Source organism: Anomaloglossus baeobatrachus, chromosome 10 (genome assembly GCF_048569485.1).
Source record: "Anomaloglossus baeobatrachus isolate aAnoBae1 chromosome 10, aAnoBae1.hap1, whole genome shotgun sequence".
NCBI lineage: Eukaryota > Metazoa > Chordata > Amphibia > Anura > Aromobatidae > Anomaloglossus > Anomaloglossus baeobatrachus.
Window position 1 is genome coordinate 8784931 of NC_134362.1, and position 72089 is coordinate 8857019.

Sequence of the window (72089 nt, forward strand, 5' to 3'; positions counted from 1 at the left end):
CCTCCTCCTGCCGTAAAGCCCCATCATTCTGCTCTGCCTGCTCCTCCTGCCGTAAAGCCCCATCATACTGCTCCACCTCCTCCTGCTGTAAAGCCCCATCATTCTGTTCTGCCTCCTCCTCCTGCCGTAAAGCCTCATCATTCTGCTCTGCCTCATCCTCCTGCCGTAAAGCCCCATCATTCTGCTCCACCTCCTCCTGCCGTAAAGTCCCATCATTCTGCTCTGCCGCCTCCTCCTGACGTAAAGCCCCATCATTCTGCTCTGCCGCCTCCTCCTGGGGTAAAGCCCCATCATTCTGCTCTGCCTCCTCCTCCTGCCGTAAAGCCTCATCATTCTGCTCTGCCTCCTCCTCCTGCTGTAAAGCCCCATCATTCTGCTCCGCCGCCTCCTCCTGCCATAAAGCCCCATCATTCTGCTTCTCCGCCTCCTCCTGCCATAAAGCCCCATCATTCTGCTCTGCCGGCTCCTCCTGCCGTAAAGCCCCATCATTCTGCTCCACCTCCTCCTGCTGTAAAGCCCCATCATTCTGCTCTGTCTCCTCCTCCTGGGGTAAAGCCCCATCATTCTGCTTTGCCTCCTCCTCTTGCCGCAAAGCCCCATCATTCTGCTCTGCCGCCTCCTCCTGGGGTAAAGCCCCATCATTCTGCTCCGCCACCATCTCCTGCCGTAAAACCTCATCATTCTGCTCTGCCTCCTCCTCTTGCCGCAAAGCCCCATCATTCTGCTCTGCCGCCTCCTCCTGGGGTAAAGCCCCATCATTCTGCTCCGCCACCATCTCCTGCCGTAAAACCTTATCATTCTGCTCTGCCTCCTCCTCTTGCCGTAAAGCCTCATCATTCTGCTCTGCCGTCTCCTCCTGCTGTAAAGCCTCATCATTCTGCTCTGTCTCCTCCTGCTGTAAAGCCCCATCATTCTGCTCCACCTCCTCCTGTCGTAAAGCCCCATCATTCTGCTCTGCTGCCTCCTCCTGTTGTAAAGCCCCATCATTCTGCTCTGCCGCCTCCTGCCGTAAAGCCCCATCATTCTGCTCCACCTCCTCCTGCCGTAAAGCCCCATCATTCTGCTCTGCCACCTCCTGCTGTAAAGCCCCATCATTCTGCTCCACCTCCTCCTGCCTTAAAGCCTCATCATTCTGCTCTGCCGTCTCTTCCTGCTGTAAAGCCCCATCATTCTGTTCTGCCGGCTCCTCCTGCTGTAAAGCCCCATCATTCTGCTCCACCTCCTCCTGCCGTAAAGCCCCATCATTCTGCTTCTGCCGTAAAGCCCCATCATTCTGCTCCACCTCCTCCTGCCGTAAAGCCCCATCATTCTGCTCTGCCGTCTCTTCCTGCTGTAAAGCCCCATCATTCTGCTCTGCCGGCTCCTCCTGCTGTAAAGCCCCATCATTCTGCTCCACCTCCTCCTGCCGTAAAGCCCCATCATTCTGCTCCACCTCCTCCTGCCGTAAAGCCCCATCATTCTGCTCTGCCGTCTCTTCCTGCTGTAAAGCCCCATCATTCTGCTCCACCTCCTCCTGCCGTAAAGCCCCATCATTCTGCTCTCTCATCTCTTCCTGCTGTAAATCCCCATCATTCTGCTCTGCCGGCTCTTCCTGCTGTAAAGCCCCATCATTCTGCTCTGCCGGCTTCTCCTGCTGTAAAGCCCCATCATTCTGCTCCACCTCCTCCAGCCGTAAAGCCCCATCATTCTGCTCCACCTCCTCCTGCCGTAAAGCCCCATCATTCTGCTCTGCTGTCTCTTCCTGCCATAAAGCCCCATCATTCTGCTCCACCTCCTCCTGCCGTAAAGCCTCATCATTCTGCTCTGCCTTCTCTTCCTGCCGTAAAGCCCCATCATTCTGCTCTGCCGTCTCTTCCTGCTGTAAAGCCCCATCATTTTGCTCTGCCGTCTCTTCCTGCTGTAAAGCCCCATCATTCTGCTCTGCCGGCTCCTCCTGCTGTAAAGCCCCATCATTCTGCTCTGCCGTCTCTTCCTACTGTAAAGCCGCATCATTCTACTCTGCCGGCTCCTCCAGCTGTAAAGCCCCATCATTCTGCTCTGTCGGCTCCTCCTGCTGTAAAGCCCCATCATTCTGCTCTGCCGGCTCCTCCTTCTGTAAAGCCCCATCATTCTGCTCTGCCTTCTCTTCCTGCTGTAAAGCCCCATCATTCTGCTCTGCCGGCTCCTCCTGCTGTAAAGCCCCATCATTCTGCTCTGCCGCCTCCTCCTGCTGTAAAGCCCCATCATTCTGCTCTGCCTTCTCTTCCTGCTGTAAAGCCCCATCATTCTGCTCTGTTGGCTTCTCCTGCTGTAAAGCCCCATCATTCTGCTCTATCGGCTCCTCCTGCTGTAAAGCCCCATCATTTTGCTCTGCCGTCTCTTCCTGCTGTAAAGCCCCATCATTCTGCTCTGCCGTCTCTTCCTGCTGTAAAGCCCCATCATTCTGCTCTGCCGGCTCCTCCTGCCGTTCATCTACTTTATCTCTCGTCTTTCTTTGCAGCATATTAAGAGTAACCTGGAAATGGCGACAAGTAAGACCCGGACCTGGAAGGACAAGGTGGCCCAGCATGAGGGGTTAATCCGACTAATCCAGCCAGGTGAGTGTAAGGAGAAGGTGGTGAGGAGCGGTGGCCGGTGTCATACGGCCATTACTCCGGGGTGCACATGCTTCTTACCTTAAGTAAATCGGCACAGAACGTCCGCAGCGTTTTCTTCCCTTGTTATTTCCACATTTATGGCTTCTGAAACTAAAACTTCACGTCTCTTTCAGGTTCCAAAAACCCCGGGATGATCACGAACTGGGGCCCCGCGTCCTTCACCCAAGGAGAACTCCAGGAACGGGAGAAGAACTGGCAGGAGAAGAAGAATGCCACTGGTGTGGAGTAGAAGCCGTGAGGGCACGGAGCGGCACCACAGCCGGAATACACCACCCAAAACCCCAGAACTTTGTGGATTTAGAATTTTAACTTGTATTTTAAATTTCCAAGTTTTTCTTATTAAAGAAAGGACATGTTGTAGAATCGTAGATCAGTAGCTGACATCATCTGCCCCAACTGCAACCCTCTGCCCAACCACATCCATCTGCCCCATCGCATCCATCTACTCCACCACAAACATTTTCCCCACCAGCATCCATTTACCCCACCCGCATCCATCTGCCCCAACTGCAAACATCTGCGCCACCACATCCATCTGCGCCACCACATCCATCTGCCCCACCACAATCATCTGAACCACCGCAACCATCTGCCCCACCACACTCTACCCATCACATCCATCTGTCATACCACAACTTTCTACACCACCACATCCATCTGCCCCACTGCATCCATCTGCTCCACCGCATCCTTTTGCCCTACCACATCCATCTACGCCACTGAATCCATCTTCCCCACCACAATCATCTGAACCACCGCATCCATTTGTCCCACCGCATCCATTTGCCCCATCACCACCCTATACCCATCACATCCATCTGTCATACCACAACTCTCTGCACCACCGCATCCATCTGCCTCACTGCATCCATCTGCTCCACCGCATCCTTTTGCCCCACTACAACTTTCTGCCCCAACTGCATCCATCTCGCCCCAACTGCATCCATCTCGCCCCACTACAACCCTCTGCCCTACCGCATTTATCTGCCCCACTGCGTCCCTCTGCCCCATGACAATCATCTGCCTAATTCCAGTCCTCTCTTTACCCTTCTGCCCACACACGTAATCTGTTCACGTTCTTTCCCCAATCTCATCATCTGCCCCATCATATCGTCTCCATCTGGATCACCGACTCCTCCGATCACCTTCATGCACTGCCCGGTTGGATCTATGGAAATGTGTAGGATTTACGTTCCTCTCCTTCTGGAACTGCACAAGGCTCAGCCTGACCGACGTGGACACCGGAACCTGGAAGACTTTCTCTTTGACCGGACAGGTCTGAGCCAGAACTTAACTCTTTCTCCCTCGGCCGGACGATCTCGCCTCCATTATCACTTTCATCTCATTTGTTTTTTTTTTAATTTCATGTTGGAAAATAAAATGGTAAAATTGTGTCTGATCGGCGGAGAGGAATCTGATCTGTGGCCTCCTCCGTAAAGCCTCGTTCCTACAAACCGTTCTCACGAGTTGTGACATTTTCTTTGAGTGTTTGTGAAATCCTGACATGTCCGTCTTAGAAGGAGCCAATCCTTCTCACTTCTCGTACTATAATTCTCATTTCTTCTGTCTCTGGAGAGTGAGTATCAGATAATTATGTGACGTCTCTCGGAGCCTTGGAGAATTATGATGAGAAGAATAAGGACAGAGCAGAAGGTTCCCACAGAGAGCGGCCATGTCGTCTACAGTACAGGCGTGATGTGATAAATTGTATCTGGAGAGAAGGCGTCACATGATACATTGTACGCAGGGAGAAGATGTGACGTGATACATTGTATCTGGAGAGAAAGAATGACGTGATACATTGTATCCAGAGTGAAGATGGGACGTGATATCTTCGTCTCCACCATTCACAAGGCAATGCTCCAAATCCACCACAAATATTGCCTGAAAGCCATACTAGACATGACCCCCTGTGCCCACCACATACTAGACATGACCCCCTGTATGCATCCCGTACTGGACATGACCCACTGTGCGCACCGCATACTGGACATGACCCGCTGTGCACCCCCCGGTACTGGACATGATCCGCTGTGCACCCTCCTGGTACTGGACATGATCCGCTGTGCGCACCCCGTACAGGACATGATACGCTGTGCGCACCCCGTACTGCACATGTACCGCTGTGCGCACCCCGTACTGCACATGATCTGCTGTGCGCCCCCCGTACTGGACATGATCCGCTGTGCGCACCCCGTACTGGACATGATCTACTGTGCGCACCACGTACAGGACACGACGAAATTATTTCATGTATGATGAAATTTGATCAACAACATTTCCATACTTGTATATTTTTTGGTTATTAAAGCAGGCTTTACACGCTGCGATATCGTTAATGTTTTATCGTCGGGGTCACGTTGTTAGTGATGCACATCCGGCATCATTAACGAGATCGCAGCGTGTGACACTTAAGAGCGATCTTAAACGATCACAAAACAGGGCAAAATTGTTTGCCGTGAAAAGGTCGTCCTGAAACAAAAAATCGTTTACCTCTCATTAGCGATGTTGTTCCTCGTTCCTGCGGCAGCACACATCGCTGAGTGTGACACCGCAGGAGCGAGGAACATCTCCTTACCTGCCTCCATCGGCTATGCGAAAGGAAGAGGTGGGCGGGATGTTTACGTCCTGCTCATCTCCGCTCCTCCGCTTCTATTGGCCGCCTGCCGTGTCATGTCGCTGTGACGCCGCACGACCCGCCCCCTTAGGAAGGAGGCGGTTCGCCAGCCAGAGCGACGTCGCAGGACAGGTAAGTGCGTGTGACGGGGTAAGCGAGGTTGTGCGACACGGGCAGCGATATGCCCATGTCGCACAACCGACGGGGGCGGGTACGATCGCTAGCGAGATCGCGGCGTGTAAAGCCCACTTTATTCTCCAGTTCTATTTTAGGAGTCTTATACAGGTATATTAACCCTACATCTGCCTGAACCACACGTCATTTACCAAACACATACAGTAATACCACAAAACCAGATGTAACCCCTTCACGACCTATGACACAGCGGTACATCATATGTCGTCTTTGTTCCTTTAATGCGGGCCTTTCTGTTTTCCAGTACAATATGTTGCAGAATGAAAGGTGTCATTCAAAAGTATAACTTGTCCCAGAAACAACAAACCCTCATGTGTCTATATTAAAGGACAAATGAAACAAATATGGCTCTTGGAAAAAGGGGAGTAAAAAACAAAAACGGAAAATGGCCCTGCAGTGAAGGGGTTAAAACAGCGCATTGCATTACACACAACATTACATGCTGCCATCTGGTGGTCCTAAATGGGAGTGTCTGACCTATACCGCAGTGCATACTGCCATTTAGTGGACAGTTGTAGTTGTCAGACTAAACCACGTTGTTCCATTGATAATGATATTGTGTCCGACCTATATGACGAGTAGATATTTTTTCTTGTATGATCACATGCAGCATTTAGATCTGTCCACAGTCAGGTGAGAAGAGAATCTCTCCACTTCCACTTGGTGTTTTTTGGTTGTGGATGTTTTATGCACATCTCCACTTTTGTTCCCACCTTCCCTATTAGTGAACCCTGAAGTCTCTGCAATTCTCTGGACGCAGGGACTGGACTATGACTTCAGTATCTCGTATAGAAACCCCTCAGATGTTTGTACCTGCAGAAAAAAAACACAGAGACTGAATTTAAAGGGACCTATCAGCATCGTATTATGGAGGCAACGAGAAGGAGAGGAATAGTAGTATAAGAGCACAAGAATAAAAGCCACTATGTCCCTATCCACGGCGCTATTGCGGACAAATCCTGCTGTTTATCTTTATGTACATTAGTTGTAGATGATGTCACAGCTCACCTCCTCTCCCTCCTGTACAATGACTGATAACACCTCTATATACAGTAATTATCACAAGATCCACCATTGACAATATAATAGAATAGATCAACAACAAAACTAATATAAAATTATGTTTTGAAGTTGCGACCTTTTTACTGACATTATTTTCTAGGTGTCTTTGTTTACTCAAATAGATATACATATTTATATATTGTAAGATGGTCACTGGTAAAATACAAGAGATGTGTATCACTGAGATTATTTGCCTCAGTGATGTGAATTTGGGTGTTAGCGCCAGTATCCTAGGCACTGAGAGGATTAAACATCTTTTAACATGGCTGTTTTTTTGTGAACAGCTAAAGATTTGGGTGGGACATCTGTTCACCATATCTCCCCCTTAGGGTGTGGTGCAGGAGGTAAAGGTATGGCCTCTGGAAACACTGTTTCTATGTATGAAGGTAGCAGATGTCCAAAGCTGGACTCTTGTGGTTTTTGAAATTCCAATAAACCAGCTCAAAATTTAAAGGGAACCTGTCAGCAGAAATTTCCCCTAAAACCTAACAGATTCCCCCTCTGCAGCTCGTGGGCTGCATTCTAGAAAGGTCCCTGTTATTATTGGGCCCCCTTTCTGACCAAAAAAAAGAGTTTATAAAGAGGTACCTTTTTGGCTTCAGATTCTATAAATCAGACACGGGGGCGGGCAGCCTGATGGCCGTTATTCTGCCCCCTGGTCCTGTATGCCGCCCCCATCGCTGATTTCCATACTTTTGGACGCCGCCCACTGCTCCAGCCATCCCCGCGCATGCCCAGTGCCAGTCTCACGGGACTGAGCACTGTGACTGCTGGTGACGTGTGCGCAGGCAAGTGATTATGGGCGGGACTGTGACTGTTATCAGCAAGTACCCGCCCATAATCTCGTGAGCGCGCAAACCTCTCCAGCGTCACACTGTGCTCAGTGTAGATGCTAGACTGTATGGGCTGCTTCCAGGGATGACGTCCCTTTGTCACGTGATAGGGGCGTGTTCAAAATACTATCACGTGACAAAGGGATGTCATACCTGGAAGCAGCCCATACAGTCTAGCATCTACACTGAGCACAGTGTGACGCTGGAGAGGTTTGCGTGCTCACGAGATTATGGGCGGGTACTTGCTGATAACAGTCACAGTCCCGCCCATAATCACTTGCCTGCGCACACGTCACCAGCAGTCACAGTGCTCAGTCCCGTGAGACTGGCACTGGGCATGCGCGGGGATGGCTGGAGCAGTGGGCGGCGTCCAAAAGTATGGAAATCAGCGATGGGGGGCGGCATACAGGACCAGGGGGCAGAATAACGGCCATCAGGCTGCCCGCCCCCGTGTCTGATTTATAGAATCCGAAGCCAAAAAGGTACCTCTTTATAAACTCTTTTTTTTGGTCAGAAAGGGGGCCCAATAATAACAGGGACCTTTCTAGAATGCAGCCCACGAGCTGCAGAGGGGGAATCTGTTAGGTTTTAGGGGAAATTTCTGCTGACAGGTTCCCTTTAAACATAAAGCCTTCCTCTGTCCACCCCTAACTGCAGCTGATTCAGCAAGTCCTTACAAATGGTGGAGAATGCGGGCAAGATTATCAGGAAGCACGTGTGGCTACTGCAGACAAACTTCATGTCCTGGGTAATGGCTGCCATAAGTCTGGAAGCGCAATCAGACAGCATGGAGGACCTGATCATAAACCTGGTGCAGGCTCAGCAACAGCAAGCCCAGCTGGAAATGAATTAGCTGCTGGTGCAATAGATCCAGCAACAGCAGCAGCAACGGGAGTAGCAGTGGCAACAGCAGGAGACCTGTAACAGGGAAGTTTATTGTGAAATAATATATAATAATATCACTCTCTTGTGCTGGAGTGGGAAGGTGGAGGACAAAGGAGAACCATGGGGTTCGAATCTACCTTTCTAGATGAAAGAAGTTTCCAATACCTAGCTATACACATGCCCCTGTGACATCACAGTTTACAGCCAATCATAGGGAAAATTAATCTTGATCACAGGCCCCTATTTAAGCTGTACTCATACCCTGTGAGACGCTCTTTGCACCCTCTTGGCTCTCTATCTGGCTGCATGCAAGAACAGCAGGACCATGTGATCAACATGGCTGAGTATCATCTCATATAGGGATAGTGTTAAGTGTTGGGTGGGCTATTATATGGTGTGAGTGTACCGCCCCCGTATGAGCAGCCGGGCTGCTGCCGCCGCTCTGATCCGGATCCACAGTGGCTCGAAGGGTCTCCGGACCCGGGGGTCGCACAGCCACTCGATTAAAAGGAGGGGGGAGATATGTACAGTGGGATTTTGGAAAGTTCGTGACGCCACCCACGGTGCGTGGTAACATGAGGGACCACCGCTGCCGTTGGGGAACCCGGTGACGATGTTGTGGCAGCCTGATGTTTAACCTCTCCACGGGTAGGGGGTTGGTGTCCCAGGGCCCGTTGGTGTTGCATGGTGTTTGGGTGCCATTGGGGGATAGGTGCAGGAGGTTTCCGATATACTCACTCAGTCCCAGAATAACCACACCGACAGCTTGTAAACCAAAGTTCCGAGCACCACCGTAGTCTGCGGGGAGCATGCCTGGATCCGTGCCCTCGGTGTTGTTGTTGGTCTGTGGCCCTATCCCTGGCACTTTAGTCTCACTTGGACCCATTGATATGAAACTCTCCGGGTCCTGCTCACCCGTATGGCTAACGGAGTGAGCTTGCTCTCAGGGTTCACACGTAGGATTTCTTTTGACTGTAGTGGGAAAGTCCTATCCCATCGGTGCGCTAGTAACTCGATTTTGGAGTGGGTTGGGGATGACACTTGAAGTCTTCACCCCCGTCGGGTAAATTACTGAAACGCGTGAAGCTACTTTCCGGCCTGGGGTCCACATACCCCGTCGTGCCCTGGCCCCTGCCCGGTGATAGCTCAAGGCCGACGGCTGCCCTCCTCGGCAGTCCATGTCCCTTGACACTGTCCCCTGTGATTGAGTTCCAGCTCCTACCAGGCCCAGACCAACGTCTGCCACCTAGCTCTCTTCCATGGCCTCTCCTCACGAGAGCTACTTCACCTTCTCTCTCCTTTACTCTCAACTCTCAACTGTCACTGTCCTCACTTTCTCCTCACCAAAACTCCCATGTGGGCGGCCCTATTCCCTTCAGGCCCCCCAATGGTGTGTCTGGCAGGTTCAAGTGGGAAGTGTTCCTAGGATTTTTATTGGACTAGCTGTTAACAACACCAGAGGACTGGGATCCGTTAACTAAGGAGGGTGGATACCGTGCACAAGGGCAGGTTGCACAATACCCTGTGACGACCTTATAGCCCAGGGGGTCACATGAGTGCTATAACCTGTTTGAGTGGTATGTAATTGTGGATTTAATAGTTTAATAGTAAGATATTTACTGATGTTTTCCTGTGTTGTATGTGTGTATAATTTAGTTCATGCTTTTAAATGTGCTAGTATCATATTATATATATAGTGTAGTATTGTTAGTGAATAATAAACTTGTTATATTTTATTATTACGACAAATTGTTTTGAGTCTGCGCGTGATGTACAGTTTTTTATCCAGCTACACTTCTGCCACTGGATTCAAAAGAGGGGATGATGTGGAAGATGACCTATTTTTACATTCTTTAACAGAGGAGGAAATAGAAAACATTTATACACCTCATGATTGCATTGCTCTGATGTAACAGGGAAAGGCAGGGTTTGATTATGTCTCAGATGAGCCCATTCCTAATGCAGATTTTGAGTTTTTTGCAGATCGGTCCAGATACCAAGATAATGGTCAATTCTACACTGAATGTGCTGTGGAAACAGAACATGAAATATAAGCCAAACCACTCCTTTTTCAGCTGTTGACATAGGAGGCAGAGCTGAAGGCACCTACTGAGGCATGTAGAGTGGCAAAGGGTAAGACAAGAAATGTATGTACAGACAGTAGATATGCTTTTGGAATTTGTTATGATAAAGGTGAAATATGGATAGCAAAATCTTCCCTAACCTCAAATGCGACACTCATAAAAACACAAAGAGCACATGTGCCCTGTTGGAGGCTCTCCTGTTAATAACTAAGCTTGTTATAGTGAAGATAAAAGCTCACACCCAAGTTGACACCGATGAAGCAGAGGAGACTCTTGCGTAGACACAGCTGCCAAGGCAGCTGCGAAGATACACACCTCAACCTCAGTGGTACCTGTAACTCTTAATATTATTAAATTACTACAGTACCTGAAGTAGTGGTAGAAGCAGGGAGCCTAGCTGAGGATGATACTGAGATAATGGTCAATTTTACACTGAATGTTTTGTGGTTACACAACATGATGTAATAAAAGCCAAACCACTCCTTTTTCAGATATTGACATAGGAGGTGGAGCTGAAGGCACTTACAGAGGCATGTAGAGAGGCAAAGAGTATGACAACCAATGAACAGACAGTAGATATGCTTTTGGAATTTGTCATGAAAAAGGTTGAGTAGTAGATCTTTCCTAATGTCAAATGGGACACCAAAAAAACCACAGTGCACGTGCCCTGATAGATGCTAAGGATATTGTTCAAAAACTCATGACGGAGGTGGTATGTAAACATGAGGTTCCTGAACTGATATAAAGTGATAGAGGTTCACATTTTACATGAGAGGTCAAGAATGAGATTTTGCAGTATCTGGGAATTGAGAGGATTTTCGCCACACTCTTCACCATCCACAGAGCTGTGGGAAGATGGGAAGGCTTAATGAGAAAAATCCTGAAGGCAAAGGAAGAGACAGGCAAGCCATGGACCAGATGCTTTCCTTTAGCTCTGTTTTCAATTGTCCTACTCTAGTATTGAAACCTTACCGTGCAACAGTGACATCAATGTGAATAAGGGCAGAGAAGAACTGGGCCCAAACTACAGCCACCTGTCCATGGGATGCTATATACAGTTAGGTCTAGAAATATTTGGACAGTGACACAAGTTTTGTTATTTTAGCTGTTTACAAAAACATGTTCAGAAATACAATTATATATATAATATGGGCTGAAAGTGCACACTCCCAGCTGCAATATGAGAGTTTTCACATCCAAATCGGAGAAAGGGTTTAGGAATCATAGCTCTGTAATGCATAGCCTCCTCTTTTTAAAGGGACCAAAAGTAATTGGACAAGGGACTCTAAGGGCTGCAATTAACTCTGAAGGCGTCTCCCTCGTTAACCTGTAATCAATGAAGTAGTTAAAAGGTCTGGGGTTGATTACAGGTGTGTGGTTTTGCATTTGGAAGCTGTTGCTGTGACCAGACAACATGCGGTCTAAGGAACTCTCAATTGAGGTGAAGCAGAACATCCTGAGGCTGAAAAAAAAGAAAAAATCCATCAGAGAGATAGCAGACATGCTTGGAGTAGCAAAATCAACAGTCGGGTACATTCTGAGAAAAAAGGAATTAACTGGTGAGCTTGGGAACTCAAAAAGGCCTGGGCGTCCACAGATGACAACAGTGGTGGATGATCGCCGCATACTTTCTTTGGTGAAGAAGAACCCGTTCACAACATCAACTGAAGTCCAGAACACTCTCAGTGAAGTAGGTGTATCTGTCTCTAAGTCAACAGTAAAGAGAAGACTCCATGAAAGTAAATACAAAGTGTTCACATCTAGATGCAAACCATTCATCAATTCCAAAAATAGACAGGCCAGAGTTAAATTTGCTGAAAAACACCTCATGAAGCCAGCTCAGTTCTGGAAAAGTATTCTATGGACAGATGAGACAAAGATCAACCTGTACCAGAATGATGGGAAGAAAAAAATTTGGAGAAGAAAGAGAACGGCACATGATCCAAGGCACACCACATCCTCTGTAAAACATGGTGGAGGCAACGTGATGGCATGGGCATGCATGGCTTTCAATGGCACTGGGTCACTTGTGTTTATTGATGACATAACAGCAGACAAGAGTAGCCGGATGAATTCTGAAGTGTACCCGGATATACTTTCAGCCCAGATTCAGCCAAATGCCGCAAAGTTGATCAGACGGCGCTTCATAGTACAGATGGACAATGACCCCAAGCATACAGCCAAAGCTACCCAGGAGTTCATGAGTGCAAAAAAGTGGAACATTCTGCAATGGCCAAGTCAATCACCAGATCTTAACCCAATTGAGCATGCATTTCACTTGCTCAAATCCAGACTTAAGACGGAAAGACCCACAAACAAGCAAGACCTGAAGGCTGCAGCTGTAAAGGCCTGGCAAAGCATTAAGAAGGAGGAAACCCAGCGTTTGGTGATGTCCATGGGTTCCAGACTTAAGGCAGTGATTGCCTCCAAAGGATTCGCAACAAAATATTGAAAATAAAAATATTTTGTTTGGGTTTGGTTTATTTGTCCAATTACTTTTGACCTCCTAAAATGTGGAGTGTTTGTAAAGAAATGTGTACAATTCCTACAATTTCTATCAGATATTTTTGTTCAAACCTTCAAATTAAACGTTACAATCTGCACTTGAATTCTGTTGTAGAGGTTTCATTTCAAATCCAATGTGGTGGCATGCAGAGCCCAACTCGCGAAAATTGTGTCACTGTCCAAATATTTCTGGACCTAACTGTACATAAAGTGCCCAGCTCAGAGGGAGGGATCACCCCCCCATTTGCCATTGCAAAAGTTGGTATATGTGCAATAAGAGCACCGTGAAGGGACAATCCTTCCTATTACCTCCACTTGTAATATGCCTCTGCATCCGATTAACAACAAGTTTGAAAAAGGTCAACCAGAAAACTTAAGTATGGTTCATGATCTGTAGGGCTGTAAACAAAGTCACTGGACTCATAACGCCTACAATGCCAAACCATCATACTTTACTGGCCTGAAAACTTTGACTTCAATGTCCCCTTCTCATGCCACCAAATTTAGAAGTCAAGCGATAAACACTTTTTAATCCAGCTACACTTATGCCACTGGATTCAAAAGATGGGATAGATGTGGAAGATGACCTATTTTTACGTTCTTTAACACAGGGGGAAATAGCCAATACACTATATATATACACTTATGATTGCGTTGCTCTGAAGCAACAGGAAAAGGCAGGGTTTGATCATGTCTTAGACGAGCCCATTCCTAATGCAGATTTTGAATGTGCTGCGGTTACACAACATGATCAAATAAAAGCCAAACTACTTCTTTTTCAGATATTGACATAGGAGGCAGAGTTGAAGGCACTTACAGAGGCATGTAGAGTGGCAAACAGTAAGACAACCAATGTATGTACAGACAGTATATACAGTTAGGTCCAGAAATATTTGGACAGTGACACAATTTTCACGAGTTGGGCTCTGCATGCCACCACATTGGATTTGAAATGAAACCTCTACAACAGAATTCAAGTGCAGATTGTAACGTTTAATTTGAAGGTTTGAACAAAAATATCTGATAGAAATTGTAGGAATTGTACACATTTCTTTACAAACACTCCACATTTTAGGAGGTCAAAAGTAATTGGACAAATAAACCAAACCCAAACAAAATATTTTTATTTTCAATATTTTGTTGCGAATCCTTTGGAGGCAATCACTGCCTTAAGTCTGGAACCCATGGACATCACCAAACGCTGGGTTTCCTCCTTCTTAATGCTTTGCCAGGCCTTTACAGCCGCAGCCTTCAGGTCTTGCTTGTTTGTGGGTCTTTCCGTCTTAAGTCTGGATTTGAGCAAGTGAAATGCATGCTCAATTGGGTTAAGATCTGGTGATTGACTTGGCCATTGCAGAATGTTCCACTTTTTTGCACTCATGAACTCCTGGGTAGCTTTGGCTGTATGCTTGGGGTCATTGTCCATCTGTACTATGAAGCGCCGTCTGATCAATTTTGCGGCATTTGGCTGAATCTGGGCTGAAAGTATATCCCGGTACACTTCAGAATTCATCCAGCTACTCTTGTCTGCTGTTATGTCATCAATAAACACAAGTGACCCAGTGCCATTGAAAGCCATGCATGCCCATGCCATCACGTTGCCTCCACCATGTTTTACAGAGGATGTGGTGTGCCTTGGATCATGTGCCGTTCCCTTTCTTCTCCAAACTTTTTTCTTCCCAACATTCTGATACAGGTTGATCTTTGTCTCATCTGTCCATAGAATACTTTTCCAGAACTGAGCTGGCTTCATGAGGTGTTTTTCAGCAAATTTAACTCTGGCCTGTCTATTTTTGGAATTGATGAATGGTTTGCATCTAGATGTAAACCCTTTGTATTTACTTTCATGGAGTCTTCTCTTTACTGTTGACTTAGAGACAGATACACCTACTTCACTGAGAGTGTTCTGGACTTCAGTTGATGTTGTGAACGGGTTCTTCTTCACCAAAGAAAGTATGCGGCGATCATCCACCACTGTTGTCATCCGTGGACGCCCAGGCCTTTTTGAGTTCCAAAGCTCACCAGTCAATTCCTTTTTTCTCAGAATGTACCCGACTGTTGATTTTGCTACTCCAAGCATGTCTGCTATCTCTCTGATGGATTTTTTCTTTTTTTTCAGCCTCAGGATGTTCTGCTTCACCTCAATTGAGAGTTCCTTAGACCGCATGTTGTCTGGTCACAGCAACAGCTTCCAAATGCAAAACCACACACCTGTAATCAACCCCAGACCTTTTAACTACTTCATTGATTACAGGTTAATGAGGGAGACGCCTTCAGAGTTAATTCCAGCCCTTAGAGTCACTTGTCCAATTACTTTTGGTCCCTTGAAAAAGAGGAGGCTATGCATTACAGAGCTATGATTCCTAAACCCTTTCTCCGATTTGGATGTGAAAACTCTCATATTGCAGCTGGGAGTGTGCACTTTCAGCCCATATTATATATATAATTGTATTTCTGAACATGTTTTTGTAAACAGCTAAAATAACAAAACTTGTGTCACTGTCCAAATATTTCTGGACCTAACTGTATGCTTTTGGAATTTGCAATGATAATGGTCAAATATGGAAAGCTAAATTTTCTCTACCATCAAATGGGACACTCATAAAACACAGTGAGTGCATGAGCCCTGATAGAGGGAGTGTTCCATGCTGGTTTCTATTCATACCACTGTGCACATCGATGACGTGCGCTCGCTCCTCCTCTGTTCTCCCTCGGCATCTATGTTCATCTCCGCACATACGCGGTAGCCAGGGTGATGTGTCCCTCCTGCCGTGCATGTGCCGGTCCTTTGATGCCGCGGGCACGGGAAGCAAGATGCGCCTGCGCTGATTTATGCAGTCAGGTGATCTATTTGTGCACCGCTTATATAAACCCCTTCCTTCCTTTATGTATTGTGCTATCTCTTATCTTCTCCCCCTGATGAATTTGAAACGTACGTTGGGGCTGTTCTCTCCTTTCTTGCAGCACCTGAGCTCTCTTGGAATCATCATACATCTTTTATATTGTGTCATCCATATTGTCATCATTTTTTGATCCTATGCTCAGTATTTATTTCACATCCCATACTGAGGTCACAGGTTATGGTTTTTGTTTTATTCTTCCTCTTTTTTCTCCCACATCTTAACCACTGTTTGTTGTCACTAATATACCCTCATATATTTTATCTCTCTGTAAAAATGTTATTATTAGTAATATGTGATAATAAAATGTATTTACATGTTTGCATTATACTCCTGTGTTCTCTTCTCGTTGCAATTTGTATGATGTGTGCCTGACAGACAAAAAAGGAAAAACTGTAAAGACCCCATAGAAATACACCCCTCATCCCCACTACCAGTTCAAGAGATTACAGGTTGACTATATAGATGTATATACATCTTCTGCTGGGAGGATAGTTTCAAATTTCCGTTCACAACTCTAAACTTCTTATTGGTTACATATTTAGAGGAAACATTTCTTTGTCTGTGATACCATTTAAGAGCCTTTATTTGCATTAATAAAATAGAAATCCATTTAGTACAGCAGACAAGGCTGTGCTGTATTGATTTCCTGAGGTTTCAAAATTTGTTTTTTTGAGTAGTATGTTTTTATTAAACTACACCTTCCATTGATGTTGTCACTTCTTTCTTTAACCATCCATGTTGTCTAACACTATAATTAACTTTTCACTATCTTTTCAACACCATATGTACAAGCCTTGTATAAATGACATTACAAAAACCGCTAAATAGATAGGTAAACGCATAGAAAGCAAAATGTGTCTGCAGGCTGCAAAATATGAACGGTTGTCTAATTGGACTTGTTGTGATAAACATACATGTAGTTAAATATCTACTTTTTTTTAGCTTTATATAGTATTTAAAAAGCATTAGTCCATGTACTGCGCCCTCATTTAAAGTAATTGCTAATACAGAAAAATAAAATAAATAAGGAACATGAAGATTTTATTCATCTGTTTATTGTGCAAATTATTACTATTATGTATGTCGTATTGTCAGTAACATGAAGACTGGTCATTATTAATTTTTTTGCTAAAAAATGTAAAATAAATTTGACTCATTTTATAAAATATCACGCAGTCCGGCTCATTATATAGGATTTTGTATTTTGCTCAGGTTTGCAGAGAATTATGTAACATTTAGGGACAAATATGCAGCCCAATATTCCAGCATTAGAGGTCAGGATGGCAAATATCTCCACAGCCACCATATATTTCCCTTTGGTGCTGAGATAAGCCGGGATCATGGCTATCCAGACGCTGCAGAACACCAGCATGCTGAAGGTGATGTACTTGGCTTCATTAAAACTGTCCGGTAATGTCCGGGATAAGAAAGCTGTAATAAAACTAACAGCGGCCAGAATCCCCATATAACCCAGGACAGAGTAGAACCAAAGATCGGAGCCTTCATTACACTGAACTATGATCTTCTCCGTATAAGAATGTGTGTCCAGCTCCTGGAAGGGGGGACAGAGGGTCACCCAACTCATACAGATGACCACCTGGATGGAGGAGCAGATCAGGAGCACACAATTAGGGAGTTTTACTCCAGTCCATGTTCTCCACACACTTCCAGGCTTGGTGGCTTTGAATGCAATGTAAACCGTTATGGTCTTGGCCAACAACGAAGAAATGGATATTGAGAGTAAGAGTCCAGTGCAGATCTGACGTAACATGCAGGTACTATCCACAGGGTGACCGAGGAACAAGAAGACACAGAGGAAGCTGAGCATGATGGAGACCAGGAGAATGAAGCTCAGGTTCTTGTTATTTGCTCTCACAATCGGGGTGTCACGTTGTGAAACAAAAATTGCAAAAATGAAAAAAGTCAGAATGCAGAAGGAGGTCGATAAACAAGAAAAAGCTACAGAAATGATGTCCTCACTATAAGATAAATATTCTATCTTCTTTGAGATGCAGAATGTTCTGTTCTCACTTGACCAGGCGTCTTCTGGACACTTCATGCAGTTTTCACTATCTGTAGAAGAAAGTGCATGTAAGATACAATAATTACTTATGATTTTATGTCCTGTATTAGGTTTTTATTGTCTTATTTAAACATCAAATACAAATGAATTATAAAAAAACAAACTGCATTAACCAGTCCACAGGATTCTCCACAGTGTCTTAAAGAAATCTTGTACCAGACACCGGCTTTAATTTCTATTTTCAGTCATTTCTATTTTTCACTATGAGAGTTTTATAAAAAAGGTAGGGGTTTGCTTTCCTAATGTCCTATTACATAAAGTGTGTGTGGGGTCTCTTGCTGCAGCTAGTTGCCTCACAGCCAGACACTGGATTATGAAAAGGAGGGAAAATAAAGTGTGGTCCTCTGAGATACACATGGTTGATTCCCACAGTACAAATTTCAATGTGATCGAAAGGATAAAGGGAGCGGAGGCGACACCATAAAAAAATTATTGCCACGTTAAATAATATCCCTTGCAGCCAGCCAGGCTTAGACTGACCCGGCAGAGAATAGATGAATCCCCCAGGGGACCCCTAAGCTAGGTGTTGGCACCTCCTTTTAAGTAATGCACTGGATAATGCATTTGCTGCACTAAACACGGATGTGTTTCCCTATCCCCAAACTGGCCCCCATAACCAAATAGGCCCATGCCAGTCGTATTTTTCCAGTGGTGACTAACAAGGCAATTGGATCATAAGCAGTGCACCCCAGCAGCGCTTTCTATAGTTGCTGCAGTGTGTCCTGTCAGAGCTAAATAAAATCACTATATTCCTACGTGGAAAATAATTGACATCACTTGGAATAGCATCCACACTATGAAGTGAGCACAGGCTAGAATTATTTTACTTAGCAGAATATAGTGATTGAGTAGAGGTTTACTAGTAATGGACAGCCCTTTTAACAAAACTTCATGGTTTTGTTAAGGGCATGACTCAACCGGTCACTTTTTCTTGATCTGACCGCTGTTTCAAATCATATTGTCATGAGTGCACGCGAGAATGAACGGTAACAGACACTATATATTGGTTATGGACCTTCTCCATGACAGACCCTGAGGCAACTGAACTTTATTCTTAAACAAAGCCCCTAGACCAAGAAGTAAAAGGGGTGTGAACAAAAGTTTTAGTCCAATCAAGTATCGTAGGTCGGGGCTTCATGACATATAGGAAATCTTCATATCCTCTTTGGATTGGTCAGTCCAGGCTCCAGGAATTTCTTTTGTATATCATCTTAGGCGTTGTCCAGAATGTAGCAGCCATCTTCAAGTTACATGTACTGATATATACTGTGTTTAAGGAAAATCACTAAATATACAATATACATATAAACACATGTTAGTAAGAAACAAGAACATTCATAAATATGTGTGTTAGTTTACATCTACTAAACTATATACCTGAGTCTATGAAATGGCTGAATTAAGTATTTTTTGGATACTCAATTCTTATCCTCAACAGTCTCCCCTAAAGACTTATTCCTGCCATTTCTGAATTCTAAGGGTACTGTGTTCCCTTAGGAAGAGAGGTAGAAAGATCTGTTGGAAAAACCTGCCTAACTGAACGTTGAGGCATGGGCGGAAATGGAAAAGGGGTTTTCTTCACCGGTTTGAGATCAAGGACTCCTAGGCCAGTCCTCACCCTTTGTAGTTGGACTTTCCCATGTCTCAAGGTTCTCTAAGTCCTCTCTTCTAAATGTTCTGGCAATGATAGTCTGAGACTGTACAGGTTTTTTGAAAAGGATAAGTATAAGCAGGACACTAAGTGCAGCTTTGGTGGATCAACCCTTCTGCAATGCGATGCGTGGATCCATAGATTTTTCTGTGGTTGGATCGGCTCATCTAGTATTGACTCATGGCTCTTTTTCGCTTGTCCTTTAGGATCAGTCTCCTGACTGGAGACCATATGCTAATAGCTCTGATTTAAGATCTGGAATTGGAAAATACACCTGATTATCACACTATTCAGTCAATTATATAAAAGTTATACATGCCTGTGCTAAATCAAAAACATATTACATAAAGACCTGTTTATTACCTTTTTGTAAACACATTTTTCTTTACATACCACCTTCATGTGCTTCTCAGCAATAATGTCATTTTCTGCACTGGAATGCCTCTGACCAAACCTGGAGAGAAATCTACACAACACGCACAGACTTGCATACAATGTGCTCATGATATACCTCTATAATCAGTTTGCAGTCTCTAAAAATGGGTAGAGTAGGTATAGGGTGTTACTGCGGATTCTTTACAGCTTTTTTTCTCACTTCGTTTTAGGCACATGTCTTACAAGACTGGGTGAATCTACCCACCTGGGTACTGAACCCTGGTGTCACCAAAGCACACACTGATAACTGTCTTACACAGATTTTAGTCCATAGGTTACCTGGGCCATCATTAAGAAGAGCTCTCATGGCAGAGAAATCTTACCACCCTTTATCCACAGACCTTCCTCAGTCAGCTGGCTCCCTGCATGTCACACTCCGTTCCTTGTTGTATCGCTTGTTCCTGTAGGGATTTAAGAACACAAGGAGTGACAGATGTGTCACCGAGGCATGATGTGACACTGATGTGACAGGTGTCACCGAGGCATGGTCGCTATTGGTGAAAGACTCTCAACTCTAGGCCCGTTCACTGCTTCTTGGTCCGCTGCACCTGTGCGGGGATCTCCATCCGATTCCATCAGCTCAGATCTAGACTTTCTCTTCAGCATACCTAATTCATTTGACAACAGGAAAAAATCTACAACCTACAAAAACATCTAAAGACTCTTACTCACTCCTGTTCTACCCATCTAGAGAGGCATTTAATGCGTCACTGCCTCCTGTGCCCATAGGATGGAAGGGAGTGGTCGAATTTAGACTACCTCGTGTTACAAACCGCAGCATATCCAGTGTAGAATCGACCAACATCTTGTTCCATCTATAAAAACAAAAAAACTAAAAAATATACATTAGATCATTCTTATAACTTTAACTCTGACCATAATACAGTTAGTGGTCATCTATACTTAACATGACTGAAAATACTAAATAAATAAACAAATAAACATATAAAACAAGACTTTCCTTTTTCAGTTAACAGATATGCCTCATAGTAATAAAACCAGTTTCAAAACCTATCTAATATGCCTGCTGCGCCCTCTACTGTTGCAGAATATAATTAATACCTTCCCCCCTTGGTTAATTGTTTATTTACCAATGTAACAAAAGTCAGAGTTTTTATGCTGGTATTCCCTAAAAGAAAAAATCAAGACAGCAGGTACTAAATTAGCTACATACTAGAAACTAAAGTTCGACAAATACTGAAAATAACGTATATCTTACAACAAGATCATGCTGTTTTTTCCTTTGTCCTGATGAAGAAGGCGGACATGCCTTTGAAACATGTAGACTTGGCCTAAATAAAGAAAATATAGCAAAGAATTCATCACATCGTTTGGCTTCATGGTTTTAGCGCAGTGTTAAACCCGACTTTCTTATCCATTCATGATTCCCTGTTACAAATAAGCTGAGCAGCAGCACTCAATGTCAAGCAGCAGCTGCAAAAGCAAACAAGATTCTAGGGTGTATAAAAAGAGACATTAGATCCCGCGATCCCAACGTATTATTACCCCTCTATAAATCACTTGTAAGGCCACATCTGGAATATGGGATCCAGTTTTGGGCTCCAAATTTTAAAAAGGACATTCAGAAGTTAGAGTCAGTTCAAAGGCAGGCAACTAGACTACTACAAGGAATGGAACGCCTCCCATATGATGACAGGTTGAAACAGTTAGATATGTTTAGCTTAGAAATAAGACGTCTCAGAGGAGATCTCATTTATATGTATAAATATATGTGTGGTCAATATAAAGGACTGGCACATGACTTATTTCTTCCGAAGACAATACTAAGGACCAGGGGGCACTCACTGCGAGTGGAAGAAAAGCGATTCCGACAGCTAAATAGGAAAGGGTTCTTTACAGTTAGAGCAGTCAGACTGTGGAATACCCTACCACAAGAGGTAGTAATGGCAGACACTATAACAGCTTTCAAAAAAGGGCTGGATGATTTCCTCACTACACACAACATTGTTGGTTATAAATGACTTAGTGACCAAATGTAGAACTGGTGGAGGAAGGTTGAACTAGATGGACCTAGGTCTTTTTTCAACCTTAGTAACTATGTAACTATGTAACATTGCTGGGGAATTTTAAAACCTTACGATAAACAACACAGTATCCATAAAGAAAAGGAAACCTTTGATAGTAAAAAATAACTGAAACATGGTTAGGTGACAGCTGTGACTAGATGGCTAACCTGCAAAAAGAAATATAAATTGTTTAAAAAGAATCGTACAAACAAAAAGGGATAGGGTCAGAAAATAAAAATATATTGTTCGAATAAATCACCATTAAAAAACAGAACAACACAAACTAATTTGCATATCTCATGAAATCTAATTTTCCCTACAAAATTAACTGAATCATTCAGGAAACTAAAAATGTGAAATCCTGAACTCTAAGGGTTAAACCGAACTTACGTCACTATTGGGAAAAAAAAAACAAAACACAAACCACATTCCATTCTTATCTCTAAGTAAAAGCCAGAGAGAGAGAAGGAAAAAAACCTCATCTTTTTGTTTTAAACTCTGGACAAACTTTTTGCTCGCTCCGCTCCTCAGACACACTGCTCAATTCTCTTACAAATGAATATAATACCTCCTGACATCAGTAGGGGTAAGTCGTTTACAAATTTTATTTTAAATTAACTAACACAGTACAAAGATATATATTTACCTACCTCTATTCTATTTTATGATATAATGTTGCAGGACTTCTAAAATACCTATTGATTTTATGTGAACAGATTCCTCTTTCTATTTATTAATGCTTTAAAAGTTTCACTTATTTATCTTTGACTTACATTTATTGGATAGCTGAGTAAACAAATATACTATTTAAATGTTTTATGTATATACTAGGAAACACCTCCCACCGGGGATGGGTTGAAAACTTTGGACAAAGACCCATTAAAGGGGCCTGGCTAAACTGGGTGTATTGCCATCAGTGGGTGTAGCAAGATGGCCTTCACAGGAAGTTCCAGGCACCTGACTTCCGGATGTATTATCCATGTTGTGACTCCCTGAGTGTACTGGGAGTGGCTGGAACTACGTAGTGAACCAGGGGTGTTACTTTTAGTGCCTGTAAACCAGCATGCATTCCAGTATACAAAGAAGAGGTTTGTTTAGTACTAGATATAATGACTTCTAAAGAAGAACAATGAGGCACAGCTGGAGAAAAACATTAGTAATGCTACAAACAGCAACAGACAGTGAATGGGGTCTTTGTTCTTCATTATAAACTCACTGGAGATTAGTATGGACTTCCGTACATGGGTTGCAGCCTGCCACCTGGTGGTAATCCAACTACTTTACACAATTTGTTACAATTTTTCGTATATTTTTTCCCTTCCCGTCTACCAACTAGGACAATAGCGCCTTCAGCATTTTCCGGAAAAACGGATTTCTTTCTGAACAGAGTATACATGGTGCTCTAATTGGATTGGCCGGTTCCAACGAAATCCTTTCTTGCCTCATCTGTATATCCAACACAGACAGTGGCTCACGTGTAATACGCAGGAGAATACGCTAATTCCAACACCTTTAGCTTACCTAAGCTGGAATCCTTTCCCGTCTCGTCTGCGTATTTAATACGCAGACAGTGACTCGCGTCTAAAACGCAGGGGAATCCACTAATTCCACTTTAAGTTACCTGAACCCTTCCCTCCTCGCCTATTATCTATTCAATATTTAATATTCAATATTTAATATCCAATAAGCAGTGGATGTGTTATCTGCAACACAGGGGAATCGCTAGTTCTAACACCTCTGTTCAAAAAGAAAACAAACTCAATCAGAAATACTGAAAAACGCATAAACCAATTAGTTTCTGTTCTAATCCAAACAAAATAGCACTTGTCTTTCTTACAAATCACTACAACTCCGACGTGTGCTTTTGCTCACACAAAACTGCAGCTATGTAGGTAATTGCTAGGCAACTGACCTCCCTACCTTCTTCTTCACAGAACAAAGACAGCAGCTGCGTCCCTGGGCTCCGTCCCCTCTCCCTCTGCCTCTTCACTCTCACTCTCTCACACAAGCCCCCCTCCTCCTGCCCGCTCTTAGCAGCTGGGTGGGTGAATGGCCCCCCTGCCTCTTCCCCTTAATGAGAGACAGACTGCAGGCACAGCTGCGTAATTTGACTCCCGCTCTCTCTTTTGTATATCATCTTAGGCGTTGTCCAGAATGTAGCAGCCATCTTCAAGTTACATGTACTGATATATACTGTGTTTAAGAAAAATCACTAAATATATAATATACATATATACACATGTTAGTAAGAAACAAGAACATTCATAAATATGTGTGTTAGTTTACATCTACTAAACTGTATAGCTGAGTCTATGAAATGGCTGAATTAAGTATTTTTTGGATACTCAATTCTTATCCTCAATAGTTTACCTTAAAGGAGTGTTTTCTACTTTGAAAGTTATCTCTTATTACTATTGGTGGATATCTATGGAGGAAATCTAACACAAGCTGGAGGAGTGGATGCAACTATTATTATTAGAAGGAAACAGCACGCTGCAAGTGAAATTCCATATGCCCTCTACATGGGGCTGTTTGCACTTCTCCACTTACCACTTTCAAATGGATTTCCAATCAATCTGAATATGCTCTATATGCTTTTAACAATATATTAGGCTACAACTAAATGTTTACTGCAGAAATAATTGTGTTTGATAGTATTTAATAGCAGTTAACGTCTGTCCCTCTCACTTACCTAACAGATAACGGTCAGCCAAACTCTCATTTGGTCGTCAGTTATCTTCCACGATTCCCCTATACACAGGATTTCTCGGTCTGGCGCCTATGAATGCTACACTGCTCATGGCATGGAATATGGCTATAGAATAAAACTTACTTTTATTTCTCATCTGTGTTGCAGAAATATAAGCTTGTAAAATTTTTATTCTAATTTTTGCCAAGACCAAGGGGTGTTATCAGACATTATTCTCTGGGGGGAATATGTCCTTGGAGAATGTCAGACCCCGCGCTCTCTGTGCAAAACATTTAATGGTACAGCTCTGGTCTCATGATTTCATGTAGAGAAGGAGAGTGGAGCAGAGCAGAGCTGTGTGTCATTACAAGCACCTCTAGATCTTCAGCTCTCATCCCAAGGCACTTTCAGCTCTGCTGTACTCCACCTTCTCCATCACATGAGCAATGTTCATAGTCACCTGGCAGCTCCAAAAGGGCTACCACAAACATTTCCCAGAATCCAGGGGTTGCCATGGCCTTCATCCTTTAACTCCCGTACAATTCTTTCGACTTACACAGAGGTTGTTTGACTAGGGCCACAGAGTAAGCTGATATTCAGTGGAAAGAAGAATAGTAAGGTAGCTGGGTCAAATCCAGAAGGTATGGGAGGTAAAAAAATCATCAAGCAGGAGAAACATCAATGAACTAGCCAAGGTCGTGGAACAGGATAAATCAGGAAGAAGCATCAGATGCCTCACACACAAGTAGAGCCAGGAAGCACAAACATTGACTGGCAGTGGGATCTGGCTGGGGATCATATAGTAACAGGTTCAACCAGTGTCAACAGCTGCTAGAAACACAAACGAGCAGGGTTAACCTGATAGCTTCTGGACTGGCCAGAGTCACAATTCCCAGAAATAATAAAGGATTGATGCTGTTAAGCATCACACGCAATGATGGCACGGCACCGCCTAGTGGCCGATGCAGAGGTTGGCACAGATGTTACACCCCCATACTGATACTAATGTTAGTTGAGAGCTGCAGGTATGGAGGTGTTTGTAATGACAGATAGCTCTGCTGTACTCCCCTCCCTGGCCTGGAATCACAGTAAATGTTCTCATCAAGGAGAGTAGAGCTTTGTGTCATTACATGTCATTCTGTAACACACAGAGAAAGCCTGTTCTTTCATTCTCTGGGGGCATGACCTTTTAACCCCCACCTTCCACAGAAACAAATCTCTGCTAAAGCATCCTTGGTCTTCCCTAAAACTAGAATCTGAACTTTACAAGCTAATATCTCTGCATCAGATGAGAAAATAAAAAATAAAGGCAACATTTAATTCAACTTTGCAACCACTACTCCATGACGTGGGAAGGTTAAGATACTAAAACTGATGAAAGATCCTCTTTCTATTGGCTTTCCTTATCATCTATTATGTATAAATTGTGTCTTCAGGGAGGACGAAGACGAACTCTGGTGCCACCTATTAGAGGTAGCAATCCTAAAAGTCAAAAGTGACCCTTCAACACGTCTTGTCATATGACTTAGGATTTATGCTAGATCAGAACCTCAATTTGTAGACACAGTGTTTCAGGATGGTTGTCCCTTGTCAGTGCAAAGTTGAGATCTGATCTGGCTGTATGAGATGCTAAGATGGGGTCTAAAGGGGAAGCTATTCTCCTCCCAGAGGAGCATTATGGCTTAAAGTCTCCTCACTGGCAGACAGCTTGGTTTGTCAGTCTCCGTAAGGAGAATAGCTTCTCATTTAGACACTGTCTTAACCTTTCGTACAGCCAGATCAGATCTCATACTTTGCACTGATGAGGGACACTCATCCCGAAACACCGTGTCTGCAAATTGAAGTTCTGATCTGGCATAAATCCTAAGTCATATGACAAGATGTGTTGGAGGGGCACTTTTGACTTTAGGATTGCTACATCCAATAGGTGGCAGCAGAGTTCGTCTTCTTCCTTCTTGTAGAGACAATTTGTATATAATAGATGATAAGGGGGGCTAATTGAAAGAGGATCTTTGATCAGGATGTGATTAACTTTTAAAATGGGGGTTAGTTCTTTATTTATTCAAATACTAAATAGAATATACCTGATATATTGGATATTTCTCCTTCTGCACATGCGGCACAATTGTAGCAGCACAAGTGTATGCTAGACGTGGTCACTTTCTGCTCTCCAGGTAAGCAGCTTGCAGAGCACTGGGACCTAGGGATCTGCAGATAGTAGACAAGGTTTAATTCCCAAATGGGGTTGATTTCATGATGATTAACGTCTATGGCTGTACGTCATACTTAATCATGCAGAAAGTCAAATATAATAAAGCAATATCTTAAGTTTGTCAAAAGCTACAGCATGTAAAAGGGGTGCAACATGGAGAGCGAGCAGGTGCAATCGCCTTATGTCCACTTGTTTCAGTTGTGTATCGTGTAAGTCATTAAGACTTTTTAAAATTGAGGTGAAATTCTTTTAGAATATTTGCAAAATGAATAATTTCTATGGAGCCTTCAGCTATCCCAACATGTTTCTTGTAGGGACCCATGTGTCTTTGGACCTGTGATGCTTGTGTGTATCGATGGCCTCCCACGTGACTTACAAGAAAAAACAGCACTCACATTAAATTGAAAAAGGTGCATTTACACTGTGCAACGCTCAAAAACGAGCAGTCTTATAAACATTCATTATCAAGAATAAGCTTGTCTAAAAAGACTGTCAATCACGCAATGAATGAGCCAAACATTCATTTGTTGGTGATAGAACTGAGTTTTAAGCTCTCAAAAAAATAATAATTCTCTGCAGCATATTGTACTGGGTAACCAATTTGTGCTGCTGAGAGCAATGACAGCCCATATAGACAAATGCATCTGTGAGCGAAATGCACTCCATCTATGCCATTGGAACGCCAAGTTAGTAAGATTTGTTTTATGAGTGCTCAGGAAATCATTGCAGCACACACACTTTGTGGTGTACTGGAAGTTTGTGCTTTATTACATCATGTGACTAGTTTATATAGTATCCCAAGCAAAGAAATAACTTTTCTGAACTATGCACCAATAAGAGCCACAGGGATGTGTATAGAAATTTGAAACTACCCCACCCATCAGTGTTAGCTGAGCCCTATGACATCATTCAGTTATAAGACAAGATGGTTTCTATTAGAAAAAAATGTATTGTATTCTCTCACACATCGAATTAATGATCATTCTTCTGTGCACACGGGTCTAAACAAGGTACCATACAACTGCATATTGGCTTACATGCAAATGATACATCGTTGTTTAGAGGTCGCAATGTTACTGTAAAACTGTAGCCAAAGTCGTCTTTTTTATTTTCCTAATTTTTCCTAATTTTTTATAGGAACTATGTTGGCTGATTTTGAGTGGAGATGCCTTATAAGTATTAATGCCTTTACGTTTCTTTATCTTTTTTGAGAAAATGTAGCAAGACTTTGTAATAAAACGTGATTGCATATTTATTCTTTTCCATGTTTTGTTGCCATTGTGTTTGACAAAAGCAGCAGAAACATCCAGATGTCAATTTATAATACAATTCATAAATATTCAGAAGTCAGTTGTCATAATTTTAGGAAATTTGCTGAACCTAAAGAACACTAACTATTTGAGAACTAAGTTGTGTGATTCACTAAAATAAATTCCTGCATTCATTTTATACAAAGCCAATGATTGCATCTGCAGAAGAGACTCATGTGTCCTCAGGGGCAGCTGTACAAGCTCCCCAATAATGCCGTCACATGATATAGCAGAGCCAATCAAATGGGACAAGCGAAGCCTGTATAAAAGCCAAGACAGGGAATGCAGTAGGCGATTTTGTGGTGAATCTGGATAGTGAGAGGATATCACAGCTTACAGATTATCAATGAAAAAAAAGAGAAGGTAATAAAACTCTGAATAAACTTGACAGATAGTGCGTGACAAAACAGCAAGAAATAATACATATACTGTATGTTTATTCCAGGCCACATATTCTGGTGTTAATTGAATATTAATAAGATGGTGTTGCATTATAGAGCTTGGAGTGGGTTAGATACAGATTTAGAAGACCTTAGAGATTTATACTTAAATGGGAGTCTTTGCAGTGCATGTAATTATGACAAACTGATTAGCTGTTAATCAAAGTTTTTTATAAAAATTTGGTGAAGATGGCGAATTCAAACTTCAATAGATTTACTCATCTCTAATTAAATCTCAATACAAGGGTCTCTTTGCTATAGAAAATGAAGGTATATTGCTAGATACAGCGGCGGTTTCTGATCATTGGTTGTCCAACTCCTGGAGACCAACAATCTTCAGAATGACGGGGGGTAAAGGCGGCGTTACACACTAGGATATATCGGGCAATATGTCATCGGGGTCACGGAATTCGTGATGCACATCCTGCATCGTTAGAGATATCGTAGCATGTGACAAGTCCGAACGACTGTTAACGAGCAAAAATACTCACTTTATCGTTGCTCGTTGACACGTCGTTCATTTTCATAAAGTCGTTCCTCCTTCTGCACGCCGGTTGTTCGTCATTCCTGAGGCAGCACACATCGCTATGTGTGACACCCCGGGAACGATGAACACAGCTTACCTGCGTACTCCAGCAACGAGGAAGGAAGGACGTGGGCGGGATCTTCCGGCTGCTCATCTCCGCCCCTCTGCTTCTATTGGGTGGCCACTGTGTGACGTCGTTGTGACGCCGAACGTCCCTCCCCCTTCAGGAAGAGGATGTTCGCCGCCCACAGCAATTAATTGCCCGTGACGCACAAACGACGGGGTCGGGTGCGATCGCTCATGCGATCGCACGATATATCATAGCACGTAACGCCGCCTTTAGGCTAGTACACCTTTGTTCCCTCCTCAAAAAGCTTCACCACGCAACACCGCTCCAGGTCTTCCACATGACAGATGGGAGAACTTCCATAACACACATTTCAACCATGAAAGTAATGCCGGGACTCACCTCTTGTCTGTTATTTTTCCATACTATGTTTTGTTTATCAACACTATAAATCAAGCCTTCCGTAGATTTTAGCCAGTACGCTCCCACTGTTTTCAAATACAGGTTATATTCATTCGCTAAAATGGCATTATAAACGAGATAGATGGAATCTTTGTCACCTTGGTCGGTGAAACATTTAGCTTCATACCCAGCATCATACGTACACATCAGTGTTTTTATGTAATTGTGCACCTTCCAGAAAGAGATGAAGATTACATCAAACAGAGTGACGTCGTAAGAAGAAAATGCATAAACGATGTCGTCTCATTTATGGAGATTGTTCAGCCAAACTTTTAATTTTTATGTCCTTAAACCAGAGAGTTATGTCACACAAAATAGTTCATAAATAACATTTCCCACATGTCACTTGATATTAGCACAATTTTTAAAACAAATTTTTTGGGGGTTAGGAAGTTAGAAGGGTTCAAAGTTCATCAGCAATTTCCCATTTTTTCAACAAAATTTACAAAATCTTTTTTTAGGGATCACATCACAATTGAAGTGACTTTGAGAAGTCTAGGTGACAGAAAATACCCAAACGTGACACCATTCTAAAAACTGCACCCATATAAGTGCTAAAAATCACACCCAAGAAGTTTATTAAGAAGTTTATTAATCCTTCAAGTGCTTCTCAGGAACTAAAGCGATGTGGAATGAAAAAAAACAAAATTTATCATTTTACCTAAAAATGTTGCTCTAGCCCTAATTTATTCATTTTTAGAAGAAATAACACAACAATATGGACCCCAAAATTTGTTATCCAGTTTCTTCTGAGTGCGCTGATACCCCACATGTGGTAAGAAACTTCTGTTTGGACAAATGTGAGGGCTCGGAACAGAAGGAGCAATATTTGAATTTTGGAACACAAATTTGGCTGAAATAAATTGCGGTCACCATGTTGCATTTGCTGGGTCCCTAAAGTACCTAAACAGCTGAAACCACCCACAAGTAACCTTATTTTGGAAACTAGAGCCCTCAAGGATTTTATTAAGGGGTATAGTGAGCATTTTGAATTTACAGGTACTTCACAGAAATCAGTGATACCCTATATGTGGCCAAAAACCTCTGTTTGGAGAAACAATAGGGCTCGGAATGGAAGGAGCACCATTTGAATTTTGGAAAAGTTGAACTAAATTGGCACTATGTCGCCTTTGCAGGGCCCCTAGGGTACCTATATATCAGAAACCACCACATGTGACCCCATTTTGGAAACTAGGCCCCTCAAGGATTTTATTCAGGCATATAGTGAGCATTTTGAATCCACAGGTACTTCACAAAAATGTTGCTGTAGTTCCAAATTTCTCAGTTTTAGGCTATGTGCCCATGATCCAGCGACACTGCGTCTAGGGCGCAGTGTCAGCCCTCCTGTGGAGATACAAGTGTTGCTCAAGGGAGAACAGAGTTGCCCTTGCCCACGATTTGGGTTCAGATGTGGACTTTATCTCTATTCTCCCCGCGGCATAAATTGACAAGCTGTGGCTCAGGAAGCCATACCACATAATTGACAAGCACAGTGGGCAGAAGATTTCTAAAAATCATCAGTTTGCAGTGTAGATGGTCTGCACAGCTTGTGAGTAAAAGTAGCGCTGGTGTAGATTGCTTCTGCCACACAACAGTGGACACGCGATCTAAACCAGCGCTACTTTCACTCACAAGTTTATTAAACTGTTTGAGTGACAAGTATTTTCTCTTTGCAATCTATAAAGGCTTCATCATAACTTAGAGGAAACAAGAGCTTTTACTCTGAACTGCATCTAACTCCTGTTCAACTATGACCCCCCTGATGTGAAAAGGTAATTTAATTGGTTTATTTGATGGAGAGCCAACACAAGGTCTAAACAAAAGGCTTAGAGGTGACAGTTTTGTTTGAATAACCATTTCACCAGGTCCTATATATGAATAATTTGAATTTTGGCACAGGTGTAGGTCCTAAATTTATGGGATAAACATTTTCAGAATTGTGATCCCAAGAGGAAACACATGTATGGGCTTGCATTACTGTGCGATCTTCAAATCGACCCCAAATTAACATCGACCAAATGGATAGGGTTTGTATGTACCATGTATCATATCCATGGAAAGCAAAAATCATGATTGGAAATATGGCATTCATATCTTCAACCTGAGACATCCATTAGGGAAAATATCCTGGAGATTGGATTGATCCTCATCCCAATGACCAGCCCCCATCTGAGGTCAACAATGGCAGGAATGTGGCAGTGACTGATCTAATACACACAGATTCTGAATTATAATCTTTGTTCAGTCTAGAAGATAGAGCTTATTGTTGGATTGTTCCATTTTCCTAACTGAAAATCTTATCTCCATAAAAGAATTTTATTTAATGTGATTGTATATACTTTATTGCTTCATCCCCTTTGCAATATTTTTTGTATATTTTATAAACACTACCTACTTTTCAGATTAAAAACACAAAATTTAATGGCTTTGTTCCTCTTCCTCTACAATTCGCATCCCTAAAGCCACATGGGGCCATACGTTACCGGTGCATCCACTCAGCTTGTATAAACAATTGGTGATGGCAGTCAATTCTTCTTGGGTTATTGCGGTGCTTCTCCGTGACTTTACCCCAGTATATACAAGTGTATCTCAATTAATTAGAATATCATCAATAAGTTAATTTATTTCAGTAATTCAATACAAAAAGGGAAACATATATTATATAGATGTGAGAATTCCACCACGGGGCGCAGAAGCCGAGTGGACACAGATCACCAGAAAGCAGCAGTCTAAAGTTGAGTCAGGACCAGGAAGTTACATCTGAACAGAGGGGATGAGCAAGCCATAAACCGGGTGGAAGCATGAGGGTCAGGAGCCAAGAGAGCACGTCAGTACCTGAGCAGGAAGCAGAGCCGAGGTCAGGAAACGTTACCAAAGTCAGAAGCTAGGAGATCAGTCAGAGCAATAGAGGGGGGGCAGGGACCAGAATTAGGAAGACAGGGAAGACAAACAGAACACAGGAGACGTAGGTCAGGGAAAGGTGAGCTGGGTAGCGGGATGGATTAGGGTATTCACAATACCAGAAGTGCACGCTGGAAAACAAGAGCTATCACTGGCGACACTCCTGGGAAAACCACACCAAGATAAAGCAGCGAGTCCCCACAGAGCAAGTCCCACCTACCAGACTTAACCCTTCAGGGACCAGCAGCAGTCATGACAATAGAGTCATTACAAACAGAGTGATATATTTCAAGTGGCGTGTATCATTTGCCAAGGGGATGTGAACAAGTGTTTATTTCTGTTAATGTTGATGATTATGGCTTACAGCCAATGAAAACCCAAAAGTCATTATCTCAGAAAATTAGAATATTATATAAGACTAACTGACAAAATGATGTTATACTCAGAAATGTTGGCCCCTACTGAAAAGTCTGTACAGTAAATGCCTCAATACTTGGTCGTACTCCTTTTGCATGAATTCCTGCATCAATGCGGCAATGTGGCATTGAGACGATCAGCCTGTGGCACTGCTGAGGTGTTATGGAAGCCCAGGTTGCTTTGATAGCAACCGTCTTCAGCTTGTCTGCATTTGTTGGCTCTGGTGTCTCTCATAGATTCTCTATGGGGTTTAGGTCAGGCGAGTTTGCTGGCCAATCAAGCACAGTGATTCTGTGGTTATTAAACCAGGTATTGGTTGTTTTGGCAGTGTGGACAGGGGCCAAGTCCTGCTGGAAAATGACATTTCCATCTCCAAAAAGCTTGTCGGCAGAGGGAAGCATGAAGTGCTGTAAAATTTCCTGGTAGACGGCTGCGCTGACTTTGGTCTTGATAATACACAGTGGAGCTACACCAGCAGATGACATGGCTCCCCAAACCATCACTGATTGTGGAAACTTCACACTAGACCTCAAGCAGCTTGGATTGTGGCCTCTCGACTCTTCCTCCAGACTCTGGGACCGCGATTTCCAAGTGAAATGCAAAATTTACTTTCAATCGAAAACAACACCTTGGACACTGAGAACAGTCCATTTCTTTCTCTCCTTGGCCCAGGTAAGGCTCTCCTGGCATTTTCTATTGGTCATGGGTGACACAAGAAATGCGACACTTGTAGCCCATGTCCAGGATACGTCTGTGTGTGGTGGCTCTTGAAGCACTGACTCCAGCAGCGTCCACTCCTTGTGAATCTCCTCCAAATGTTTGAATGACCTTTTCTAAACAATCCTAGCAAGGCTGCAGTTATCCCCGTTGCTTGTGCACCTTTTTCTACTACATTTTTTCCTTCCACTCAACTTTCCATTAATATGATTGCATAGAGCACTGTATGAGCAGCCAGCTTTTTTAGCCATGGCTTATTGTGGCTTACCCTCCTCGTGGAGTGTGCAAATGACTGCTTGTTGGACATCTGTCAAGTCAGCAGTTTTCCCCATGATTGTGCAGCCTACTGAATCAGTCTAAGGGACCATTTTTAATGCTTAGGAAGACTTTGCAGGTGTTTTGTGGTAATTATTCTAATTTTCTGAGATAATGAATTTTGGCTTTTCATTGGCTGTAAGCCATAATCATCAACATTAACAAAAATAAACACTTGAAATAGATCCCTCTGCGTGTAATGACTATCTAATATATAATAAACACGTGATATAGATCCCTCTGTGTGTAATGACTCTATATAATATATAATAAACACGTGAAATAGATCCCTCTGTGTGTAATGGCTCTATCTAATATATAAAGCTCAGTGTATGTGTGTGTGTATGTGTGTATGTCCGCTAAAGGAATCCGCACCGTCGCATGTACAATCACGAAATTTTGCACAAACTCCATGTGACTCAGGGAACGTCGTAGACTATGTTTGGGCTGGAAAATTTAACCCTGTGCTTTCCAGTTACTCTACAAAAATTCTGCAGCCATTAAACTGAATGGAGCTGGGAGCTGCAGGCTATAAATAGCAACTGTCAGTGGTTGCTATAGGAACAAAATAAACTGTTAGTATAAGAAGCTTATGTGTGAGGTAAAAAGATGTCGGTGGTGAGACGGATAAAGAGAGACAGAAAGAGACAGACAGAGACACAGACAGAGACAGATGTTGAAAAAGACAGCCCTGGAAAGAGACAGCCGGGCAAATAGACAGCCGGGCAAAGATACAGACACCCAAAGAGACAGACCTGTAAAGAGACAGAGCGGGAAAGAGACAGAGCGGGAAAGAGACAGAGCGGGAAAGAGACAGAGCGGGAAAGAGACAGAGCGGGAAAGAGACAGCCCTGAAAACAGACAGACGGGCAAAGAGACAGATGGGTAAAGAGACAGACCTGGAAAGAGACAGAGCGGGAAAGAGACAGAGCAGGAAAGAGACAGACCTGGAAAGAGACAGTCCAGGAAAGAGACAGACCCAGAAAGAGATAGACCGGGAAAAAGACAGATCTGGAAAGAGACAGATCTGGAAAGAGACAGATCTGGAAAGAGACAGACTGGGAAAAACACAGAGCGGGAAAGAGACAGATGGGGAAAGAGACAGATGGGGAAAGAGACAGCCCTGCAAAGAGACAGACGGGCAAAGAGATAGACGGGCAAAGAGACAGCCCTAGAAAGAGACAGCCCTAGAAACAGACAGCCTGGCAAAGAGACACCCCTGGAAAGAGACAACCCTGGAAAGAGACAACCCTGGAAAGAGACAGCCCTGGAAAGAGACAGACTTGTAAAGAGACAGACCTGGAAAGAGACAGACCGGGAAAGAGACAGACTGGGAAAAAGACAGATCGGGAAAGAGACAGACCGGCAAAGAGACAGACCTAGAAACAGACAGCCGGGCAAAGAGACAGGCGGGCAAAGAGACAGGCGGGCAAAGAGACAGCCGGGCAAAAAGACAGCTGGGCAAATTAGACAGCCGGGCAAAGAGACAGACGGGCAAAGAGACAGAGAGAGAGAGAGACAGACAGATACAGAGATTGAGACAGATAGACTGATGCAAATACAGACCGAGAGATAGAAACAGACAGACAGAGAGACAGCGACACACAGACAGAGACTGGGAGAGAGACAGAGAGACAATTACTATCCAGGGCAACGCCCGGGTACTACAGCTAGTCTAATATATAATAAACACGTGAAATAGATCCCTCTGTGTGTAATGACTCTATATAATGTATAATAAACATGTGAAATAGATCCCTCTGTAGGTGAATAACTCTATATAATGTATAATAAACTGGGAGGAGGAACATATAACTAATTACCATGGATAATATAATATCCTGACAGACATTAGCGCCTAATCCGTGTTGCTGCACATGTCTTGTCTAAGCAAATGCTAATGTGGCATACCAGTGCCTAACAACCAGGATCATATGATAGTTTGCCTCAGTCACTGCCAATTCTGTTCACTGGGTCAGTCTGCACACGGCTCCAAACTTCTTAGGATATTTTATGGCCACCTTGTATAAAGTGCTTGTTTTATTCTTCTTTTCTTCCCTTCCTTTTTGTTTTTTTTTATTACCTGGGTGGCTGGATCTGGATTGTTACTCAAAGTTTCTTTTGAACCCATGAGGATCCGGATGTTTACAGTCCGGGTCCACCCATCACTAGCTATGGGACTAATCTGTGCATTTTTGGCTGCCTACCAATGATTGGCCAGTTGGATTAATACATCAGGGAATGCATTCCTTATTATTGTTTTTTACACATTAAAAGTTCGAATTTCGGCAAAAATTTCCTTTACTCTGGCTTTCAGTTTTCTAGATTTGATTTTAGATTTTCATATTTCTAACTGGGAAAGTTAAACTTCTCTTATTTAACAGAAAGATATTGTAGTAAATAAGACATTGAACACTTCACCATCAGGATCGATGACATTATGACATTAGACCTATTAGTTACCATAAAACACTTAAGATCTTACAATAAAACCCCTCACCCCACTGATTATTATGAAGATATTGGATTATTAAAAACTTTGGTTGATTTATAACTTGTGACGTTTAGACGTCACCTCCACTGCAAAAATATCAATATTATGTTCCCATGATATACACTACATTGTTCAACTGTTTTCTAGGATAATTTCATCCAATATTTTCTCGGTAGATTTACCTTGTGTGTGTCTATAGATTGTTGACCGTAAGAAGTGTACATACTGCGTAAGCTAATAGCCAGGGTGTTGACAGCTTGTGAGATTTGTAGAGTATTTCCGCGAGACTGAAATTGAAGAATATCTTCTATTTTACCTTCTCCGTTACATTTGTGAAGAGATATTTTAAACAGTTTTTCAAACATTTGATCCTTCTCCAAATTTCCTGATGAGCAACGGAACGCGGTAATCCAGAAATCTTTAAGGATCATGTCTTTAGGATTTTTCAAAGGATGGAAACTTTTGAAGTAATTTTCCATCTCTGGATCTCGTTCTACCTTCACGTCAAATGATAAACTAAGATTAAATATCTCTGGATAATCTGTAACGCGTGCAACATGGGGAGAGAAGGTGGGATTAATGATAAACGTTTTGTCGTGCATCATATTTCTAATTTGTTCAAAAAAATATTCCATTAAGGAAGAAAAAGTTCCACAAATTATAAGAATCTGAGCAGATGACTTCTTTATTATCTCACGGGATCTATCCACATAATTTTTATCTGAATAAGTCTGAAACTTAGCTTTTATGACAAAGTCCACGCAGATCTCATGGCTGGTGAGAAGGTTCGTCAGTAGACTTGTTTCCTTATCTCCGGTGTCATCATCAGAGCTTATGATTCCAACCCAGGTCCATCCAAGGTAGCGCAAAAAATGACATATGATGGAATAAGTTGTGTTGTCATTAGAGACGGTCCGGTAAAAGGACGGAAACAGAGATCTGTCACTTAGCAATGTGTCTGTTGCCCCGTAACTTATCTGTATTATTAAAAGAAAATAGTGGTCATTATCATCATCAAGGAAATGTTGTGAAAATGCGCTTCCTGTGTGTGGACATGAATATCTTTATAGATCTTGATTTAGTTTTATTTGGCTCATTCTAATGATTATTCCATATGTATTTTTCTGTAAATTTGCTAATAGGTCATGTCTATTTATCTAATCATAAAAATATACAAAAATGTGACCTATTACAAGGGCTGAAGTGAAGAGGTGACTGTTGCAAGTATTACAGAGCCAATTATGAGGTGTCTGAGATAATGTATCATGGGCATGTGTGGTAATCATGAGTGAGGTGATCATCATCAGTGCCTCGCCATGCTACAGGAGAAGGGGGTCCTGGCTAGGTATGTGTACTGTTATTGGTGATATGCCTCTGCAGACTGCATGCTGCCATGGTACATGGCAGTCCAGGACCACATGAGGTAGAGTTGAATGAAGGAGAGCAAAGTCCAAAAATGAACTTTTTAGTGAACAACAACTTGATGAGAAGTATATGTGCCGCCCCCGTGCCAGCAGCCGGTGCTGCTCGGATCCGGATCTACGGTATGACTCGAGGGACTCTACCGGACCCGGGGGTCGTGCGGACACTTTGAATAAAAAGGGGACGTATTTGTACGGGTGTTGTTGAAAACTGTCTGTGACGCCGCCCACGGTGTGTGGTGAGGTGTAGCACCACCGCTGCTGTTGTGGGACTCCCGGGGGCGATGGGCTGGCAGCTGGATGTTAACCCCTCTGTGGGTAGGGATGGATGCCCTCTGTGCTGGGGATGGTGACAGCAAGGGCCAGTGCACCCAGTCAGACCAGGAGTGTTACTCATGGTTGAATAAATCACACAAGTCCTTTGGTAAACCAAGGTGATGGTGGCCAGCTGCCGCGGCCGGGGGTGTATCTCTGGTCCCACACCCGGGCTGGTGGTCAATGTCCCTTTCCTCTGCACCTTGTGTTTTCTGTTATGGACTTCCCGGTGTGTAACGCGGGAGTCCGTTCCCGGTCCTTTGGTTGGAAGCCGTGCCCATCTAACGCTGACCCGTGGGATCTACTGGGCCATGGCAGATGCCCTATCCCTCTCGGTGGGTGGTTGTCTACTTTTCGGGACTTAGGTTGGGACAGGACCTAAAATTCTGCCCTCAATTGGTTAATTAACTAGGCCGTTGGTGGCGGTCCTGGCTTCAGGGTCCAAGTACCCCATTTGTGCACGGTTTCCGGGTCGGTTCTCCGGTGTCGGTACCGGCGGGCTACAACCCTGCCCCGCTCCACCTCGGATCTCCGGCAGCCGTCTTCCCGTCTCCTGCTGACACTGACTATTGTCTGCCACCTAGCCAGTACGCCGGGGCTCCAACCCCGACGCCTATCAACTTGAACTTCTCACTTCAATTGACTGAGCTTAACTGCTTGTTTTCCCGCTCCGGGTTCTTCAGACCCCTAGGTGGGCGTTCTCCTTCCGCCTGGTCCCACCCACTGGTGTGTCTGTCCTTCCCTGAGGGGGGTGACTAGGATTTTGTCGGCTGGTTTAACCCTGTGTGGGAGAGGTGTTATGCGGGGGCCTATACTGTGTGACTACATGGTTTTGCCAGGGTGTCACATATATATATCAGAGAACAGGCACAACACTTCATGAACATGTCTTCTGCACCAAGCAAAGACAGGAACATTATGGTTGCACATGGCGGTACATTACTTCTATTACATGTTACACAGTCCAACAAACCATTATGGGAAGTTCTGTTTTCCCATGTGAGGACTGCACGGGTCGAGGTTTAATGCTATGGCCCCTTGCAGCTACTATCAACTTTAGGTTTTTTGTGAGAACCCCACTGGATGAGTTACATTGGTACAACTCATCACTATCACTCTCAAAATCCATTTGATCAGGGCTACAATCCACAGGCTTTGCCACTGCATCTTTCTCTACTGAAGGTGGAGATGCCTGAGTCTCCTTCCTGACCCTGCTCCTTACCAGTCCTGATCCGATTCCTCCTCCCCCCGGAGATTCAAGATTCAAACTTGAAATTTCCAGTTAGTACTCCTTTGTAGTGGTGCCGCAGTAATGGGTTGGCATATCCCTTTTTAAAAATTCAGAACAATACTGACACTTCACACAATAGTCGCTCTTTCAAGAATTTATTTTAATTTTCTCATGTTCCATGCAACACAAGAAAATGAAAATAAATTCTTAAAAGAGAAACTATTGTGTGAAGGTGAAGTGCCAGTATGGTTTTGAAGCCTCCCCTCAGATAGGGACATGACATGAGGGTGATGAAACCCACAGATAAAGACAGATAAGGGAAAACCAAAACTCTGTCACCACACAAGCACACACAAAGGTTAAGACAATAAGAGATTCAGGAGGAAACACAGAAGCAGGAGGGAAGCTACAAAACAACAGGGGTAAACTCACAGGTGCACAGGACACCAGACCTCACAGAGAAAGAACAAGCCATAGCTGGCATGGGTGGAAGGCTTCAACAAGCATAAATAGGAGGAGAACAGATGTGACTGGCCTCCCCAATATGTGATCAACGGAGCAAGCAGACCAGCAGAGATTAACTCTTGCTAGTCTTCTTATGAATCAGAACGCAGCAGGTTGATGCCAGAGCCTTCCTGTGTTGATCCCAGACACCAGAGGAACCATTGGGCAGAGTGTCAGAATCTGAAATCTGAACAGAGCCCAATGCCACCATGACAGCTTGTGCTCTGTGTGACAGCACGTCTGAACTCTGAGATATTACTGCATCACACCCACTGTGCAGAGCAGTAAAGTAAGGCTTTAGAACATAGTTCATGGAGAATGGAACAGCGGGGAGTGAGGAAAGGTGAGTATTGATTTGTTTTTAAATCAGTGAGCACACTGTAGTTGGCCATAATATTGTAACACAGTTGTAGAAAAAGACATGGCCACACATCCAAAAATCATAAGTTGATCTAAAGCTGCTAGGCAAAATTTGAATACCTGAACAAGAGGTTCTTGGTGTAACGTTCTGATCAGACTGGATGAAGCCACCGCCAGGTCACCACGAACCTCTAAGTGGGTACCTAATTTATGCCTTAAAGGGTGCGGCACCATGCGCCAACCACTGTTGCAGCTATAATGCATCAGCAGGGCAGGTGACCTGGTGCCCCACAGCACCCATACTGCACGGCTGAGTCCCCAAGTCTCCAGGCCACATCGCCCAACAGAGCACAAACACCTTGTGAAAGGAGCTGAATAACTCACCTTCCACCAGTATGTGAAATGAGAGCAAAAAAAGACAGATCCCTCTTGCAGTCTTCTGCTAATTAAAAACACCTGTGCCAAATGGGAGGAGTGCTGGTCCAAGTAAAACAAAAAAACAGAGAAGATACTGTTATGGTCAGGAGACCACAAAAGATCTTGCAAAAATCCCATGAAAAATGGTAGAAGATAACGCACAACTTGAAGGAGCGGTGGAGCGTTCCTACCAACCTAGACACCTCGTCACCGCCGGAAAACTAACTAACCTCAAAGATGAAATGAGGAATCCTGACTTGCCTCAGAGCAGCCCCCAAAGGAAAGTCTAAAGCCCTAAACATATAATGACGGTGATGTAAGAAAAAATAACACACAGATGGTAGATATAGAATTAAGCAAAGTGAGGCCCTGCTAGCTAGATACAAAAGTATAGGATAGATTACTGGTTGCAAAAACAGAGAGAATACCGTGACATACTAAGAGAATACTATCCTTATGTTTTGATAAGACCCTATTGCCCTTGTTTGTCAACAGCATTTGAACATTCTTTTTGGAGCAGTTTTCTGGTGTGTTCCAGGTGGAATCCTCCTGAAAACAATGTTTAGTGCACATACTATTTGTCATGTTCTCACCAGAGTTTGTTCCTATGACTTCTCCTTCAGTCACCAGGTGCCGCCGTATTCCCGCTATGGAATGTGCTGGTGATGGGGGAGGAGTCAGTGCCGTGGCGCTGGTGGGCGCCGGCTCCGCTCATCCACTGGGCTGGGTTTTCCTGGTGCCTGCAATACCACTGGCTGAGTGTAGGTGGCATGTGTCTTCCAGCTGAGGTTGCCACATTTCAGCTTCAGCATATGGGAATACACCACACCCTTTTTATCCCCTCTTCTTTCTGCTGACCATTGCCAGATATAGATTGTATTCCTGCTAGACTTCCCCCCTGCTTTGATTATTGATTCCTGCTTTGACCCTGGTCTGCTCTCTGACCACTCTCCTGTCTGCCGTATTTGTACCTCGCTGCACGATCTGGATTTGACCTCTACTTTGTTTTCTGATTACGTCCTTGCCTGCCTGATTCTGTCCCTGTTTTGTATTTCCTGGTTCAACCCTGCCTGGCTACTACTTTACAGCCTTCCACAGGTAGTGATCACCGGGGCCCTGTGTAATTCCAAATCCCTACATAGGGGTTAAAGGGTTTCAGGTTCTTGGGGATATGCTTTGTGAGCAGCTTTACTCTAGCCTGTCCATTACAGTCAGTCTGAGCCTGTGGATTCAGGCAGGCGTTACACTATTTGTGTGATTTACCAGTAAGGGGCATAACCCCTTCAAGTGCCCAGGGAAGCATGAATGACAAACCCCATCCTGGAGGTAACTCAGAAGAAGCACAGGATAGATTACTTAATGCAAGATTAAAATGAGAGGTTGGAGTGCTGGTACTGCTCCAAAATATCTTATAATAGGACCTGTGCCGGTAAATTGAACTTGACCATAAACAGAGCACAAACCTTGGTGACTACAGCAAGGGCACGAGTTTGGCTGCAAAATGAGTGCACATAAGGCTGTCACTTACCATAGGTGACACATAAACCTGGTAATTTAGATCACAGTTTTGGCATCTCTGGGTCCTTTAAAGGCTTATATCGGAATCAGGATTCAGCCTTCAGTTTGTAAGATATTTTCTGCAATCGGCACAATACCATAGATGCAGTGACCAGTCTTACCATGATGTGCCGCACACATGACTCTTCCAATGGTTCCAGCAGCACTTCAACGTATGGACTGTTCCTCACATTCACAAATCACTGCTGACCGGACACCAACAAGGCGACAAACTAATAATGTCATTTATGAAAGTACAAATGAAATTTAGTTTTCTTACAAGAAATACGATCGTGTGACTGACCTGCGTGCATATTTTCTGTAGCCGCTGACACATTTTGCTTTCTGTACCTCGACCTACAATACAGTATAATTTCTAGATATGCATGTGCATATTTCCTACATTGCTGCATAAACCACGGATAATAAGAACTAGAAAAAACGTTTGTGAATGCCGGAGCTCGCAGTAACTATACATCTTTTAACACACATATATTTCCTTATATTTCAGTAATTATTGTCATTGTATACATAGCTTGTCTGAATAGTGTGGAGTTCTGCAATTGAATATTTGTTCCAGAAATTAGTATCCACTATAAAATGGTGCCTTGTACGTTTACATGGGACTGGAAGGTTATTTTGAGTGTATGCGCAGCGCTATCAGTCTTGGCACCATCGCATTGCATAGTCTACACAAAAACGGCGCCCCTTCTATCATGCAGCAGCCGGAAACACTGATGCTGCAGTGTGCATGTGCGGTGCCGTCACCTCAGCATGGCTGATGTGTCGACGTCGTCAACACTGACACTGTTGCTCTTGGTGTATGCCGGCCCACTTCCGGTCTCGGTGATGGCGTCGTGTGTCCGCATAGCGCAGCTTCCAGTAAGAAGGTGCTTCCTAATTATTAGTCACAGTTGTTTGCCCAGGTATTTAACCCACACATGGACCCCCCAACACTACTCCCTGATGAAGCTATTGTGAAACGATCGTTGGAGTGGTGTGTGGGGCTGTATATCAGATCGGTATGGTACGCTCTAGTTTTGACTTTGAATGAGTTCATATGCTTATTACACTAATATAATTCATATATAATTCATGTATCTGCTCCATTACAGGAGTTATTCACTATATATACAGATATCCTGTGTAATTAAATGATTGTATCATGGTAATTGCAGACCTTGGTCTAATTATAGAAATACTATTTATTAATATAGTGCAATTGCATTGTGCTGCCGCTCTAGGGTCCGTGCCCCCAACACATCAGGAGATCCTTTCTCTCTTTTCATTTAAATGTCTGTGTGTTCATCTTGTTTTTAATCTTTTTTGTACAATAAAATTTTCTTATTTACTTTATTTCTGCCTCCATTGAATACCTTTTTGGGCTTCTAATTTCTAGAGGTGTCAACAACAATATATGGTGTGAGGACATATGTGCTGGGATCGTCAGCATGCCTGGATGCCATATTTCTGCTTGACATATTTATAGGAAGCACGGCTCACGAGATATTACACATTTATTACTGGTGCCTGTCTGTCTGAGGTGTTCAGGATGCCTGTGAACTAGATAGGAACTTCTTCCACAATGTCACCGAGAGGGGTCTCCCTCCCCCTTTGTGTTCCCAAGGCCCAAGCAGCTCACCTAATTTCCATATCATAGGGGATTGCCTTTGGGTCACACAGACAATTTCCTCAAGTTAATTAGCATACTGATTGGAGCTTCCTTAGGCCTGAGTACCTTGACAAGATGTCGGCTATAGGGATACGGCTTATAGCTCAGAATATACCCCTATGTCCTCACATATGGTATCAATGTGACTGACCTGTGAGTATGGATATATCCCCAGGAGCTGCGCTATAGGTAACGTCGTCCTTGAGAAATGATCCCCAATAAACCCAACAACCTTCTTCTGAGTGCAGGAATAATTAGGGACGACCTGTCCGGGCCCAGATAAGATTTGTAGAATGCTCTTTATCGCCTTCCTGGGATCCGCACACGAGTCATATACGTGATATCCCAGAGTCTTGTTTGGTAGAATATTACGATATTCATTGATATAATCAACCGAGAAAAAGAAAGACAAGAGATCCTTGTAGTAATAGATCAATGGTCTGAAAGAAAAGAAGCTTTACTGACAACTTATCCGACGTCTGATAATAGAGGACATTACAGGTAAGATTCAGTCTCACTGGAGCCACAGAAAAGTCAACATTTGTGTCCATTATTTTAATGCCATTTTCATCCCACTTTGTTTTTATTTTTTTCTATTTGATTTGTTAAAATAGAAGTTGTTTTTTTTTAAACTTTAGCGCTTATGTCTATGGTAGTGGCACCTGTCTATGAATGGAGCATGTATAATAAATAAAGCTAGACAAAAACCTGACGGAACTCCCAACATGTGTAGCGTCCATGAGGCCTTAGGGTACTCGTCACCGGGCCAGTGGTTCCTTGGGGTAGCTGTGACTGACCTGACCCGCTTCCGTGACCCCGTCGGCTACATGTTAAATAAGAACAGCAAACGGTCAAGTGTCTGATACAGATGGGGATGGAAGGAGGGTGACGGGCCCCTGGGAAGTGTGTCACCGGTTGCAGCGGTGACTGGGGTCTCGGCCTCCTCCGCCGCCGACCCTTCATGAGACTAATCCTCTCCCAGGGGCAGTACTAGATGGGGTGTGGGGATGCTTCACGGTATGTGACCATGAACTAGCCGCTGCTGCACAGTCTCTCTCCAGGGCAGGTGTTATGTGCAGCCGGGATGGTATCGCTCCCCACGGGCAGAGCGGGGTACCCCCGGAGGTTGGTGAGAACGGGGGCAGCAGTTCACGGGAGCGCCGGGCGGCGACAATTACTCACAGAGTCACCAGGTGCGGGTTCCAGACACTTTATTCACTGGATCAGGTGGTATCGCACCCCGGGTGCTGGTCCTCGCTATCAGAGACACCGGTCGCTTCCCGGGCAGGTCAGAGGATGGATCCGATGTGATAATCTATGACCTCTCTCCTCCCTGCACAACTCTGTACTCTCCCCCGGTCCTGGCATGAACAGTCAGCAGCCTGAGCCTCTCCTGGGTCGGACTCCTATCCCTTTCCCAGACTCCCTCTCTGCTGTTGCCCCTCGGCCACCGTGACTAGGGCTCTGTACCTCTCTCTTGTGCTCAGTCCCATTCTCTGGCGACTACTCTCTTCTGGTCCACAATTACAGGTACCGGGTTCTGTCTCTATAGATGTTACTGGCCCCCAGCTTGATGGACCATTTTAGTGGAAAGTCCTTTCCCCCTCGTTGTGCTAGTACCCGATTTTGGAGCGGGTGTAGAGCGGATCTTGAAGGCTCCATTCTCATTAGGTAAATTGTCAGGTTGCCTGAAGCTACTCCCTGACCTAGAGTCCATGTTCCCAGTCATGCCTTGGTCCCAGCCCGGTGATGGTGCAAGGCCGCGGCTGTCCTCCTCGACAGTTCTGTGTTCTTTGCCACAATCCCCTGCGACCGGGGGTCCAGCTCCTCTAAGCCCAGAGCACTGTCTGCTACCTAGATGGCTTCCCAGGAGCCCGGCTCCTGACCTCCTCTCTCCTTCACTTTCAAACTCAATTCCTGACTGACACTCCTGACACTCCTTACCTCCCCTAACCAACCCCCCAAGTGGGCGACCCTATTCCAATTAAGCCATCCACTGGTGTGTTTGGTGGGTGTGGTGCAGAGTGTACCTAGGATTTGATTAGCTGATGTAAGCAACACAATATAGTTAGGGACCCATAATCAAGAAGGAGGTGGATTCTGTACGGGGGGGGCAGATTGTGCAATACCCTGTGACGACCTGATAGTCCGGGGGCATCACACATATACGTAGACACGCATACAGGCACATACACGCGAAGACATACACAGGCACAGACAAGCACACATGTACAAACATGTAGACAGGCACAGTCATGCACACATATGTACACACAGTCATGCACACACACAAACATGTACACAATATATAAAATGTATAAAAAATAATCATATGTGACAAACAAACATACACACATATTAGGGTCTTTTTTTTTCTCACCTTCCCACTGCTTTTACCCTGTCGGACCCTCAGGCTCCAGCAAAGTTCCTCTCCAGTGGGAAGTTGCAGTGCAGCGTGTGCAGTGTTACATCACAGTTAGCGGATGTGGCCGTGTCCACTAACTGTGATGTGGCTGGGCTGCTAAGCATACTATTGAAGGCGCAGTGCCGGCCTGGCCTATTTAGAAACCGGCGGACCTGCACAGCTACTGTTGAGTTGCACGGGGGGTGGGGGGGGGGGGGCTATGCCTGTCTGCTCACCCCCTCCTCTGTTGCAGATACAGTTAATGGCGGATAGGGCATGGTCAGCTGCACTTAGCGGTACACCACTGGTTAATTTGGCTCTTGTGTTATTTTTGTCCTTCCACACTTTACTACATGGGGACACATCTAATTCAAATTGACTCCTCCTGGTAATCAGTAACGATTTTTCGATACACTTGTGTCCTCAGATTGCAAAATGCGAAGCCTCTTCTGCTCCATGTCCTCTTCCCGCAGAATGATAATGTGTTACAGAACAATCCCCTTTAAAGTACCTGGTATCATATGTTCTGGCACGTACATAAGACATATCATGGGGGCTGAACCTGAACCCATATAATGTATTTGACTGTTGACTGTGACGACTCCTCCGATCATAACGTCTCCATCCTGCACATATTCATAATCCTCAAACATTGGTTGAATCTGGAGCCGACATGCTGGAGTCTGACTTGTGAGGATACAAGGCGCTGCGCACAGGAACAACACAGAGAGCAGAGACTTCAGTGAGAACGATGACGATGAGGCTGAAGACGATGTCACAAAGTATAAAGCGATGCATCCTGCTATAAGAAGTAAGAACCCCGGGCTGGCGGCATTCAGTAATATGGTGACACGCAGCAACTTCTGCAGCATCGTAGTGTCTGTACAGCCAGAGAAATCCTCCCGCATTATATACACAGTCCTGTTACTATAAAACGAGTCTAAATTTACATACAAGTCAAGTAGCAATTTTGTAAGAAATGTAATCTTTACTTATCGAAGCTCGGAACATAAAAATACAGAATGAAAATAAAATAATAAGTGATGTTATTATTAACACTTGCAGAGACGAGGAATATTTCCATGGACGTTTATGGACCTTTTCCATGGACTGGTTTTATGGCTTTCACCAGTTGTGCAGAATTTCAAGGACGACATCTGCAGGGGTTTGTATCGTCTTCCCGTGTTCTCGTGAGTTTCTTCCGGGGTCTTCGGTTTCCTCAAACATTTCTCACTGATAGGGTTGTAGATCTTGAGCCCCGATGGGAGAGATTTGATGTGTTCTTATGCCTGATGGTCCTGAGGAAGGGAGCTGAGACTCCAGAAACGCGTAGACCTGTACAAAATAAAAGATCCGTTAATCTGAATACCTGAGAAGTGATCATTGGCGCGGCTCATAAACCCGATTTTCTTCTATTGTTCTCTGTTATTGAGCCCCGATAGGGACAGAGATTATCACGTCTGTAAAGCTGTGGAATCAATGACGCTACATAAGTGAGGCAAATAAATAAATACATTTTAATTGATCAGTAGATTCCAGGCTGACATTTCCATACAGACTCTGTAGATCCTGCTGCAGACGATTTGTCGATGACTCGCATTTCTCAGTGACTTTTGTTTGCTGGTGTGGCGCCCATGAGGCTTCAGTCGCCACAGAATATTGCACCCAAATTTGGGTGTAATCCAAACTCGTATCCTGAGGAGGTCAGTCCTGGTTTCACCACTTACACACTTGTAACGGGGTGCCGGGGGTGCCTCGGGGGGGTGTAGTCGTAGCCCTTTTGGGCGACAGGCTAACCCCCGGCCCCGCCGTCACTATTGGGACAGGGGAATGTTTTGTGGGACAGAGTGTGGATGAAGGGAGCACGCTGACAGACTCAGGAAAATTCCGCAGGCAGGCATCAGTTGAACCAAAAGGCATTTTATTACACGTATCTTCACAACAGGCTCAATGCACAAATCTTGTATCGTCAAATCACAATTCCTGCCGGGGACACTGTTCCTGTCTTCTCTTTTCAGGGGCCTTGCCCGGCTACTCTAGTTTTCTTCACCTAGGCTCACACTCCGGTTACTGCAGAATTGACCCACACACTTCTGCTTCGCCGGCTAAGCCTCTTCGGGTCCCACCTGTGCACTGCTGGTCCCCGATCCGGACACTTTCCTTTTCCTTTCTTTTGCTATCTGCCACCATAGCTCCCACACTCTGCCCCCGTTGCTCCTTCTCCCCCGTCCCAGCAGAAACTGACTTCTCTCTACTGCAACCTCTCACCCTCCCCCTAGACTGTCCGGCTCCTCCTCTCTCCTGTACTGTTTCTATGGGGACAGCCGTCCCACCCTGACATCTAGGGAGAGGAAACCCATTAACACTATAAAACACAATTAACATTTTTAACTACCCCAGCGTGGGGCATCTTCAGGGGGGGAAACTGCGCCTCCGTGTAAGGGGTCCGTCCACCCCTTACATTCCTCCCCTCTTTTTGCCTTAGCCTCCCGGCAAGGCTCGCATCTGTAAGACAAAATCCTAACCAGCAAGGCAATCTCTTTATAAAACTTTAAAACCTTCATGTAAAAAAACACAAGCAATGGGCACACAAGTCCGGCGCCCGGAGTCCCTCCAAGGGAGCTCCCGGTCTTTGTAGCATGTTTGCCCGGAGGCCCTCAACAGGCTCTCCCGGTCTTAGCTGGTCTTCTGCCCGGAGGCTCTCCCAGCACTCCCGGTCTTTGTAGGCAGGAAGCAACAGACAATAAAAATCTCCGTCGCAATCACGAAGGGAGTCCTTGCACAGTCCGGCATCAGGCTCCTTCCGGGCTCGGTAACTTGAACATTGCTGCAACTATAAATCTTCACCGGTTCTTCCAACAATACCGGTTCTCAACACAAATATGTCCATCACCTCCGATCGCTATGGTTCACGCGGGGTGGTAGGCGCGCAGCCATTCAGCCCGCTGGGCCCTCACATAATCGGAGAGGCATTGGTCGGGCAAGCGGCGCAGCCTTCGGAACGGTTCATAATCGGCCGGTGACTCTGACTCCTCTGTCTCCGGCTTTGGCTCCTTGGCCCCCGACGGGGGTGATGGGGTAGCTGGACGGGACGGCTGTGGACTACCAACAATGACCACCGGGTGCGTCACCATACTCTGGCGAATCGCTAATAACGCCGGTGTTCCCTTTTCCATTTCAGCTACCGGTCCTGTGACTACTTCTGGCGACACCGCCAGAGTGTTTCTTGGCTGACGAACTTCAGCCAGCACCGGTCTTTGCTGCGTACGTCTCCGGTACTGACATTCCTCCCACTCGATCTCCTGTTGCCAATGCGCAGCCTCCTGGGCAGTGGGCATCCGGGTCACCCCCACTGCAAATAGGCCCTGGCATCCTACTTCTCTCCGGAACTTCACTTTCTCCCCCGGGTACAGGGTATGGAGGCGTTGGGGTAACCCCTCAATGTCCAGATTGACCCGATTGTAAAAGAAGTGATCCCCGGTCTCATCGTCTTCTATGAACCCGTATCCCTCGGCCTGATTAAACTTGACCACGGTGCCAACGCTACACTGCCGGTCAAATTCTTCACTAAGGGATCCGGCCATCATCTCCCTGGCCACGGTCTCGGCCAGAAGCCTTTCTTGCACCGGATCTATCTCAGGCGGCGGAGACTTTTGTCGGGTTAAGAACGCCGGCTTCACCGGTTCCCAGAAAAATCCCCACTCATCTTCTTCAAACTCCGGGGCATGTTGCTCTCCCGGGGCCGGAACTTCTGTGGGGGCTGGAGGTCCTACCTTGACTGGCGTAACCACCTCCGGACTCTGGAGGGGTGTTCCCAGTGTCTCGCTTCCCGGCTGCAGTTGCGTCTTGTAAGTGGCCCGGACTTCCGTGGATGTTTCTCTGGTCACGGCATCCCACGAAGTGACCCACGTAACTTTTGTGGGCCGCTCCGGACCTCCTGGCACAGACGGTAATGTTATGGTAGGTGCCTCCTCTACTAATCTCTGCCTCGGGCGTCCTCTTCCCAGGCTGGTTGTCACCAGCGCGCCCGCTGCAGCTCGCTGCTTTGTATGCATCTCCATCTCACTTAGAGTCAGCTGCTGAGTTGGCGTCTCCTGCGGCTCTTCCTGTAATGGCGCCGGGGAAGGTGGAGGCGGGCCTTCTTTTCCCGCTCTTGCATACACTCCACCCCTGGCCTCACTCACCAGGTCGACCCAGCATAGGCGACGCCTCTTCTTTCCTGCAATGCCACCCACGTCTCTAGTCTTCTGCGGCATCTTGGGGCCAGTACCTCCCCTCTTTGGGCGGCACACTCTGTACTTCTTTTTCTTTGCCGGCCAGCTCAGGGTTTTCCGTTTGGCGCCAATTTTCCGCGTGATCACTGTGTTTGTGAAGACGGCGGCCATCTTAGCGCCGTCTTGTGCCTGGTCCAACGCCTTAGGCACCGCTTGATCTTCACATTCTTGGATCGGGACCCTCCGCAGATAGTCCGCATCCTGCCGACTACGCCACTTGTAACGGGGTGCCGGGGGTGCCTCGGGGGGTGTAGTCGTGGCCCCTTTGGGCGACAGGCTAACCCCCGGCCCCGCCGTCACTATTGGGACAGGGGAATGTTTTGTGGGGCAGAGTGTGGATGAAGGGAGCACGCTGACAGACTCAGGAAAATTCCGCAGGCAGGCATCAGTTGAACCAAAAGGCATTTTATTACACGTATCTTCACAACAGGCTCAATGCACAAATCTTGTATCGTCAAATCACAATTCCTGCCGGGGACACTGTTCCAGTCTTCTCTTTTCAGGGGCCTTGCCCGGCTACTCTAGTTTTCTTCACCTAGGCTCACACTCCGGTTACTGCAGAATTGACCCACACACTTCTGCTTCGCCGGCTAAGCCTCTTCGGGTCCCACCTGTGTACTGCTGGTCCCCGATCCGGACACTTTCCTTTTCCTTTCTTTTGCTATCTGCCACCATAGCTCCCACACTCTGCCCCCATTGCTCCTTCTCCCCCGTCCCAGCAGAAACTGACTTCTCTCTACAGCAACCTCTCACCCTCCCCCTAGACTGTCCGGCTCCTCCTCTCTCCTGTACTGTTTCTATGGGGACAGCCGTTCCACCCTGACATCTAGGGAGAGGAAACCCATTAACACTATAAAACACAATTAACATTTTTAACTACCCCAGCATGGGGCATCTTTAGGGGGGGAAACTGCGCCTCCGTGTAAGGGGTCCGTCCACCCCTTACACACTCACACACCAGGTTGCCCTGTTCCCACTGGGGACTGGGCTAGGGTCGGGTAATAAAGGGGTTGCCTACAGAGTAGCATTTACAGGATGCCCTCATACAGGGGTCCCAGTCCCACTAGCTTAGGACCTGGGAGGGGGCAGGAGCAGCCAACAGGGGGAGTCAGGAGCCAACGCAACAGTTAGAGAGTTCTCCAGCAGGAGAGGAAAGGAGCAGACGTGTTTCATAGGTGCTCTGGTGGGAAGGAGGAAGAGTTCATATGGTTGCCATGGGGAGAGTGCATCTGCTCCCCTCGGAACTGGCGCCACACAGGGTGGCAGGACCCTAGGGAAGAACCATACTTCACGTTGGTTTTCCAGAATCTGCCTGGACGGGGAAAGTTTCAAGCTTCCCTGGCCACACAGCGCCCAACAGCACAATGCCAGAGAGGATCCGGGGCCTTGCATAATGCCAGAGCCCATATCAGAACTGCGGCACCTGCATATAGGGACAAGAGTACTACTCGAGAAAACCCGGGTCCCCATGTAGCTTCAAGCCAGGGGATCCACTACACAGGCGCTAAAGGAGGGTACCCACCGAACACCACACCGGACTGATCTCTAAAAGGATTTGGTTTCGACGGAGCCCATCATGGCAAGTGACCGGTGGGACCGGTCCACATGTGAGGCTGACAGACTCCCTTTTTGGGTGCTATACATACCACAGGTAGGTCCTTCAGGTGCCAATTTCCCCACCATTGTATGATATTTTTCTCTATCTGAGATATTGCTATATATTTTCTGGTGGTGTTACATACTGGTGTACTCAGGCTCTGATTTGGACCTTATCCTGTTGGTTACTGTTTAATGTATGGACATTCCATGACTCCACTAGCCCAGGGGATATACTATTGATATCTTTTGGTTACTTATATGCTCCCCTGGGATATAGTAATACCACTTTCTTCGCAGTTTTAGCTAAGGGTTAGTCTGTCTCCCTCCCTGGGACCTTTTTCTCTCTCTGTCTCATCTAATTGGATTTTAACTATGTATGTCTAACTACTAATTGTCATCACATGGGATTTTGATATTTGCACTTTTTGTAATAATAAAAACTGTATACTTTTTCACTGTGGTACAGTAGTTTTACTTTAAAAACATGATAAATACCCCTTCTTGTCCACAAGTTTATGTATGTATTCTATGGGGTCTATGTATATTACAACAAATATGAGGTCCGCTCTACTTGGTCTTTGTTTTTCTAGTATTACCCGGGTGAGCGGCACAGCACAAAAAGTGAGTAAACAACCTGGAACCACAACCATAGACGCTGTCTCTTTATTCCCGGCACTGCCGCTTCGCGCTTCGGCGTCCTCCATTGTTACTCCCCTCTTCATACTCCCTCGGGCCCGCTCCACCTGTGGGGACCGATACCATCCATAGCTGTTACCACCATCCACCCTGGAGGACAGCGACAGCAGCGGCGGCTGATTCCCTGGTTGCATACCACAGGTGGCGTCACGACATTAAACTCACTACTACCACGATCATCCCTCCCAAGCCATATTCTGTGGGCCTCGGGGCAAGAGAGCCAGGCTAGGCGGCCTGTGACAACGACAGTCGATGGCCCGACGATGAGTAGGTTAAAACACCTGCCCCGTGGTGCGCTACAATGGCAGGGCCAGTTTTAGACAAAGTGTGACCCTGAGAAAAATGAAAAGTAGGGTCTAAATGCTAAGATATTGCACCATCACACAGAATGATTTAAGGTTCATTCACACAGGACAATTTTAGACCATCCATTCATTACCTTTAATGAGCGGACCCGGAAGCAGTGTGACAGCCCTGCAGAAGCTCGGTAAGTATAATTGCCCTGTTTAATCCCTGTTATGCTTACTTTTGCTACCCCAAGCTCTTACTATCACATTTTATAGCACTTAAATTCAAGTCCCCATAGAATTATATGGGTTCGAGGTCCAAGCTCAAGTTTAGGTCAAGTCTAGTCCCGAACCTGACTTTTTTGTCCAGCCAGACCCACCAAACTTGAACATCTGTGGGTTCACCCATTTCTACTCCTGGTACGTTCGGATCAGTTGAAATGTCTGTAATGTCTTTAAAGAGGGGAAATCATCTGCAGAATCTTACCATCTATAAAAAAGGAAAATAATGTGGAATTGAGTGGAGATATTCTTCCACAGACTTCAAAATATCCAGAACTACAGCTTCTTTGATACACATAAAATATGCTATATAGAAACAAAATATCAGCCACTGGCCAATCAGAGGTCGGTAGCTGACATTGCTTTCCTGTTGCGGCAGCGCATGACGTCCTATCGGTATAGGAGGCAAAGATGAAGATTTTCAATCACTAGCGTGAAGAGTGGCAAAGGGTAAGATGGTCAATTGTGTATATAGGCACCAGATCTTTCTTAATGCCACATGAGAAACCTATAAACACCGTAAAGTGCTTATGAGCCCAAATGGAGACTCTCCTGTTATTAAATGATGCTGGCATAGTGAAGATAAAGCTCACACTTGACCTGATACTGATGGATCCAGAGGACATGCTCGCATAGATGTAGCCAACAAGGAAGCAGCAAACAGGCCTAGAGTTGAGTGTTTCTACCAATGCAGACTAGTACCTCAGTGACAACTATCACTTTTGTGGTATCTGTGTGACGCCCTGGACTATCCAGGTCATCCCAGGTAGACACAACAACACTACACCCCCCCTTCCCAGTTAGGTAACAGCAGTCAAACTAAAAGCCTTGTCACCACCCTCCAGGTTTGATGTCCACACCAGGGGGGGTGGAGCCAGGCAGTTGGCTACACCCACCGAGGAATTCACAGGCCTGGAGGCAGAACTGGGAGACAAGTTCAAGTGAGTGAGGAGAGTGGTAGTGACAGTGAAGGAAGGAGGTTGTGTCCAGGAGCAGACCTGTGCTCAGGCCTGCCAAAGACTACTCCGGTGGCTGGGTTGGAGCCCAGTCACCATTGGCAAGGAGGAAGATGATAATGGCCGCCTGCAGGAGACCGGGAACACGACCGGTAGAACCGTAAGGGACCGGGACAGGGTAGTGGCCCGCCGGAACCGAACTGGGGAGCCAACTGGATACCGGAGCACCAGGCAGGGTACTCAGACCCCAAACTAGGCTAGAAGCCACCACCATAGTCAAATTAACTGATTGCGGTCTGGACCTCAGGGGTTCATTACCACCTAAGTCCCAATTGAAGGCAACAGCCCAACCATTCCAGGTAAGTGCCACCGCCAAGGGCCAGAGATCAAAAGGGCCAGCGTCTGCGGGCAAACAGGCTCCTATGACAGATACACGCCGGGGAGCGGACTACCGGTGCGTAGGCACAGGAGTCAAGATTCACATGCAAAGGTGCAGGAGAAAGGCGGACATTACCAACCTAACCTGGGAAAAGCTGCAGCCGGCTGCGGGCCCCGTTCATCACTCCGTTTGGTTTACCAGTGACTACAGTGTCTTGTGTCAGAGTGAGTACACCAGTACCATCAGGCACCGCGCCGTGCTGCACCGCAACCCTACACCCTGCACCCGGGCCTCGGCCCGCCAGACCAACATCTACTACCCACGGAGGAGTCAACACCTAGCTGCGCTACTACACCACTCCCGGGGGCCCCCACACCTTCAACGCAGCGGTGGTGTCTATAATCACTGTGACGACATTGACTCTCATGGGTTAAAATTTCTTAAAATTCAGCCAGACAGCATGATAGATTGTTTATAGACGTGGGAGAAGTTCCTCATTGTTTTTACAAGACCCTTGTTGACTCAATGTAATTGTGTTGGCCACTGAAAGCCAGACGTATTGTTCTCCAGACTTTTCCAGTAACCATTGTATTGTAGTTGTGTATTGCTAATGTGATTACCTTAGTGGCCATTGTTGAGTCTGTGACTTGCAGACTCCATGTAGATATCTTCAGTCTTTCTGTAGACATCATTTGGATAAACATTGTCCATACAGCTTGAAATTCATCCAATGGGAGAGGCGCTCTTGTCCAACCAATCGATGAGGACACAGTGTATCCAAGTGGAAGGCTGTGGCTATAAAAAGGGACTTCTTTAAGCCACCAGGTTGATGGATGCTGATGGATCCAGTCTAAGCTCTTTGGAGCTGACTAGAGGATCAGGATATCTTATGGCTTCAATCTAGGGACTCCGGTTCCGGTTGGAGACCATATCTACAGCATAGGGATTTCGACTCCGGCTGCCAGGATTGTAACATCATGTCAGGACTACCTAAGGAGGACACTCAGGTTGGGACAATCCGGTCACCTGGCTACAGACTTTACAGACCTCACACAGCTTCCTAAATCTGTCGCTATTCCTTTCTCGGTGGGTGCCCGCCAAAAGTGGGGTGCTGCTGGATAGGAGTAAGTGGCCCTGGAAGCTCTGAGGCACGGACATTCTAAATCCCTGGTGAGCCAGCGGAAGGGTGAGACTCTGTTGCCTGTTACATTTGTGTTTTGCTGGTTATGTGTTATATGCCGTTAATTGTTTGGGGATCCAATAAAGTCTAATTATTGTGGTTCCCTCACCCTGTGTTGTCTGAGTAGTGTTACGCCCACGGTTAAGGAGGCCGGCGTTCAGTTGGGATAAGCCCTGAGCCACGCTGTCTTTCTAAAGGTGGCGGGTTTTAGTGGACGAGAGCACCCACTGAGCCCCGTGTCTCCACAATTGGTGGCAGCGGTGGGATAGTACTCAGCCTGGTTTCCCCAGGGGAGCTGCAGCGGACTGGTGTTTTCGGACACCATCCAGGGCTCAACAACCAGGGAGGCACATAAGCATACCCAGCAGGCCATAGGGGAGGCATTCAGGTTTCGGACGCTGCCATGTCCAACCCCACCAGCTCAGCCATGGGACAAGGACAAGAGAGGAGGTACGACCGCTGCAGTAACTGGAACGCCGAGACTCGGTCAGACCTGATCCAAAAATTAGTCCGTTGGGATGCCCAGAATGATGCAGAGGACGATGAGGATCCCGCCGATATTGACTCAGAGGATTTAAACTATGTGCCCCATCATGGATCTAGTGACAATCGGGAATCAACTTTGTCCAAAATGGCCCAAGCCACAGCGTTGTTGGATGCATTGGGGCCTAGACCCTCAAGAGAAAAGAGGGCTTATGTTCTGGAATATGTTTATGGGATTCCAGCTGCCGTACTGCTAACACCAGCTGGTCGAGAAGGATGGTCCCGCTACCCAGCAAAAGCTGCGCCAAAACAAAGGACTACAAACAGGGCCTGTGACTCGCCCAATCTATGGTGCTGTTATACATGTGGGAGCCATGGACATATAGTTAAAGATGGTCTCTGTCACAAACCACCGGGGGGGGTCACTCAGAAATCCCCCGCGCTGGCTTCCAGTACGTCACAATCGGGGGGTAACAAGTGGGGGTCACCCCTCCTTTATACCTCCCGACCGACAGACAGAGCACGTGACGCGCTCTCTAGCGCCCCTCTTATAGTCAGGCCAATTATGGAATTGCCCGACCATAAGCAAGGAGGCCGCTATACTACGTATGCCAATTATTGAAGGGTCCCCGGTGAGAGTAAGGTATATATTCCCCCGACCTCCGCGGGCGGAATATATAAAATCTCCCCGAATCTCACTGGCCTCCCCACAATAATCCTTGGCACAATTCGCTGCCACCAACCGATTTACGGTAACTATTAGCCGAACACACAGACGTGGGATTCAAGATCGAGATAACAGAACAGCCCAAGATTAATTATATAATTTAATCAGCCTAAAGCACACTAGAACTACAATATATACAATAGGGAATCTACAGAATATACATATGTCAGAGTACAGTTACAATCAAAGCATGGGTTACAAACAGGCATACACAGTTCCAGCAGTTACCTTGTTGCGTCTGGCCACAGGGGGGGCGCTGTACCCAGGTTTCCAGGAACTCCCACAGATGTTTCCTACACGTGCCCCCAGCGAAAGTACACTGGAAAATGGCCGAAGTAGGGTTATCAACCTGGGCAGATCCAGGTCCCCGACTACCTTAGTGACCTCACAGGGAGCACTGCTCCACCCCTGGCTTGAGTTATGGACAATATCCCAACATGGAATATGGGCCATAACTTTGCCTGGGAGCGTCGTAGGCGGACGCCAACGCTCTCATTGTGACAGTTATGAATTTAGCCACAGAACGAGGGGACTCATGACCTGTCTGCCAGTTCCCCATTGGCTGATATCACGCCTGGGGCATTTCCCAATGTCCTGCTCCCATAAAAAGGGGGTGCCGGCATCGTCCACATGCGGAGACACCATTTTTATGGTTGCCATATTTATCGGAAATATGGCTTGCGAGATATGAACCATTTTTTACTGGAGTCGTTCTGTCTGGCTACTTCCATAGCCTTGCTAACTAGCTAGCAGCTCCTACTACAGGGTGACGGCAGGGAGTCATCCTGTGTCCATTGTCCTAAAGCCACCTAATTTCCATATCACAGGACATGGCCATGGGATTTGTTGCTAAACCAGTTGTGTGCTTCACAGATGCTGGACATCTGAGGACAAGAAGGGGGGGGGGGGCACTGCCAGGGAGTGATGAGCGATTATGACTGGAGTCATAATTCATCTTCATATCCCGGGATTTGCCTCACACCTCCCCCCTTTTGAGGGCGCTAGGGGGCAGCACACTCCGGTGTTCCCCCGTGCGCCCGTCCGCGACCTCTCCTTGTCGGGACAGCCCGTCTGCGTTACCGTGGTCACGGCCCCTTTTGTGGCGAATGGTGAAGTTGTATTGCTGGAGCGCAAGGCTCCATCGCAACAATCGCCCATTCGTACCAGAGACGGTGTGCAACCAGCTGAGGGGATTGTGGTCCGTCTCCACGATGAAGTGGCGCCCGTATAGATAGGGTTGCAGACGCTGCAGGGCCCACACTATGGCCAGGCACTCCTTCTCCATCGTGGAATAGGCAACTTCCCTTGGTAACAGCTTCCTGCTCAGGTACAAGACTGGGTGCTCTTGGCTCGCAGAGTCCACCTGGCTGAGCACCGCACCGAGGCCGAAGTCACTGGCGTCGGTCTGTACTACAAACGGCCGCGTGAAGTCGGCTGCCTGTAGCACGGGCGGGCTGGACAGGGCGTCCTTTAGGGCCCGGAAGGCTGTCTCGCAGTCCATTGTCCAATCGACTGCAGAGGGCAGCTTCTTCTTGGTGAGGTCCGTCAAGGGCTTTGCCAGGCTACTATAGCATGGAACAAACCTCCTATAGTACCCAGCGGTCCCCAAGAAGGACATCACCTGCTTCTTGGTCCTGGGGGTGGGCCAGGATGCGATGGCCTCCACTTTCTCAGGCTCGGGCTTCAGTGTTCTCCCACCTACCCGGTGACCGAGGTACTGGACCTCGCTCATGGCCAGCTGACACTTTCCCGGCTTGATGGTCAAACCTGCCCGGTGGATCCGCCTGAGCACCTGTGCTAGATGCTCTAGGTGGTCCTCCCAGGTGGGACTGAAGACGGCAATGTCATCCAGGTACGCGGCCGCGTACCCTTCAAGTCCCTTGAGCAGGGTGTTGACCATCCGCTGGAAAGTGGCAGGGGCATTCCTCATCCCGAATGGCATCACCGTGGACTCGTACAGTCCAAATGGGGTAATAAAGGCAGAGCGTTCCCTGGCCTTGCGAGTCAGGGGGATCTGCCAATATCCCCGGCTCAGATCCATGATGGTCAGGTACTGAGCCCCGGCCAACTGATCGAGCAGGTCATCGATGCGTGGCATTGGGTACGCATCGGCGACCGTGACCGCATTGAGCCCCCTGTAGTCCACGCAGAACCGAGTGGTTCGGTCCTTCTTAGGGACGAGGACTACAGGCGAGGCCCAAGCGCTGTTGGATGCCTGGATCACCCCCAGCTTCAGCATCTCGTCAATCTCCTGGCGCATGTGTTGCTGCACCTCCAGGGAGACCCGATATGCTGAACGCCGGATCGGGGGATGATCCCCAGTGTCCACGTGATGGACAGCCAAGTCAGTCCTTCCGGGCTGGTTGGTAAACAACCCCCGGAAGGGGTGTAGGGTGGCCCACAGCTGGGACCGTTGGTCCTCCAAGAGCTGGTGGCCAACCTCCACATCCTCAATGGATCCGCCTGCCCTAACCTGGGCTAGCATATCCAAGAGGGTTTCCGCTTCTCCCTCCTCGGGCAGGTTGCACACGGGGAGCGCACATGCCTCCCGCTCATGATGTGCCTTCATCATGTTCACATGGAAGGGCTTCCGCCTTCCACGGGCAGGGTCCAGGGTGACCAGGTACGTCACAGGGTTGAGCTGCTGGTACACGAGGTATGGGCCTTCCCAGGCTGCCTGAAGCTTGTCCTGTGGTACGGGGACCAGTACCCACACCTTTTGACCCACTTGGTAGGTCCTCTCACAAGCGTTCTGGTCGTACCAACGCTTCTGATCGGCCTGGGCTTGAGCCATATTGTCGTGTACCAGTTGCGTCAAGGCCTGCATTTTGTCCCGGAAGCGCATGACATACTCGATAACCGACACTCCAGGGGTGGCCAAATCCCCTTCCCAAGCCTCTTTCACCAGAGCCAGGGGGCCCCGCACACGTCGCCCGTACAGGAGCTCAAACGGTGAGAATCCTGTTGAGGCCTGTGGAACCTCCCGGTAAGCAAATAACAGGTGTGGGAGATACCGCTCCCAGTCACGCCCATGGGAGTCGACCAACATCTTAAGCATCTGCTTTAAGGTGCCATTGAACCGCTCGCACAGGCCATTAGTCTGTGGATGGTACGGGCTGGCCACCAGATGTCGCACCTGGACTTGCTTACAGAGGGCCTCCATCAGCTGGGACATGAATTGGGTCCCCCGGTCAGTGAGCATTTCCTGGGGAAAACCCACTCGGGAGAAAATCTCCAGCAATGCGGTGGCCACCTTGTCAGCCCGAATGGACGACAAGGCCACTGCTTCCGGGTACCGGGTGGCATAGTCCACTACCGTCAGTATGAAGCGTTTCCCGGAGCTGCTGGGGATGGCCAGCGGGCCGACCAGATCCACAGCCACCCTCCTGAAAGGCTCATCGATGATTGGCAGAGATACCAGTGGGGCTTTGGGGCGTGGCCCCGCCTTCCCCACTCTCTGACAGGTTTCACACGAACGGCAGTAGGCAGCCACATCGGCCCCCATTTTTGGCCAGTAGAAATGCTGGTTTAACCTGGCCTTGGTCTTAGCGATCCCTAGGTGTCCGGCCATCGGAATCTCATGTGCGATCCGCAACAACTCCGTCCGGAACGGATAGGGTACCACCAACTGTCGGTCCCTGGGCCACGCCTCCGGTGAACCCTGCTGGACCGTGGCCCGGTACAGCCGTCCTTGGTCCCAGACCACTCGCTCCGGGTCCGAGTCCGAGGGAGGCTGTGCCGCCTGCTCCTTAAGAGCTTTCAGGCTGTCGTCAGCTTCTAACGCTGCCTGAAACCCCTGACTAGATGTGGCCAGAATCGACGAGACTGTCACATCTTCAGTCAGTACCCCGGGACCTGTGTCCTGGCCTCCACCTGACTCGGCTGCCACTTGGTCAGAAGGGGAAGAGCTATCGGACCTCCGGGAGGCCCCTTGGCTTCCAGCACTCCCACTGCGGGTGACAGCGGCCACAGCCGCTGCGACCGTGGGTCGTGCCTGCTCCTCCTCCGTTCCTGACCAAGTCGCCGGTTCAGGCAGACCTACCTGGCTTCCTGACACCCCGGTTGTGGGGGAACCATGCACCGAGATCTTACCTGGGAGCACTTCCGCTCCTGGACCGGCCCCAATCTCACCTGCCTGTTCCCCTCCTGCAGCAACAGAACCCCGCTGTGAAATCTCTGGGGACCCCACATTTGCTGTGGTAGCCCCCACCCCACACACTGGTCCTCCCCCTGCAGCACCCTGCTCTCTGCTTATCCCTTCAGAGGGCAACAGATCCCAGCTCACAGGCTGATTACTTGTAGAGGCATGGTCACACCTTTCTCTGACCCCCTCCCCTGTCACAGCTGCAGCTGAGTGTGTGTCTATGGTGTCTATGCAAGCAGAAATATCAGAGTTCACTCCCTCCTCCCTTACATCATTCATAGATAACACATTAACATTGTCCGGAGGCATGTCAGTACGGGCTGAAGGTTCAGCCCTTGGTTGGGGCCCAAACTGGGAGGTTATCTGCCCCAAATCTGTCCCAAGTAGCACGTTTGCAGGGATCCGATCAGTTACCCCCACCTCCCTCACCCCCCGCCCTGCGCCCCAGTCCACATAAATGTCAGCAACAGGCAGCGCCGGGTCAGTGCCTCCAATCCCGGAGACAGCGAGGGTTTTTCCAGGGATCAAGTCTTGGGGGGACACCATCTCAGGCCGCACCAGAGTCACCTCCGAGGCGCTGTCTCGCAGTCCTATGGTCACAGACCGGCCGACGGTGACAGGTTGGAAGCTGTCCAGGGACCTACCACCACCCCCACCCACACAATACACCTTGGGCGGCCCTTGGGACGGGGACGGAGCCGGGGCCTTGGGACGCTGAGGGCACATGGCCTTGAAGTGTCCAGGTAGGTTGCACTGGTGGCACCGTCTTGGCTCTGCCACGGGCCTGGAGAGGGGAGTTGAGGGGGACACCCCCTGCAGTCTAGGGGCAGGTGGGGCAGTCGCAGAGTTCATCTTACCCCCTCTCCAGGTGCTGCTGGTGGCCGCTCTCCTGGCCTCAGGGGCCCGGTTGTTGGTGTAGTCATCGGCAAGGGCAGCTGTAGCCGTGGACCCCTTTGGCTTCTGGTCTCGGATGAACTGGCGGAGATCCTCAGGGCAGTTCCACAAGAGTTGCTCCGTGATGAACAAGTCCAGGATCTCCGGTCCGGTGGAAAGCTGCAGGCCTTGGGTCCAGTGGTCGGCAGCTCGGGCAAGTGCCCGCCGGTGGTCAGCCCAGGAGTCCTTTGGTCCCTTCTGTAGGCTCCGGAACTTCTTGCGGTAGGACTCTGGAGTGAGGTTGTACTGTTGGATCAGGGCCCGCTTGATGGTGTCGTAGCCCTGATCTGCCTCAGCAGGCAAGTCCCCAAGGACATCCAGGGCCTTACCCCTTAAACGGGGGGTCAGGTATTTGGCCCACTGGTCCTTGTCCAGATGGTGCTGCAAGCAAGTCCGTTCAAAAGCAGTCAAGAAAGAGTCCAAGTCTCCATCCTTCTCCAGCACTGGGAAGTCCTCAACACGGACCTTTGGAAGTTTGGTGTCTCGAAGGTCACGTGTGGCTGATGAGGGCCGGAGCTGAGCTAGCTGCAGCTGGTAGTCACGGTCTGCCTGTCGCTCTCGCTCTCGCTCTTCACGCGCTGCCTGCCGCTCTCGCTCCGCAGCCTCACGCTCTGCGTGCCGCTCTGCCCTGCGCTCTGCCAGGAGTTCCTTGTAGCCCTTCTGGTCTCCAGCCTGGAGAAGGGCCATAGCCATTTGAAGAAGGCTATCCGAGCCTCCCAGGCTCGGTGGAATGGCACGTGGTGATCTGCGGCACGCTGCAGAGCTAGGCGATTCACTGTCCCTTTCAGAGCGGAGGGCTGGCATCTGGCTCGTTGAGGAACCTTGGGTGAGCTGCTCCTCATCTTGTCCAGCAGTGCCAGGTTGCGCAATGTCCTCGGCAGAACGGTTTTCTGGCGTCGAGCTCCTGGAGGACTCGTGGGCAACCTCCTCATTGCTGTCCACAGCACCGTCCTCCCTCTCTTCGGCTCCTGCCTTAGCATTGGCCAGTTGCATAGCTCTGCTCCTGGTGCCATCAGCCATTCTTGCAGACTTTTGGTCACTGACACAGAACTGACACCTGATGCCTCCACACACCTTACAGTATCTGCACTCTGACACTCTAGTGTTGAGCTAGTCTGAAGACCCCAGCAGCCACAGCTGCTGCAGGCAGTCTTTAGTGTCTGGGAGTATGGGTCTCACACTCACACACACTATTATCTCGATCCCACCGCTATGCCACCAATATGTCACAAACCACCGGGGGGGTCACTCAGAAATCCCCCGCGCTGGCTACCAGTACGTCACAATCGGGGGGTAACAAGTGGGGTCACCCCTCCTTTATACCTCCCGACCGACAGACAGAGCACGTGACGCGCTCTCTAGCGCCCCTCTTATAGTCAGGCCAATTATGGAATTGCCCGACCATAAGCAAGGAGGCCGCTATACTACGTATGCCAATTATTGAAGGGTCCCCGGTGAGAGTAAGGTATATATTCCCCCGACCTCCGCGGGCGGAATATATAAAATCTCCCCGAATCTCACTGGCCTCCCCACAATAATCCTTGGCACAATTCGCTGCCACCAACCGATTTACGGTAACTATTAGCCGAACACACAGACATGGGATTCAAGATCGAGATAACAGAACAGCCCAAGATTAATTATATAATTTAATCAGCCTAAAGCACACTAGAACTACAATATATACAATAGGGAATCTACAGAATATACATATGTCAGAGTACAGTTACAATCAAAGCATGGGTTACAAACAGGCATACACAGTTCCAGCAGTTACCTTGTTGCGTCTGGCCACAGGGGGGGCGCTGTACCCAGGTTTCCAGGAACTCCCACAGATGTTTCCTACACGTGCCCCCAGCGAAAGTACACTGGAAAATGGCCGAAGTAGGGTTATCAACCTGGGCAGATCCAGGTCCCCTCCTACCTTAGTGACCTCACAGGGAGCACTGCTCCACCCCTGGCTTGAGTTATGGACAATATCCCAACATGGAATATGGGCCATAACTTTGCCTGGGAGCGTCGTAGGCGGACGCCAACGCTCTCATTGTGACAGTTATGAATTTAGCCACAGAACGAGGGGACTCATGACCTGTCTGCCAGTTCCCCATTGGCTGATATCACGCCTGGGGCATTTCCCAATGTCCTGCTCCCATAAAAAGGGGGTGCCGGCATCGTCCACATGCGGAGACACCATTTTTATGGTTGCCATATTTATCGGAAATATGGCTTGCGAGATATGAACCATTTTTTACTGGAGTCGTTCTGTCTGGCTACTTCCATAGCCTTGCTAACTAGCTAGCAGCTCCTACTACAGGGTGACGGCAGGGAGTCATCCTGTGTCCATTGTCCTAAAGCCACCTAATTTCCATATCACAGGACATGGCCATGGGATTTGTTGCTAAACCAGTTGTGTGCTTCACAGATGCTGGACATCTGAGGACAAGAAGGGGGGGGGGGGCACTGCCAGGGAGTGATGAGCGATTATGACTGGAGTCATAATTCATCTTCATATCCCGGGATTTGCCTCACAGTCTCCAAAACCGAGGCCGCATGCTTGGAGCCCATCTACCAGCTCAGCCGGTTAAGATCCAGGGACTACGAGACACTGGTTCCTCCATTACCCTGGTAAGCCCAGTTATTGTTTCCCCAGAAGACCCTGTACCAGATTCCCAATTATCCATCTCCCTGGCTGAGAGCCAGCGCTCAGACATTCCTCTAGCATGTGTGCAGTTGGACCTAAGGACTGACCAGGGAGAGGTCGAGGTGGAGCTTGTGGACAGCCTCCCCACACCTGGTATTTTGGGGACCAACCAGGAAGTGATCGATGTGGGGATTGTTAACAGCCTCCCCATACCTGTCATTGTGGAGACTGACCACAGCAAGGCTGATGTGGAGCTTATGGACACAGTCCCCACACCAGTTATTTCGGGAAAGGACCAGGGAAAGGCTGATGTGAGACTTGTGAACAGCCTCCCCACACCTGTCATTGTGGAGACTAATCAGAGCAAGGCTGATGTGGAGCTTATGGACACCGTCCCCACACCAGTTACTTTGGGGTCTGACCAGGAAGAGGTCCATATGGAGTTTATGGACAGCCTCCCCACACCTGTTGTTTCGGGGACTAGCCAGGAGGAAGTTGAAGTGGGGTTCATAGATTGACCCACCAAGCCTGTTGTTTTGGATACCACTCAAAGGGAAGTGAAAGTGGGGCTTGTGAATTACCTGCTCACACCAGTCATTTTGGAGAATGACCTAGGACAAGGACTATTCAGTCAGTTTGAAGCAGCCATCACCCACCTCCAAGCCAAGCAGGACCATGATGTGGATCTTTCTAACATCTTTTCCAGGGATGGTTTGCATTCCCGGTCTCCATCATCCACTTCTGAGCCAAGAACCGTGAGTAAGCCTAACCACACTGTGGCTATTGACTGGGGGAGGAATGATAGTGGCAGATTTGTGCAGGCCCAACTCATGGAGCCCACCTTAGTGCTTGTCCACAATATGGCTGCTCAACTTGGGGGAGGTAATCAGGGGGAGGTGTATAGATGCGAGCCTCTGTTGCTGACCTCACCATTAAAAAGGACAATGCCGTCAAGAGGAGAAGGATGATCGGAAGCCTATCATGTCTGGCTAATATTAAGAAGGGGGAGGAATGTGACGACATGGACTCTCATGGGTTAAAGTTTCTTAAAATTCAGCCAGACAGAATGATAGATTGTTTATAGACGGGGGAGAAGTTCCTCATTGTTTTTACAAGACCCTTGTTGACTCAATGTAATTGTGTTGGCCACTGAAAGCCAGACGTATTGTTCTCCAGACTTTTCCAGTAACCATTGTATTGTAGTTGTGTATTGCTAATGTGATTACCTTAGTAGCCATTGTTGAGTCTGTGACTTGCAGACTCCATGTAGATATCTTCAGTCTTTCTGTAGACATCATTTGGATGAACATTGTCCACACAGCTTGAGATTCATCCAATGGGAGAGGCGCTCTTGTCCAACCAATCGATGAGGACGCAGTGTATCTAAGTGGAAGGCTGTGGCTATAAAAAGGGACTTCTTTAAGCCACCAGGTTGATGGATGCTGATGGATCCAGTCTAAGCTCTTTGGAGCTGACTAGAGGATCAGGATATCTTATGGCTTCAATCTAGGGACTCCGGTTCCGGTTGGAGACCATATCCACATCATAGGGATTTCGACTCCGGCTGCCAGGATTGTAACATCATATCTGGACTACCTAAGGAGGACACTCAGGTTGGGACAATCCGGTCACCTGGCTACAGACTTTACATACCTCACACAGCTTCCTAAATCTGGCGCTATTCCTTTCTCGGTGGGTGCCCGCCAAAAGCGGGGTGCTGCTGGATTGGAGTAAGTGGCCCTGGAAGCTCTGAGGCACGGACATTCTAAATCCCTGGTGAGCCAGCGGAAGGGTGAGACTCTGTTGCCTGTTACATTTGTGTTTTGCTGGTTATGTGTTATGTGCCGTTAATTGTTTGGGGATCCAATAAAGTCTAATTATTGTGGTTCCCTCACCCTGCGTTGTCTGAGTAGTGTTACGCCCACGGTTAAGGAGGCCGGCGTTCAGTTGGGATGAGCCCTGAGCCACGCTGTCTTTCTAAAGGCGGCGGGTTTTAGTGGACGAGAGCACCCACTGAGCCCCGTGTCTCCACAATTGGTGGCAACGGTGGGATACTACTCAGCCTGGTTTACCCAGGGAAGCTGCAGTGGACTGGTGTTTTCGGACACCGTCCAGGGCTCAACAACCAGGGAGGCACATAAGCATACCCAGCAGGCCATAGGGGAGGCATTCAGGTTTCGGACGCTGCCATGTCCAACCCCACCAGCTCAGCCATGGGAAAAGGACAAGAGAGGAGGTACGACCGCTGCAGTAAATGGATGCTACAGGATCTGTGCCAGAGGCAAAAGATTATCTACTGGAATGCTGAGACTCGGTCAGACCTGATCCAAAAATTAGTCCGTTGGGATGCCCAGAATGATGCAGAGGACGATGAGGATCCCTCCGATATTGACCCAGAGGATTTAAACTATGTGCCCCATCATGGATCTAGTGACAATCGGGAATCAACTTTGTCCAAAATGGCCCAAGCCACAGCGTTGTTGGATGCATTGGGGCCTAGACCCTCAAGAGAAGAGAGGGCTTATGTTCTGGAATATGTTTATGGGATTCCAGCTGTCGTACTGCTAACACCAGCTGGTCGAGAAGGATGGTCCCGCTACCCAGCAAAAGCTGCGCCAAAACAAAGGACTACAAACAGGGCCTGTGGCTCGCCCAATCTATGGCGCTGTTATACATGTGGGCGCCATGGACATATAGTTAAAGATTGTCTCCAAAATCGAGGCCGCATGCTTGGAGCCCATCTACCAGCTCAGCTGGTCAAGAGCCAGGGACTACGAGACACTGGTTCCTCCATTACCCTGGTAAGCCCAGTTATTGTTTCCCCAGAAGACCCTGTACCAGATTCCCAATTATCCATCTCCCTGGCTGAGGGCCAGCGCTCAGACATTCCACTGGCATGTGTGCAGTTGGACCTAAGGACTGACCAGGGAGAGGTCGAGGTGGAGCTTGTGGACAGCCTCCCCACACCTGGCATTTTGGGGACCAACCAGGAAGTGATCGATGTGGGGATTGTTAACAGCCTCCCCATACCTGTCATTGTGGAGACTGACCAGAGCAAGGCTGATGTGGAGCTTATGGACACAATCCCCACACCAGTTATTTTGGGAAAGGACCAGGGAGAGGTTGATGTGAGACTTGTGAACAGCCTCCCCACACCTGTCATTGTGGAGACTAATCAGAGCAAGGCTGATGTGGAGCTTATGGACACCGTCCCCACACCAGTTACTTTGGGGTCTGACCAGGAAGAGGTCCATATGGAGTTTATGGACAGCCTCCCCACACCTGTTGTTTTGGGGACTAGCCAGGAGGAAGTTGAAGTGGGGTTCATAGATTGACCCACCAAGCCTGTTGTTTTGGATACTACTCAAAGGGAACTGAAAGTGGGGCTTGTGAATTACCTGCTCACACCAGTCATTTTGGAGAATGACCTAGGACAAGGACTATCCAGTCAGTTTGAAGCAGCCATCACCCACCTCCAAGCCAAGCAGGACCCTGATGTGGATCTTTCTAACATCTTTTCCAGGGATGGTTTGCATTCCTGGTCTCCATCATCCACTTCTGAGCCAAGAACCGTGAGTAAGCCTAACCACACTGTGTCTATTGACTGGGGGAGGATTGATAGTGGCAGATTTGTGCAGGCCCAACTCATGGACCCCACCTTAGTGCTTGTCCACAATATGGCTGCTCAACTTGGGGGAAGTAATCAGGGGGAGGTGTATAGATGCGAGCCTCTGTTGCTGACCTCACCATTAAAAAGGACAATGCCGTCAAGAGGAGAAGGATGATTGGAAGCCTATCATGTCTGGCTAATATTAAGAAGGGGGAGGAATGTGACAACATGGACTCTCATGGGTTAAAGTTTCTTAAAATTCAGCCAGACAGTAAGATAGATTGTTTATAGACGGGGGAGAAGTTCCTCATTGTTTTTACAAGTCCCTTGTTGACTCAATGTAATTGTGTTGGCCACTGAAAGCCAGACGTATTGTTCTCAAGACTTTTCCAGTAACCATTGGATTGTAGTTGTGTATTGCTAATGTGATTACCTTAGTAGCCATTGTTGAGTCTGTGACTTGCAGACTCCATGTAGATATCTTCAGTCTTTCTGTAGACATCATTTGGATGAACATTGTCCATACAGCTTGAGATTCATCCAATGGGAGAGGCGCTCTTGTCCAACCAATTGATGAGGACGCAGTGTATCTAAGTGGAAGGCTGTGGCTATAAAAAGGGACTTCTTTAAGCCACCAGGTTGATGGATGCTGATGGATCCAGTCTAAGCTCTTTGGAGCTGACTAGAGGATCAGGATATCTTATGGCTTCAATCTAGGGACTCCGGTTCCGGTTGGAGACCATATCCACATCATAGGGATTTCGACTCCGGCTGCCAGGATTGTAACATCATATCAGGACTACCTAAGGAGGACACTCAGGTTGGGACAATCTGGTCACCTGGCTACAGACTTTACAGACCTCACACAGCTTCCTAAATCTAGCACTATTCCTTTCTCGGTGGGTGCCCGCCAAAAGCGGGGTGCTGCTGGATTGGAGTAAGTGGCCCTGGAAGCTCTGAGGCACGGACATTCTAAATCCGTGGTGAGCCAGCGGAAGGGTGAGACTCTGTTGCCTGTTACATTTGTGTTTTGCTGGTTATGTGTTATGTGCCGTTAATTGTTTGGGGATCCAATAAAGTCTAATTATTGTGGTTCCCTCACCCTGTGTTGTCTGAGTAGTGTTACGCCCACGGTTAAGGAGGCCGGCGTTCAGTTGGGATGAGCCCTGAGCCACGCTGTCTTTCTAAGGATGGTGGGTTTTAGTGGACGAGAGCACCCACTGAGCCCCGTGTCTCCACAATTGGTGGCAGCGGTGGGATGCTACTCAGCCTGGTTTACCCAGGGGAGCTGCAGCGGACTGGTGTTTTCGGACACCGTCCAGGGCTCAACAACCAGGGAGGCACATAAGCATACCCAGCAGGCCATAGGGGAGGCATTCAGGTTTCGGACGCTGCCATGGGACAAGGACAAGAGAGGAGTTACGACCGCTGCAGTAAATGGATGCTACAGGATCTGTGCCAGAGGCAAAAGATTATCTACTGGAACGCTGAGACTCGGTCAGACTTGATTCAGAAATTAGTCCGTTGGGATGCCCAGAATGATGCAGAGGATGATGAGGATCCCGCCGATATTGACCCAGAGGATTTAAACTTTGTGCCACATCATGGATCTAGTGACAATCGGGAATCAACTTTGTCCAAAATGGCCCAAGCCACAGCGTTGTTGGATGCATTGGGGCCTAGATCCTCAAGAGAAGAGAGGGCTTATGTTCTGGAATATGTTTATGGGATTCCAGCTGCCGTACTGCTAACACCAGCTGGTCGAGAAGGATGGTCCCGCTACCCAGCAAAAGCTGCGCCAAAACAAAGGACTACAAACAGGGCCTGTGACTCGCCCAATCTATGGTGCTGTTATACATGTGGGCGCCATGGACATATAGTTAAAGATGGTCTCCAAAACCGAGGCCGCATGCTTGGAGCCCATCTACCAGCTCAGCCGGTTAAGATCCAGGGACTACGAGACACTGGTTCCTCCATTACCCTGGTAAACTGTTACGGGGGGACTGGCAGATTAGGACCAGGGGGTATATATCCTAATCGCCAGTCGGGGCCCACCGTGCTCCAGATGACAATGGAGCTGCTGGCACCTGAGGGTTAGGCGGAGACTATAGAACTGGATGGCTCTGAGATAACCCAGGAACTCTGGGAACCGGTCACATGTGTTGGGACACGTCAGACCGGACGACAACCCGGTTAGCGTTTTGGTGCACCTAGCGCTACACCAACCACGTGTGCAGGAAACACATCAGGCCGGGTGGTAACCAGGTAGCGTTGACCGGAAGACCGCCACGAAAGCGCCCTGTCGGCCACGTGTGTAGGACACGTCAGGCCGAGCGGTCCTCCGATTAGCGTTTCTGGCCACCTCTCGACTGGCCACGTGTGTGTAGGACACGTCAGGCCAGATGGGTACACCAGTAGCGTTGACCGGGAAGCCGAGGAAAATAAGGAACACCCTGTTAACTCCACAGGGGTCCTGGAGTACGCTGTCCGTGCGCGTAGGGGGCACAACCGGACAGGTGGCGCAGCAGGTGCGTTGTCCGTGTGCGTAGGGGGCACAATCGGACAGGTGGCGCAGCAGGTGCGTTGTCCGTGTACGTAGGGGGCACAATCAGACAGGTGGCGCAGCAGGTGCGTTGTCCGTGTGCGTAGGGGGCACAATCGGACAGGAAGCACAGCAGCCGCAGCCCAGTTAACGCCACTGGGCTGCTATAGCAAGACTGGAACGGCAGGAGGGAAGCATGGCGCCTGACCCTGATGTGCCGAGCCACGAATCTTGGCGTGACAGGCACCGTTCGCCTAACCCTACCTACCGCTTCCCAACATAGGCTTATGCCGCAATGAGGCTCTAACATGGAGGTGTGCTCTGACTGAGCAAAAGTGAAGACTGCGCACCTCCATGTTGTCTCCAGCCCCTTTTATAACCTGAGTCCGCCCCAAACCCAGGGTGGAACGAACAAGGTCCAATAGCAGAGTGCCATGTCATCAGTGACGTCACATGCGACCTATCCGGAACCGCCACGTCATTGATTACCTCATGGCAGCCACGCCCCAAACACTTCACCAGTCATCGTCTGACGACCAATACTGAGGTGCCAGATCATAGGGGCGGGCCTCTGCGAGCCAGTCCGGAGTTGCCACGTCATCAGGACACCTGACACCCTCTGCCCTATCAGGGCCTGCCACCTCACGGACATGCTCAGTTAGGTCCTTACCGGACCTAGCCTCTGATGCACTAAGTGCCTGAGCATGCTCAGTAGCCTGAGCCACAGGCTTAGAAAGCAGACTATCAGTTTGAGCATGCTCAGTAGGCACATCCCAGAACTTAGACACAGCACGAAGTCCAAGTACCTGTGCAAAGAGGCTGTTAGGGTTAATTGTGGGAGCATGCTCAGTAGCCTGAACTGAGGACTTAGTCTCAGACATAACACAAACAGGCTGAGCATGCTCACAAGGCAAAACACCGGGCTTAGACTCTGGCTGGGGTAAATCGGCGCACGCATGTGCACTAGCCGCCTCTCCACACTTAGATGTGGTGGAAGGAACAGCCAACT

At 47.1% G+C, this 72089-nt stretch overlaps 2 protein-coding genes across 2 annotated transcripts in view; one reads left to right on the top strand and one right to left on the bottom strand.

Moving 5' to 3' along the window:
• Positions 1-4035, top strand: part of SWAP70 (switching B cell complex subunit SWAP70) — a 100493-nt gene extending 96458 nt beyond the window's left edge. Inside the window, exons 11-12 of the mRNA XM_075327038.1 lie at positions 2480-2576; positions 2750-4035. Of these exons, the coding sequence (XP_075183153.1) occupies positions 2480-2576; positions 2750-2865 (213 nt within the window). The 3' untranslated portion in view covers positions 2866-4035. The remainder of the gene's footprint in view (positions 1-2479; positions 2577-2749) is intronic.
• A 12853-nt stretch (positions 4036-16888) lies between these two features.
• LOC142255055 (vomeronasal type-2 receptor 26-like) lies at positions 16889-47219 on the bottom strand. Its single transcript, XM_075326493.1, has 5 exons — positions 46885-47219; positions 44095-44383; positions 36649-37443; positions 26690-26813; positions 16889-17793 (listed from the first exon to the last, which is right to left on the bottom strand). The coding sequence occupies exons 1-5, from the start codon at positions 47217-47219 to the stop codon at positions 16889-16891; spliced, it is 2448 nt and encodes an 815-aa protein (XP_075182608.1).
• Between the last annotated feature and the right edge of the window lie 24870 nt (positions 47220-72089).

What these genes read in the sequence shown, in the direction of transcription:
- LOC142255055 (XM_075326493.1), bottom strand. Translation starts at nt 47,219, where the DNA reads ATGCTGCAGAAGTTGCTGCGTGTCACCATATTACTGAATGCCGCCAGC. An exon ending in GCCCCCATGATATGTCTTAT is followed by an intron (nt 44,384 to 46,884) that starts GTACGTGCCAGA and finishes CTTTTCTTTCAG; the next exon opens with ACCATTGATCTATTACTACA. An exon ending in AATCTATAGACACACACAAG is followed by an intron (nt 26,814 to 36,648) that starts GTAAATCTACCG and finishes TACTATCTGCAG; the next exon opens with ATCCCTAGGTCCCAGTGCTC.